This window comes from Nicotiana tomentosiformis, chromosome 2, assembly GCF_000390325.3.
Source record: "Nicotiana tomentosiformis chromosome 2, ASM39032v3, whole genome shotgun sequence".
Taxonomy (NCBI): Eukaryota; Viridiplantae; Streptophyta; class Magnoliopsida; order Solanales; family Solanaceae; genus Nicotiana; species Nicotiana tomentosiformis.
In genome coordinates, this window is record NC_090813.1 from 69,257,824 (window position 1) to 69,329,912 (window position 72,089).

Sequence of the window (72,089 nt, forward strand, 5' to 3'; positions counted from 1 at the left end):
TTAAATCCCTCAGCACTGCAATCTTTTAGGAAATAGATGTACTTATCATCTTTAAAATCTATATAAACATAATATTATATGAAAATGGAAAAACATGGCTTAGATTGCTATTTACTAGGAAAGTTGTATTTCTATACAATGCAAAGATGAGTACTCCAAAGCTACTGAAGTTACCAATGTTCTATTGATAAGTTCTTGAAGTATATGATGAATAAAACTATAGTTGAACATAGTTATATCAGTTGAAGAAACAATATAAAAGCCAAATTCTAGGAGTTTTGACTCCATTGCAAACACATGGCTTTGATGGTTTTCCTTACTTTCTTGTTGATTGTAAGTTCTCATATATCCATCATATTAGCCAGTGATCATCTTTCTCAGCAGAGTAATTCAGAAATCTATATTGCTCACGTTGAGTCACCTGAAAATCTACATGCTTGGCACGAGTACTCATTATTCTCTGATGTGTCCTCACGCATAATATATTCCTATCGACATGTCTTCAATGGTTTTGCTGCTAGATTATCACCAGACGAAGTTAAGGCATTGGAAACAAAGGATGGATTTATTTCCATAAGACCTCAAAGGGTATTGCGAGTACAAACAACTCATACTCCAAGTTTCCTTGGGTTGCACCAAAACTTAGGCTTATGGAATACGTCTAACTATGGTGAAGGTGTGATTATTGGTCTGTTGGACACTGGAATTTATCCAGAACATCCTTCGTTCGATGATGAAGGAATGCCTTCTCCACCTGCCAAATGGAAGGGTAAGTGCGAGTTTAATTTCACAGCATGTAACAACAAGATCATTGGAGCAAGAGACTTTTCGGTGTTTGAAGGTGGAACACCGTTAGATGAAAATGGGCATGGTACACATACTTCAAGCACTGCTGCTGGAAATTTTGTTGATGGCGCGAATGTGTTTGGAAGTGCTAATGGCACAGCCGTTGGTATTGCACCCCGCGCTCACTTGGCTATGTACAAAGTTTGCAATCCAAGTGGCCAGTGTTCCGAAAGTGACATGTTGGCTGCCATGGATGCCGCGATTGATGATGGTGTGGATGTCATATCCATTTCCATTGGTGGAATTTCTGGCCCTTTTTGGGATGACAATATTGCACTTGGTGCATTTAGTTCTATGGCAAAGGGAATTCTTGTAAGTTGCTCAGCTGGAAATGAAGGTCCATATAATGGTACCTTATCTAATGAGGCCCCTTGGATTCTTACTGTTGGTGCTAGCACGATCGATAGACAAATGAAGGCAACCGTAGCACTTGGAAATGGCGTACAATTTGATGGTGAATCAACTTACCAACCAAATGATTTCCCTCCAACATTGGTACCAATAGTTTACCCAGCACTGAACAGCAGTTATTTTGGTGCTTTCGCTTGTAGCCCAGAATCACTTACAAATGTTGAAGGAAAATTAGTGCTGTGTGGAACGGGTGGCGCGACAGCAATTGCAAAAGGAAAGCCAGTGAAAGATGCTGGTGCTGCTGGCATGATTCTAATGAATGACGATATTGAAGGTTACACCATACCTGCACACGACTATGTTCTTCCTGCAACGCGCATTAGCTATGCAGATGCACAAAATCTCATAGCCTATATAAACTCGACGTCAACCCCTATGGCTAGTATTTTATTTAAGGGCACTGTAATTGGAGACAAACATGCTCCTACAGTTGCTTTCTTTTCATCTAGAGGTCCAAACAGAGCAAGTCCAGGCATACTAAAACCAGATATTATTGGCCCTGGATTCAATATCCTCGCAGCTTGGCCAACTTCCATTGAAAATAATACTCACACAAACTTGACTTTCAACATGATTTCTGGGACATCAATGGCTTGTCCTCACCTTGCTGGAATTGCAGCTTTGCTTAAAAGTGCTCATCCAGATTGGTCTCCTGCTGCTATTAAGTCCGCGATTATGACCAGTGCTGATTTGGTTAATCTTGGAAACAAGCCAATTGAGGATGAATTGCATTTACCAGCTAACGTCTTTGAAATTGGAGCAGGACATGTGAATCCAACAAGAGCAAATGATCCTGGTCTAATCTATGACATACAACCTCAGGATTACGTGCCTTATCTATGTGGTTTAAACTACACAGATCAACAAGTTAGCGCGATATTTCAAAAGAAGGTGAATTGCACTAAAAGTATACCTGAGGCAGAGCTAAACTATCCCTCATTTTCTATCAAACTTGGATCAGAGACTCAGGAATATACAAGGGCTGTAACTAATGTTGGTGAGGCTGATTCAACTTACAATGTGGAGATTTTACCACCTGAAGGTGTTGAGGTAACTGTGAGTCCTAGCAGTTTGCACTTTTCTGAAGTGAAGGAGAGGATGACCTATCAAGTGACATTTACACGTTCAGCATCTGGTACTGGCCGCAACACAAACTTTGTGCAAGGATACCTGAAATGGTCATCTGATAAGCACATTGTTCGAAGTCCCATTGCAGTTATTTTGGAGTAGTGAAAGCACCATCAGGAGGCTTCTTCGGTATTGATCAATAAATCCTAGAGATAGTTATGTATACCTCTCCTTGATATTTGATGTTAGCTTGTAACATGTTTTCTTTTGTCGCAATAGATTGAACTATGCGTTAAATAAAGCTTGTACTTGAAGACAAATCCAATTAACTGCAGAAATAAAATATAATCTGAAAAGAATATAGAAAATTAAAGTGCAAGCAGAAATAGGTCATGAATGAATATCTCATGATCATATAGAGAATCCTAATTTGACTCGTCCTAGTTAATCTCGTGATCGTACAGGTTAAACTACAAACAATAACAGCACCTACATGAAAATTAAAGGAAAATTCTCATGAAACTATATTAATAATGTAAAACAGAATACATAAATCATACTACTAGTTGTTTGACCTCCTTCCTTAAGGAAGAAATGCCGGATTTTTTATGTAGCTCTATCTTTTTCTAGTGTTTTTTTTTTTTTTTGGGGGGGGGGGGGTCTGAGATTTATGGCTACTAACATTCTTTAAACATTTCCCAAATTTATGATACTATAAGAAGTAAAGTTAATAGATGTCTGAAATTTATTATCAAATCCCGAAACCTGTATTGGGCCATATCTATTATCTACTTCTCATGTCGTAAAATTAACTGGAAAGTATCATCTGTGATTCAAGCATAATTTTGACCTATGAAAGTATTCAAAAAGGAATTTTTGGACCTAAAGATGTCATTTAGGAAGTAAAAAAGAAAATGTTAGGAAGTCATTTTCCTCCTTTCCTTTGAAAAATATTTTATAGTAGTAAATAAACATCATAAATCATGACGTATTTTCCGAGAATAAAAAACAGATATAAGGTGAGTACGGAAGAAATTAGGATTTCTACATCAACTACATAAAAACGACTTGAGTTCTCTGTTAAGATCGAGAAAAGTTGATTCTTGAGTTTTACAACAAGCTTTGTTAGCAAGCAAGCGCTTGGTTTTCTTTCCATCAGAAATAGAGATATTTGGCCACTAAAGAGAACTTACAGATGATTGGCCATTTGGAAAAATATGCATTTGTATGACAGTCTTCAGCCTGCAAATGATTGGTTTTGTAGAAAATAAATAATTCATATTCGGCTAACAACCAAGCAAAGCTCCAAATGCCCAAGTCTGTGGCGGTTATTTCATAGTCCAGAGAGGGATTTTCAAATCAATCCAATCGGAACATACATAACAAATCAGTTTCTTCTCAAATGTCAAATCTCCACTGAACTCAAATTCTTTCGACGACTTCTAAATGAAAGCAACGTTAAATGACGGATTATTAAATACCAGAACACCATAACATTTATATATATGTGGTTGCTATACCTTCAGAAGAGTGCACCATTAGCACTTATAGTTCAACATGGCTCCAACACTTTACCTGAGTGTCATTTCCATAATTTGTCTTCAATCCATAGTTACTTTTGCAAGTGAAAACAACAAAGAGATTTACATTGTACATCTAGAGTCACCTGATGAAGGTCAATTTTTCTCAAATTTTGAAGATTTGCATAATTGGCACCATTCATTTTTGCCCTCAAACACGTGAAGCTCGGAAAAATCCCCCTCCTCACGTATGCTGGTTTACTCCTATCGCAACGTCCTAAATGGCTTTGCCGCTAGGCTAACACCAGATGAAGTAACAGCACTTCAAGAAAAGGAAGGGATCATATCAGTCCGGCCAAGAAGATTATTGCATGCGTAAACCACTCATACTACAAATTTTTTGGGGCTACACCAGAACTTAGGCTTCTGGGAAAAATTAAATTATGGGAAAGGTATGATAATTGGAGTTTTAGACAGTGGAATAATTCCCGACCATCCATCGTTCCATGACGAAGGAGTGCCCCCTCCACCTGCTAGGTGGAAGGGCAGGTGTGAATTCAACTTTACGGCGTGTAACAACAAGCTCATTGGTGCAAGGTTTTTCCAGGAATTTGGCAATGGGACGCCACTCGATGAAAATGGTCATGGAACACATACTTCAAGCACAGCTTCTGGAAATTTCGTGAACGAGGCCAACTTTATAGGCCTGGCTAATGGCACAGCATCTGGTATGGCACCACTTGCACATGTTGCCATGTATAAAGTCTGCAATGCTACTCTTACCTGTTCTGAAAGCGATGTATTATCCGCAATTGATGCTGCAATTGAAGATGTAATATCATTTTCCATAGGCCGAGAATCCACACATTTTTGGTCAGAGGCTGTTGCGCTAGGTGGATTTGTTGCTATGCAAAAAGGCATTCTAGTCAGCTGCTCAGCTGGCAATGGGGGTCCATTACCAGGCTCTAGTGTTTAATGGAGCTCCATGGCTTCTCACTGTTGGTGCAAGCACCACTGACAGAAAATTAAGAGCGACAATACGTCTTGGAGATGGCAAAGATATTGATGGTGAATCAGCCTTCCAGCCCAAAGACTTCTCCGAGACGCTATTGCCACTGATTTTCCCTGGAACAAATGTTAGTGACTGTGCTGCTGCATTTTGCAGCGCGGAGTCACTGACGAACATTGATGTCAAAGGAAAAATTGTGTTGTGTGTAGTTGGTGGTAAGATTGCTAGAATTGACAAGGGACATTTTGTGAAGAATGCTGGTGGAGCTGGAATGATACTAATGAGTAGTGAAACACAAGGATTCACTATCTTAGCCGATCCACATGTTCTTCCAGCAGCACATGTCAGCTATGCAGATGGACTAAAGATCAAAGCTTACATGAATTCAACATCAAATCCTCTGGCCACATTTTTATTCAAGGGAACCATATTTGGAGATGATCATGCTCCAGCAGTTGCTAGCTTTTCAGGGAGAGGCACAAACTTGGCAAGTCCTGGAATCTTGAAACCTGATATTATTGGTCCTGGTGTTAACATCCTTGCTGCATGGCTAATTTCCATTGAAAACAATACCGATACGAAGTCTACTTTTAACCTTGCAACTGGCACCTCAATGTCTTGTCCTCACGTATCTGGAATAGCAACATTAATAAAGAGTGCATACCCTGATTGGTCTCCAGCCGCTATCAAATCAGCAATCATGACGACAGCTGATCTCATGAACCTTGTATTGAATTTTGACAAGATTAATGTGAACCAGTGTGAACATTTGAAGCCTCCTTTTAGGAAGAAATTGGTAGATGCATTTTTCATGCATTTACATTGCATGTTCACACTTAATATGATGTCATGCATGACATTATTAATGCCATTTCTCCTATAAATAGCAAGGGTTTTGTTCATTTGTAAATATCTCTCACTTGCCTTCTTATCTCCTAAGGCATTTGAATCTTCTTTCTCTCTTGTAGTATTTCACTTGTATTTTTGGAGTGAAATAAATTTGAGTTGATTGTGTCCGAGGACTAGGCAAAAATTAAATTTTGCCGAACCTCGTTAATTTCTGGTGTTCATTTTATTATTGTCTCATTTAATATTTATTAGCTACCTTTAGATATAGTAGTTGTGATTTAATCACTCTCTATATATTCGGCTTCTACAACAATTGGTATCAGAGCCAAGGTTCTATCTTAGTATGCTCTGTGGTTGCAGCAAAGTCTGAACTTCCACATCAGAAAAGAATTACTTTGGTGTTCTGTACTGTTAGTAAATAAATAGTATCTATAGCAAAATGGGAGATAATAAAAATGAAGAGTCCACATCGGGTGTCAGTAATACGTCGTTGGCATCTTCGCTTATGACAAGAATTATGTCAAATGCGAAATTTACAGTTAAAATTTTTGACAGGTCAGGACATTTCGGGATGTGGCAAGCTGAGGTTCTTGATGTCCTTTTTCAACAAGGGTTAGATATTGCCATAGAAGAAAATAAACCAGACAATATCGGAGAAGGAGATTGGAAGATTATCAACCGTGTTGCTTGTGGTACCATTCGATCTTACCTCGCAAGAGAACAGAAGTATCCATACACAAAAGAAACTTCTGCAAGTAAATTGTGGAATGCGTTGGAGGATAAATTCTTGAAGAAAAACAGTCAAAATAAACTTTACATGAAAAAAGACTGTTACGCTTCACATATGTTCCTGGTACTACAATGAATGATCATATCACCAGCTTTAATAAGTTGGCGACAGATTTGCAGAATATGGACGTGACTTTTAATGATGGAGATATAGCCTTAATGTTATTAAGTTCACTTTCCGATGAGTACGAGTACCTAGAAACTACTCTACTTCATGGGAATGATGAAGTGTCTCTCAAAGAAGTTTGTTCTGCCTTGTACAGCTATGAACAAAGAAAGAGAGAAAAATAAAAGAGTGGAGAAAGAGAAGCACTGGTCGTGAGAGGTCGTTCTCAAAATCATATGAGAACGAAGAAAGGAAGATCCAAGTCAAGATCCAGACCCAGCAAAAATGAATGTGCCTTTTACCTAGAAAAGGGGTATTGGAAGAAAGACTGTCCAAAGTTGAAAAACAAGGCCAAACCTAACAATGGAAAGGCTGTCATGGATTCAAATGTAGCTGATTGTGACGACTCTGATTTCTCGCTAGTTACAACTGAGCCATTCAAACCATCTGACATATGGCTGATGGATTCAGCTTGTAGCTATCATATGTGTCCCAACAAGGACTGGTTCGTTGATTTTCAAGAAGGATAATGTGGAGTTATTCACACAGCAAATAACAATCCTCTTACTGCATATGGTATTGGTTCAATCCGATTAAGGAACCATGATGGATTGATCAGAACATTAACAGATGTTCGATACGTACCGGAATTGAAGAAAAATTTCATTTCTGTAGGAGCCCTAGAGTCAAAGGGGCTCAAAGTCGTTGCAGAAAATGGGGTAATGAGAATATGCTCTGGTGCACTAGTGGTAATGAAGGGAATCCGCCGAAATAATAACATGTACCACTATCGCGGTAGTACAGTTATTGGGACAGCAACAGTGACATCCAATGATGACAAGGAGGCAGAAGCAACCAAGCTATGGCACATGCGCTTGGGACATGCTGGAGAAAAATCCTTAAAGATTTTATCAGATCAAAGATTGTTAAAAGGAGTAAAGACTTGCAATTTGGAGTTTTGTGAGCATTGTGTCAAGGGGAAACAAACAAGGGTTAAATTTGGAACAGCAATCCGTAATACTAAAAGTATTTTGGATTATGTTCACTCTAATGTTTGGGGTGCTTCCAAAACACCTTCATTAGGTGGAAAACACTATTTTGTAACCTTTATTGATGACTTTTTCCGGAAAGTGTGGGTGTATACTATGAAAACCAAAGATGAGGTGCTGGAAATTTTTCTCAAATGGAAGGCGATGATAGAGACTCAAACAGGCAGAAAGATAAAGTATCTTCGCACAGATAATGGTGGAGAATACAAAAATGATCTTTACAATAAGATTTGTGAAGATGATGGAATTTTGAGACATTTCACCGTCAGAAATACACCACAACAGAATGGAGTGGCAGAACGCAAGAACCGGACTTTGCTGGAGAAGGTTTGGTATATGTTGTCCAATGCTGGCTTGGGCAAAGAATTTTGGGTTGAGGCAATAACATATGCATGCCACCTCATTAATCGTCTACCATCTGCCGCTATTGGAGGCAAGACACCATTTGAAAAATGGTATGGAAAAACTGCTGAAGATTATAATTTTTTACATGTGTTTGGCTCAAGTGCATATTATCATGTGAAAGAGTCAAAATTGGATCCGAGGGCAAAGAAAGCTATATTTATGGGGATTACTTCTGGAGTCAAAGGATACCGATTATGGTGTCCAGAGACAAGAAAAGTTATATTCAGCAAAGATGTTACCTTTGATGAATCTGCCATAATAGATAAGGTGACATTTGAAGATGTCAAACAAACTGATGGTGCTTCAAAGCAGGTGGAGTTTGAGGGAAAATTAATTTTCCCAACACAGGGAGAAAATGAGGAAACAATAGAAAATTTTTCCCTGGAAGAAGAGTCAGTGGAAGGGGAGATTCCAACTCAGGAACCCCAACAACAACTTGAATCAATAGCAACCAGCAAGCCAAAAAGAACAATAAAAAAACCTGTTCGTCTCATAGAGACGGTGGCTTGTGCAGCCTCAATTGTAGCTGATGGTGTTCCTATCACTTATAAAGATGCAGTCCAAAGTTCAGAAGAAGATAAGTGGAGGATTGCCATGAATGAAGAAATGTAGTCCCTTTATCAGAATTGCACATGAAAATTGGCCAATCTCCCGAAGGGCAAGAAAGCAATTGGGTGCAAATGGGTATTTGCAAAGAAAGAAGGATTTCCTAACCAAGAAGATGTTCACTACAAAGCAAGATTGGTGGCCAAAGGGTACGCTCAAAAGGAGGGAATTGATTACAATGAGATATTTTCTCCAGTCGTTAAACACTCCTCCATTAGAGTTTTCTTGGCTTTGGTAGCACAGTTGAATTTGGAACTAGTTCAGTTAGATATAAAAACTGCATTTTTACATAGAGACTTGGAAGAGAAAATCTATATGACTCAGCCAGAAGGATTCAAAGTTGCTGAAAAGGAAAATATGGTGTGCAAACTTGAAAAATCGTTGTACGGATTGAAACAATCTTCTAGACAATGGTACAAACGATTTGATAAGTTTATGTTACGGCAGAAGTACAAAAGAAGCAAATATGATCATTATGTGTATTTGCGCAAGCTTGAAGATGGATCCTTCATATATCTTCTCCTATACGTTGATGATATGTTGATAGCTTCCAAAAGTCAAGAGAAAATTGAGAAGTTGAAGATTCAACTAAGAAAGGAGTTTGAGATGAAGGATTTAGGTGAGGCGAAGAAAATTCTTGGCATGGAGATAAAAAGAGATAGACATTCAAAGAAACTCTATCTATCTCAGAAAGAATACTTGAAGAAAGTAATAGATCGATTTGGCATGAATGAGAACACGAAGTTGGTTAGCACTCCTCTTGTTCCTCACTTTAAGCTTAGTGTTGCTATGTCGCCGAAGAATGAAGCTGAACAAGAGTATATGTCAAGAGTGCCATATGCGAATGCCGTTGGTAGCTTGATGTATGCAATGGTTTGCACAAGACCTGATATTTCACATGCTATCGGAGTTGTAAGCAGGTATATGCATGATCCAGGAAAGGAGCATTGGCAAGCTGTGAAATGGATTCTACGGTATATTTGTAATACTGTAGATGTTGGATTGATTTTTGAGCAGGAAGATAGTCAGTATCTGGTTGGATATTGTGACTCGGATTTGCGGGTGATTTGGACAAGCGTAGATCAACTACTGGTTATGTTTTCACTATTGCAAATGCACCAGTTAGTTGGAATTCTACTTTGCAGTCAACGGTTGCTTTGTCTACTACTGAGGCAGAGTACATGGCAATTACGGAGGCTGTAAAGGAGGCAATTTGGCTTCAAGGGTTGCTTAGAGATCTTGGTATTGGTCAAGAAAATATCACACTATTTTATGATAGTCAGGGTGCTATCCAATTAGCAAAGAACCAAGTTTATCATGCAAGGACGAAGCACATTGATGTTCGATATTATTTTGTACGAGATATTATAGAAGAAGGTGGAGTCATGGTGCAAAAAATTCGGACTACAGACAATCATGCCGATATGCTAACAAAAGTAGTGATTGCGATCAAGTTTCAACATTGTTTGAACTTGATCAACATTGTTGAACTTTGAAGATTGGAGTTGAAGACACAATCAAAATTTATCAGTAAGAGAAAATTGCAAAAGTAGAATCTTGCCAAGGTAGAGATTTGTTGAATTTTGACAAGATTAATGTGAACTAGTGTGAACATTTGAAGCCTCCTTTTAGGAAGAAATTGGTAGATGCATTTTTCATGCATTTACATTGCATGTTCACACTTAATATGATGTCATACATGACATTATTAAGGCCATTTCTCTTCTATAAATAGCAAGGGTTTTGTTCATTTGTAAACATCTCTCACTTGCCTTCTTATCTCCTAAGGCATTTGAATCTTCTTTCTCCTTTGTAGTATTTCACTTGTATTTTTGGAGTGAAATAAATTTGAGTTGATTGTATCCGAGGACTAGGCAAAAATTAAATTTTGCCCAACCTCGTTAATTTTTGGTGTTCATTTTATTATTGTCTCATTTACTATTTATTAACTACCTTTAGATATAGTAGTTGTGATTTAATCACTCTCTATATATTCGGCTTCCGCAACACCTTGGTGGCAAACCAATTGAGGATGAAAGAGGCCTTACTGCTGACTTCTTTGCCACTGGTGCAGGACATGTTAATCCATTACGAGCGAACGATCCAGGCTTAATCTATGACATTCAGCCCGATGATTATATTCCTTACTTGTGTGGACTAAACTACTCCAGCAGAGTAGTTAGTATGTTTGTATTGAGAAAAGTGAACTGCTCATCAACCCTTCCCGAAGCAGAACTAAATTATCCTTCTTTTTCAATTGGACTTGGATTAGAAGCTCAAACATATACTAGGACTGTGACTAATGTTGGTGCAGCTGTCTCATCCTATACTGTGGAGATTGTGCCACCCCAAGGCGTTGACGTGAGAGTTGAACCTCCTCTCTTGAATTTCTCTGAGCTGAATCAGAAGAAAACATATCAAGTAACATTAAGCCGATCAAGTACTTCAAACATCAATGCCACTTTTGTTCAAGGATACTTGAGATGGGCTTCATCCAAGCACTTCGTTAGGAGTCCAATCGTAATTACCTTGGAATAGTACTGAGCTAGGAAGCTTCGCATGCATCGATCAATATGAAATTTTCTTAACGATTTTCGATGCAACAATAGGATATCTTACTTTCAAGTTTCAAGCCTTAGAATAATCTATATCGAGTTATATAAAATTTTACTTTATGTACTTTGAGAAGCTATTCAATTTCGCTTCTAAGTTCTACATGTCCATCTTTTGTAGTTTCTCTGAATGCATATCGAAATGAGTATCTTTTCTTAAGCTTTACCGAAATGCTGTAAAAAGCTTTACATAACCAAAGGACAATTACTACATGTAGCTCTCTATAAGAAGTGTAAATATGTAACCTTAAAATAAATGGTAAATAACATGGTTTAATTACTTCAATTACATTTATAGTACAAAAGTAATTTATACAGTCCATGGATATGTGATCCTTTAAAGTGAAGCGAAGTGCACAAATAGCCGCTTTTAGGACCGCTATTTAAAGCTTAGCCGAAACATACAGTATTTTAAGTTTAGCCACCTTGGAATCAAATTTCAGCACTTGGGACGTACTGGTCTAAAGTTGAATTGCCAAAATCAAACTCAAATTCCCACCAAATCCAACATGTTACGCGTAAGATTAAGTTTAGCGAACTTTTAAGCATCCCGCACAAATCACATAATTTTTCATCAACTTAATCTCACTGGCATATCGTAAATAAATAAAAAAATTAAAAAAATCACTAATCTAAACTCACATGAAATTTTAAATCAATACGATATACGGATAGTGAGGGGGCACATGAAATCTTAACCCAATCTCAATTAAAGGTAGATCGTGATAACAAAAAAAATGGTGAAAATTGCAAAGAGAAATTACATAACGGAGCGACATATGAACTTATGATTCTGCACAAAAGAATAACAGAATGCAAATCCGAAAAAGTAACATGGCCAGCAAAGAAGTAAAATCTAGTACATGCTTCACTCTTCGTTTTTTTTTTTTTTTGGTTTACGCACATATATCAGCTAGAAAAGCAAGCATCCTAGAGGATAATTGGTAAAGAGTGCAACACTGTTAACAGTAATTTGTCTATCATATAGGAGTAATCCCTCTAATGCTTCTTAATTTCTGCACAAGATTCCAAATTCCTTCCTTGAAAATGAGCAAACCACAAATTAATATTATACTTTTAACATTTAGCAGAGAATTGGTCCTTGGGTTTATTCCGTCAGAAGTAGATCCCTCCGGCAACAGTCTTAGCCTGCTTGTTCTGAGAGTGACACGTTTGCTGCTATGGATGCTGCAATTGAAGATGGTGTTGATGTAATTTCAATTTCCATTGATGACATCTCTAGACCTTTCTGGGGGGACTCTATTGCACTCAGTTCATTTACTGCGATTCAAAATGGCATTATTGTGAGCACCACAACTGGTAATACAGGTCCAGAACATGGCACAGTAGCAAATGGAGCTCCATGGCTTCTCACAGTTGGTGCTAGCACCACTCATAGAAAATTAAGGGCAACCGTACTGCTAGGAAACGGTGAAGAAATTGATGGTGAATCAGCTTTCCAACCTGAAGACTTCTCTCAAACTCTGCTGCCATTAGTTTACCCTGGAACAAATACTAGTAATTCGATGGCCCCATTTTGCAGTACCGAGTCTTTGGAAACTATTGATGTGAAAGAAAGTGTTAGGATCGAGAACCCGGGTAGTGCGAAATATAACCAAACAACGGTATAATGGCAATAACAATGACAATGGAAGTTGATAACAACGACAATTAAAGTAGATAAAGAAGACACAAATTTAACGTGGTTCGGTCAAAGTGACCTACGTCCACAAGCGGAGAGGGCAATTTACTATAACAATAAAAGTACAAAAGAGAGTACAAAATTAGAAAAAATACTGTAATTAATCCCAAATACCCTAAGAGAATAACCTCACAAGATCACTCCAAAGAAAGGGTTCACACAAGTGCTTCCCAACACTAACTCTCATACAAAACACTCTTAATAAAGGAAGAAACAAGAAATAAAGACTCAAGTCTTGTTGATGTGTTTCCAAATGAGTAGAGAGTCCTCATTATATAGGAAGAGAAGAAAGAAATGCTTGGCTAACAATTGACCACATCCTCTCAAAATACAAGACCATTTATTTGGCCAACAAGGCCTTAAATAAAAGGCTCCAAATGTGCCAACAAGGCTCACAAATAAAAAGCCTAAAAATAAGGCCACCTTTTACAAATCTCCACCTTGGCCTAATTTTGGCTAATATAGTAAATTTGCTTCACCTTCTCCGCAAAAGCCCCAATGGGCATATGTCAAAATTTAATGCCATCAAAATCAGACAAGTTGTCTGATACCGAAACTGCAGTAGGGCCTATAACAGTGGAGCCCAATAAGGTATACAACGAACCAGATCTGTGTGCTTTCATGATCACAAGAGCATCTTCAAAAACTTTTAAAACTCCACCTTCACTAGTGAATTTGCACCCTAGGGATTCTAAAGTGCCCAAAGATATGAGATGTTTCTTCAACTCAGGAATATATCTAACATCAGTGAGAGTTCTCACCACATCATCGTACATTCTGAATCGAATTGTACCTTTGCCAATAACGTTGCAAGTAACATTGTTACCTAGTTGGACAACTCCACCTGCAACTGAATCATATGTAGAAAATAAGTCCCTGCTGGGACACATATGATATGAACAACCGGAATCTAAAATCCACTCATTGTCTAATCTGAAACTAGTTTCAGTTGCTAAAAATATAGTTCCCTCAATCTCATCAGTTGCTACACTATCTTCGGCGGTGTCAGTATTTTTGTGCTCATTTTTTCTTTCTTTATACTTTTCTTTATTTTTCAGTTTATAGCATTTAGAGATATTGTGACCTTTCTTATAACAATAGCGACATTGTAAATTATTGTATCTAGATATGGAGTCGGATTTGCCCCTAATAAACAAGCCAACTTCCGCTTGAGTTCCACTAGCTTCCCCAGTAATATCACTATCTATCTGTTCTTTTGATTTTAAGATAGATTTAATATCCTTATAAGAGATATTATCATTTGCATAGAGCATAGTATCTTTTATATGGTTAAAAGATGGGGTAGAGACAAAGCAGTAACACGGCTTGATCCTCATCTTCAATTTCAGCATCTATATTACTCAAATCCATAAGAATGGAATCAAAGGTGTCAAGATGAGAGAGAATAGAGGTACCTTCACCCATAAGAATTGTATAAAGCTTCTGCTTCAGGTAAAGTCTATTTTCCACCGTCCTCTTCATATATAAGGTTTTCAATTTTTCCCACATGCCTTTGGCTATGGTTTTTACAGAAACTTCACGTAAAACCTCATTTGAGAGATTTAAAATAATACCTACTTTTGCCCTTTTGTCTATGACTGCAAACTCCTCATCCGTTATTTTATCCGGCTTCTTCTCCTTTTCTTGTAACGCCAAGTCTAAGCCATCCTGAATTAGGATAGCTTCCATCTTTAATTGTCTCATTCCGAAGTTTGCACTTCGGTCTAATTTCTCAACATAGGTCTTTGTTAGAATCATATTGGCTACTAAAATAAACCCAGTTTGATCCGGCTCTGATACCAATTTGTTAGGATCGGGAACCCAGGTAGTGCGGAATATAGCCAAACAACGGTATAATGGCAATAACAAAGACAATGAAAGTTGATAACAACGACAATTAAAGTAGATAAAGAAGACACAAATTTAACGTGGTTTGGTCAAAGTGACCTACGTCCACAAACGGAGAGGAGCAATTTACTATAACAATAAAAGTACAAAAGTGAGTACAAAATTAGAGTAAATACTCTAATTAATCCCAAATACCCTAAGGTAATAACCTCACAAGATCACTCCAAAGAAAGGGTTCACACAAGTGCTTCCCAACACTAAGTCTCATACAAAACACTCTTAATAAAGGAAGAAAGGAAGAAACAAGAAATGAAGACTCAAGTCTTGTTGGTGTGTTTCCAAATGAGTAGATAGTCCTCATTATATAGGAAGAGAAGAAAGAAATGCTTGGCCAACAATTGGCCACATCCTCTCAAAATACAAGGCCATTTATTTGGCCAACAAGGCCTTAAATAAAAGGCTCCAAATGTACCAACAAGGCTCACAAATAAAAAGCCTAAAAATAAGGCCACCTTTTACAAATCTCCACCTTGGCCTAATTTTGGCTAATATAGTAAATTTGCTTCACCTTCTCCGCAAAAGTCTCAATGGTCATATGTCAAAATTTAATGCCATCAAAATCAGACAAGTTGTCTAATATTGAAACTGCAGTAGGGCCTATAACAGTGGAGCCCAATAAAGTATATAACGAACCAGATCTGTGTGCTTTCATGATCAAATGAGCATCCTCAAAAACTTTTAAAACTCCACATTCACTAGTGAATTTGCACCCTAGGGATTCTAAAGCGCCAAAAGATATGAGATTTTTCTTCAACTCAGGAACATATCTAACATCAGTGAGAGTTCTCACCACATCATCGTGCATTCTGAATCGAATTGTACCTTTGCCAATAACGTTGCAAGTAACATTGTTACCTAGTTGGACAACTCCACCTGCAACTGAATCATATGTAGAAAATAAGTCCCTGCTGGGACACATATGATATGAACAACCAGAATCTAAAATCCACTTATTGCCTAATCTGAAACTAGTTTTAGTTGCTAAAAATATAGTTCCCTCAATCTCATCAGTTGCTACACTAGCTTCGACGGTGTCAGTATTTTTGTGCTCATTTTTTCTTTCTTTATGCTTTTCTTTATTTTTCAGTTTATAGCATTTAGAGATATTGTGACCTTTCTTATGACAATAGCGATATTGTAAATTATTGTATCTAAATATGGAGTCGGATTTGCCCCTAACAAACAAGCCAACTTCCGCTTGAGTTCCACTAGCTTCCCCAGTAATATCACTATCTATCCGTTCTTTTAATTTTAAGATAGATTTAATATCCTTATAAGAGATATTATCCTTTGCATAAAGCGTAGTATCTTCTATATGCTTAAAAGATGGGGGTAGAGAACAAAGCAGTAACACGGTTTGATCCTCATCTTTAATTTCAGCATCTATATTACTCAAATCCATAAGAATGGAATCAAAGGTGTCAAGATGAGAGAGAATAGAGGTACCTTCACCCATACTAATTGTGTAAAGCTTCTGCTTCAGGTAAAGTCTATTTTCCACTGTCCTCTTCATATATAAGGTTTTCAATTTTTCCCACATTCCTTTGGCTATGGTTTCTACAGAAATTTCATGTAAAACCTCATTTGAGAGATTTAAAATGATACCTGCTTTTGCCCTTTTGTCTATGACTGCAAACTCCTCATCCGTCATTTTATTCGGCTTCTTCTCATTTCTTTGTAACGCCAAGTCTAAGCCATCCTGAATGAGGAAAGCTTCCATCTTTAATTGCCACATTCCGAAGTTTGCATTTCGGTAAAATTTCTCAACATAGGTCTTTGTTAGAATCATATTGGCTACTGAAATAAACCCAGTTTGATCCGGCTCTGATACCAAATTGTTAGGATCGGGAACCCGGATAGTGCGGAATATAGCCAAACAACGGTATAATGGCAATAACAAAGACAATGGAAGTTGATAACAACGACAATTAAAATAGATAAAGAAGACACAAATTTAACGTGGTTCGGTCAAAGTGACCTACGTCCACAAGCGGAGAGGAACAATTTACTATAACAATAAAAGTACAAAAGAGAGTACAAAATTAGAGTAAATACTCTAATTAATCCCAAATACCCTAAGGGAATAACCTCACAAGATCACTCCAAAGAAAGGGTTCACACATGTGCTTCCCAACACTAACTCTCATACAAAATACTCTTAATAACGGAAGAAAAGAAGAAACAAGAAATGAAGACTCAAGTCTTGTTGGTGTATTTCCAAAGGAGTAGAGAGTCCTCATTATATAGGAAGAGAAGAAAGAAATGCTTGGCCAACAATTGGCCACATCCTCTCAAAATACAAGGCCATTTATTTGGCCAACAAGGCCTTAAATAAAAGGCTTCAAATGTGCCAACAAGGCTCACAAATAAAAAGCCTAAAAATAAGGCCACCTTTTACAAATCTCCACCTTGGCCTAATTTTGGCTAATATAGTAAATTTGCTTCACCTTCTCCGCAAAAGCCCCAATGGGCTTATGTCAAAATTTAATGCCATCAAAATCAGACAAGTTGTCTGATACCGAAACTGCAGTAGGGCCTATAACAGTGGAGCCCAATAAAGTATACAACGAACCAGATCTGTGTGCTTTCATGATCACAAGAGCATCTTCAAAAACTTTTAAAATTCCACCTTCACTTGTGAATTTGCACCCTAGGGATTCTAAAGTGCCCAAAGATATGAGATGTTTCTTCAACTGAGGAACATATCTAACATTAGTGAGAGTTCTCACAACATCATCGTGCATTCTGAACCGAATTGTACCTTCGCCAATAACGTTGCAAGTAACATTGTTACCCAATTGGACAACTCCACCTGCAACTGAATCATATGTAGAAAACAAGTCCCTACTAGGACACATATGATATGAACAACCGGAATCTAAAATCCACTCATTGTCTAATCTGAAACTAGTTTCAGTTGCTAAAAATATAGTTCCCTCAATCTCATCAGTTGCTATACTAGCTTTGGCGGTGTTAGTATTTTTGTGCTCATTTTTTCTTTCTTTATGCTTTTCTTTATTTTTCAGTTTATAGATTTCAGAGATATTGTGACCTTTCTTATGACAATAGTGACATTGTAAATTATTGTATCTAGATATGGAGTCGGATTTGCCCCTAACAAACAAGCCAACTTCCGCTTGAGTTCCACTAGCTTCCCCAGTAATATCACTATCTATCTGTTCTTTTGATTTTAACATAGATTTAATATCCTTAGAAGAGATATTATCCTTTGCATAAAGCATAGTATCTTTTATATGCCTAAAAGATGGGGGTAGAGAACAAAGCAGTAACACGGCTTGATCCTCATCTTTAATTTCAGCATCTATATTACTCAAATCTATAAGAATGGAATCAAAGATGTCAAGATGAGAGAGAATAGAGGTACCTTCACTCATAAGAATTGTATAAAGCTTCTGCTTCAGGTAAAGTCTATTTTCCACCGTCCTCTTCATATATAAGGTTTTTAATTTTTCTCACATGCCTTTGGCTATGGTTTCTACAGAAACTTCACGTAAAACCTCATTTGAGAGATTTAAAATGATACATGCTTTTGCCCTTTTGTCTATGACTGCAAACTCCTCATCCGTCATTTTATCCGGCTTCTTCTTCTTTTCTTGTAACGCCAAGTCTAAGCCATCCTAAATTAGGATAGCTTCCATCTTTAATTGCCACATTCCGAAGTTTGCACTTCGGTAAAATTTCTCAACATAGGTCTTTGTTAGAATCATATTGGCTACTGAAACAAACCCGGTTTGATCCGGCTCTGATACTAATTTGTTAGGATCGGGAACCCGGGTAGTGCGGAATATAGCCAAACAACGGTATAATGGCAATAACAAAGATAATGAAAGTTGATAACAACGACAATTAAAGTAGATAAAGAAGACACAAATTTAACGTGATTCGGTCAAAGTGATCTACGTCCACAAGCGGAGAGGAGCAATTTACTATAACAATAAGAGTACAAAAGAGAGTACAAAATTAGAGTAAATACTCTAATTAATCCCAAATACCCTAAGGGAATAACCTCACAAGATCACTCCAAAGAAAGAGTTCACACAAGTGCTTCCCAACACTAACTCTCATACAAAACACTCTTAATAAAGGAAGAAAGGAAGAAACAAGAAATGAAGACTCAAGTCTTGTTGGTGTGTTTCCAAATGAGTAGAGAGTCCTCATTATATAGGAAGAGAAGAAAGAAATGCTTGGCCAACAATTGGCCACATCCTCTCAAAATACAAGGCCATTTATTTGGCCAACAAGGCCTTAAATAAAAGGCTTCAAATGTGCCAACAAGGCTCACAAATAAAAAGCCTAAAAATAAGGCCACCTTTTACAAATCTCCACCTTGGCCTAATTTTGGCTAATATAGTAAATTTGCTTCACCTTCTCCGCAAAAGTCCCAATGGGCATATGTCAAAATTTAATGCCATCAAAATCAGACAAGTTGTCTGATACCGAAACTGCAGTAGAGCCTATAACAGTGGAGCCCAATAAAGTATACAACGAACCAGATCTGTGTGCTTTCATGATCACAAGAGCATCTTCAAAAACTTTTAAAACTCCACCTTCACTAGTGAATTTGCACCCTAGGACTTCTAAAGTGCCCAAAGATATGAGATGTTTCTTCAACTCAGGAACATATCTAACATCTGTGAGAGTTCTCACCACATCATCGTGCATTCTGAATCGAATTGTACCTTTGCCAATAACGTTGCAAGTAACATTGTTACCTAGTTGGACAACTCCACCTGCAACTGAATCATATGTAGAAAACAAGTCCCTGCTGGGACACATATGATATGAACAACCGGAATCTAAAATCCACTCATTGTCTAATCTGAAACTAGTTTCAGTTGCTAAAAATATAGTTCCCTCAATCTCATCAGTTGCTACACTAGCTTCGGCGGTGTCAGTATTTTTGTGCTCATTTTTTCTTTCTTTATGCTTTTCTTTATTTTTCAGTTTATAGCATTTAGAGATATTGTGACCTTTCTTATGACAATAGCGACATTGTAAATTATTGTATCTAGATATGGTGTCGGATTTGCCCCTAACAAACAAGCCAACTTCTGCTTGAGTTCCACTAGCTTCCCTAGTAATATCACTATCTATATGTTCTTTTGATTTTAAGATAGATTTAATATCCTTATAAGAGATATTATCCTTTGCATAAAGCATCGTATCATTTATATGCTTAAAAGATGGGGGTAGAGAACAAAGCAGTAACACGACTTGATCCTCATCTTTAATTTCAGTATCTATATTACTCAAATCCATAAGAATGGAATCAAAGGTGTCAAGATGAGAGAGAATAGAGGTACCTTTACCCATACGAATTGTATAAAGCTTCTACTTCAGGTAAAGTCTATTTTTCACCGTCCTCTTCATATATAAGGTTTTCAATTTTTTCCACATGCCTTTGGCTATGGTTTCTACAGAAACTTCACGTAAAACCTCATTTGAGAGATTTAAAATGATACCTGCTTTTGCCCTTTTGTCTATGACTGCAAACTCCTCATCCGTCATTTTATCCGGCTTCTTCTCCTTTCCTTGTAACGCCAAGTCTAAGCCACCCTGAATTAGGATAGCTTCCATCTTTAATTGCCACATTCCGAAGTTTGCACTTCGGTCAAATTTCTCAACATAGATCTTTGTTAGAATCATATTGGCTACTGAAACAAACCCGGTTTGATCCGGCTCCGATACCAATTTGTTAGGATCGGGAACCCGGGTAGTGCGGAATATAGCCAAACAACGGTATAATGGCAATAACAAAGACAATGGAAGTTGATAACAACGACAATTAAAGTAGATAAAGAAGACACAAAATTAACGTGGTTCGGTCAAAGTGACCTACGTCCACAAACGGAGAGGAGCAATTTACTATAACAATAAAAGTACAAAAGAGAGTACAAAATTAGAGTAAATACTCTAATTAATCCCAAATACCCTAAGGGAATAACCTCACAAGATCACTCCAAAGAAAGGGTTCACACAAGTGCTTCCCAACACTAACTCTCATATAAAACACTCTTAATAAAGGAAGAAACAAGAAATGAAGACTCAAGTCTTGTTGGTGTGTTTCCAAATGAGTAGAGAGTCCTCATTATATAGGAAGAGAAGAAAGAAATGTTTGGCCAACAATTGGTCACATCCTCTCAAAATACAAAGCTATTTATTTGGCCGACAAGGCCTTAAATAAAAGGCTCCAAATGTGCCAACAAGGCTCACAAATAAAAAGCCTAAAAATAAGGCCACCTTTTACGGGAAGAATAGTTTTGTGTGAAGTTGGTGATGGGATAGAAAGATTAGATATAGGACATTTTGTGAAGGATGCTGGGGGTGCTGGAATGATACTCATGAACGAGGAGCCACAAGGCTTCACTATAGTAACTGACCCTCACGTTCTTCCAGCAGCTCATATCAGTTTTATTGATGGCCTGAAAATCAAAGCCTACATAAATACAACATCAACTCCTGTGGCTTCATTTTTGTTTAAAGGAACTATATTTGGGGATGATCATGCTCCAGCAGTTGCAGCCCTTTCATCTAGAGGTCCTTTTCCGGAAAGCCCTGGCATTTTGAAACCTGACATTATTGGTCCTGGTATTAGCATCCTTGCAGCGTGGCCAACATCCGTGGAGAACAATACCAACACGAAGTCTACCTTTAACATATTTTCTGGCACATCAATGTCCTGTCCTCACCTTTCAGGAGTTTTGACATTAATCAAGAGTGCACATCCAGAATGGTCTCCAGCTGCTATCAAGTCAGCAATCATGACAACCGCTGATCTTATGAACCTTGGCAATAATCCTATTGAAGATGAAAGGGGCCTCCGAGCTGACTTCTTTGCTACTGGCGCAGGCCACGTTAACCCATTAAGAGCAAATGATCTGGGGCTGATCTATGACATCCAACCAAATGATTATATACCTTATTTATGTGGGTTGTATCCAAGTAGAGCTGTTAGTTTGATTGTTTTGAAAGAAGTAAACTGCTCATCAACCATCCCTGAAGCAGAACTTAACTATCCATCCTTTACAATTAAACTTGGATCTGATTTTCAAGTATACACAAGGACTGACCAATGTGGGCGAGCCCGTCTCATCTTATACTCTGGAGATTGTGCCACCCCAAGGAGTTGATGTGAAATTTGAGCCTTCCACCTTGCACTTCTCGGAGATTTACCAGAAGATTACATATCAAGTAACCTTTAACCGATCAATTTCAAGCATTAATGCCACCTTTGTTGAAGGATTTTTGAAATGGAGCTCATCCAAGCACTTTGTTAGGAGTCCAATAGTAGTTACCTTGGAACCATGAGGAAGCTATACAACCAACTCTAAGAGCTTTATTCACACTATTCTACAAAGAAACAGTAATTTCTGGATTTCAAGACCATAGGACAAGTGATAATTTTATTTTCTGTATTCCAATAGTTCATGTGTTTTAAGCATCTTCAAAAGTTCAATGTGGAACTGGAAATAAGTTGCATTGTCTTAACTCCACAGATAACTCCATAATAAACGCTCCAACAACAGCCGTCCAAAACACCAGGAGCATATCCTTCAACTAGGTTCTTTTTTATCTCACTACACAAACATTATTAAGAATAATCTTTAACAATTTGACAAGGATGAACCTATACTTCAAGGATGAATAAATGGGAATGACGATTGACAAGAACTGAAAATGCCAAAATAATCAAGCTTCTGAAACGCATAGACCTGTTCAACACACACACAGTAGAACTAGTACGGCATACTGAGTTTGTCTTTTCCAAATAATGAAGTTCTAAAGTGAGGTTAGTCTAGCTAATTCTAACACAAAGGTTGTGACTATCACGAACTAGAGTAATGATTATCTTGTAATAAAAATTACAAATTACAGTAACTTACAAACTACAAGGAGATAGACTTGAAACAACAATGTAGGCACTTGTATGGCTGAACTAGACATATCAAGATCGCACGCTTGAAATGATGAGGTAAGTGCTGGCTACTTTTGTTATCTGGGTCCTGAAAGCTCAATTGGTTCAATGGTAAATGAGGATTCTTCATGGATGTCGCTAAAATTCCTAGAGAAGCTGAAAGCTCTTGTTTCGCATATGTTGCTTCCACCTTGTGATTCGTCCACATGCCCCATTTGTCCCGTAATGTCTTCCAGGATTCTCAAAACCTCTGACATCTTAGGCCGATTATTGGGGTTAGATTGAGTGCACTGTAGAGCCACTTCAACTGTTTTCTCTAGCTCCTCTGTATTAAAACATCCTTTTAGATCCCTATCCACAAGCATTTCCACTTTCTTTTCCTCAAATAAATTCCGGACCTGCAAATTCGACAGTTAGTCAGAATGAGTGATTAGTAAATATGACAGTCAAAAACCCGATTAAGGTTTTCCGTAAGCCCAACAGATCATGTACCAGATTATAAAGTCAGCATAAAAAACAAAGTTATCAACTAATGTTTCAGAATTTTAGAACTGTTTCTCTCGTGAGATGCGGAGCAACTTCAGCGTCTGACAATGGTTAATGTGTCAATTTTAGTGAAAATTTCAAGTCAAATAATGGCTTTGATTATTACCCAAACAAAATCCTGCAGGAAGATTAGCTATTAACTCGTTAATCAAAATGAAGTTAGAAGTTATATGCACACAAACATATAAAGCTTCAAATAGTAGGAGGGATAGAAGCTACTCACCCGGTCAAGAATAGTTCCTTTCTGACCCTGACCATTTCCTGCATCTAGTGACTTGAGCCCTGTAATGAGTTCCAAAAGTAGTATTCCATATCCAAAGACATCTGTCTTCTCAGATGATTGGCCAGTTGATAGATACTCTGGGGCTATATGACCTATAGTACCACGAACTGCTGTTGTAACATGCGAATCTCTACAGTCTAAAAGCTTCGCGAGACCAAAATCACCAACAACAGCTTCAAAGCTTTCATCAAGAAGAATATTAGCCGCCTTAACATCCCTGTGAATTATTTTAGGATTACACTGTTCATGCAAATACAGAAGCCCTCTGGCAGCTCCAAGGGCTATATGCATGCGCTTGCTCCAATCCAAAAATGGTGTATCCCGACCATTGTCTGGTAGAGAATCAAATCTTATGTGAGAACAGAGCAAAAGATGACATAATCACTGCATCAAGTAATCCGTTTACATCCCAATACATATTCCAATTTGATTTTGATTTCATAAACCTAAAAATTGGCTATAAATTTGGCCATGTTAAATATTAATGACAAGGCAACTGTTACCTTACCACCAAAAAACAAATCATTTCATTCATGGATGATGTAGTATGGGTTTGACGCATAGTTGATTGATTTATTGATATATTGATGTCATTCCACTTACAAGAAACATTGACAATATATCTCCAACTTAAACTAATCAATCAGAAGTCGTTTTCATTATAGGAGTCCTGGGTTTCAGGCATAGAACAGTAAGAACATTGCACAAAGTCCTCGATTTCCATAAATCATGACCTTTCAAGAATTTTTGCCAGATTAACATTGACAGCACCAGGAAGTAATTGAAATTCACTGGTGAACCTGATCAAATTTTGAATCAATTGTAACAAGATGAAAGAATTAGTTCAAGAAAAGCTCCAAGTAAATATACATCAAAGCAAACCTCTCAAGCAATCAGCAACACTCCCATTTGGCATATAAGGGTAAATAAGTAATCTTTCCTCTGCAGTCATAGAGAATCCATATAAACGTAGAAGGTTCCGATGCACAGCCAAGCCTATCATCTCAACTTCTGTTTGGAACTGCACTTCTCCAGTGAAATTTGGATCTCTCAATCTTTTGACAGCCACTATTGTCCTATTGGGAAGGTATCCCTTGTAGACTACTCCAAATCCACCTTGTCCTAGTATATTTTTAGAGCTGAAATTTCCAGTGGCAATTTGCAATTCACGGAATGAAAACCTCTTCAGGTGGCCAATGGCGAATTCGCAATCGTGTTGCACTGCAGATCAAAAGATCAGAGACTCATAATGTATCTACGGTTAATGTGCAGGAGATCAGAGATGTGTTTCTAATCTTGCAGTTACCATATCCTGTGAGGACATTAGACCTGTACCAATGCACCCAACAAACAAGCAACATGACCGTAACTATGAATGTGCAACTGACCCCAATGATAACAGAAACAACCCACCGATGATGATTGCTAGTCTTCCTGTCTGAACTCATTTCTGCATGGTTAAAAAATAGAATTTGGTCAAAACGCTTCAGCCTCAATATCATAAAAAAGTTCTGGGAAGATTTCAACAATACCATTTGCTGGTTTTGGCACGCCCCCACAAATTTGTGTGGGCATTGCAGAGCAAAGAAAGCTGTTTCCTGCAATACTAAGGCAATAACCAAAAATATAAGCTGAAAAAAGAATACAAAGAAACCGGAAAGGTTGCAAGAATGACACCAAGGGGGATATAAACAGTAAGCATTGTAAGTAGGATACAAAACTTTTATGACATCAGACATTATATCAAGTCAAATATTTTGCTTGACTTCGGCAAATAACATAACATCGTGGAGGTTCTGCTGGACCAAGCACTAGATAATACTTCAAATGATAAGAAATGAAACATTACTTTCAGGTCCATAAGCTATCAAGAAGTGACTTTTTTTTTTCAGTGAACGACATACCACCACAACTAACAGTCGAAGTAATGCAAGATGACAGTTACTAAAACGATAGAAAACTTTACTATGACAGAAAAATTATGTATGGCACTGTGTCATATGTCATGCAACATCGTACCAAGCATTTGTATTTCGCATTTGAACTTACACGATCTGAATGTCTATCCAAAATCGTGAAAAGCTGGTGAACTCAGATAGAATGTCAGATGACAGCCTTCCATAGCATTCGTACACTTTGCAGGGAATTTGTTTCACCTTCAACATTTTGCTTAAATTCTTAAAATGAGAAAGCTTTAGATTCAGAGGATAATGGAAGTAATAGCTGAGCGGATCTTTTTCTTCCTTTAGTGTTGCATATATCATCATCCTCATAGAAAAAGCGTAAAACTTGAACCCCTTTGATCCATCAAACTAGAGACCAGAAGGATCTTTCCAATCGACTGACCAAACTAATAACATTGAGGACCAAGCATAGAATCAGATGGAATTATTTTGCCCTGAATCTTACCTGTAATCTTTAGCCAAAATTTTTGGAGTAGGACCACTAAGATTATTGAACGATAAGTCCCTGCACAACACCATTCACAAGTTATTTAACTCGCATCTCGCCCTTGATTGGACATACAAATGACATGGAAGGAATACATACAAGAATGAAAGACCTGAAAGGGATGCCACAGGTTTAGGAATTAGTCCAGATAATCTGTTCCTGCTAAGCCTCCTACAAATTTGACACACCAAAGGATTACATTCAAAACCAAGTAGAAGAGAACTGTAACATATGCGTGATCAAGATAGAATATTTCAAAGAGTTTAGTCCACACTCACAAGTAACTTAAACGGAACAGGCGACCCAACGCCCTAGGAATTTCTCCATCAAACTGATTACCGGATAGGTCAAGGGTCAGCAGTTCAGAGAGCTTCCCAATCTCAGCAGGAATTGGACCAGATAACTGATTATTCTGCAACAACCTACAACAAAAACCAATGAATAAAATGAACTTTAACAGATCATAGTAAAAGATATTTCTCAATATATCCTGCAATTAAAGCATTTAGTTGTCAGTCTTAATAATATTATAATTATTTTTAATATATTGGCATATTTCCAAGAAATATTTGAGCAGCATCTCATCTCCACCAAAAATAAGAAAAGAATAGGCAATTCATGTGAGATTTATTTTACTCACAGTGTCCGAAGATGAGTTAAATTCCCAATACTGGGGGAAAGTGAGCCAGATAACCCCATACTCGCCATTTCACTGCCAAGAATTAACAACCAAAGCATAAAAATCATCTCTTCACACACACACAAAAATGTTGACAAGATGTAACAGAAAGAGAGAACACTCACAGAGAAATAACAAAGCCTTCAGAAGAGCAACCAACCATGTACCAAGTACAAGGATCCACTGAATTTATATCCCATCCATCTAACACTTGGTATTCATCTCTCATCTTATTCTTCATTGACATCAGTGCTGCCACTGCTTACCCCACAAAAGTTTAATTCAATAAATGTGTAAGTAAAGTTTTAATCTTTCCACTCTAAACTATGAAAACAACAAAAATAAATGCTTATAAATAGTGCTAACCAACAAGTTTGGATTTTTCATGTGAAAACAAGAAATTGCATGTTAAGGGTATACTACAAAAGTCTCAAAAAAGAAGAAGCTAAAATAGAAGAGTTTACCTTCATAGTTGACACCCTTAGGTGAAAGAAGACTCATAGAAGCAGGAGTAACGGCCAACCAAAATAGAAAGATTGAGAAAATGAGTAGTACTAAAGTTACCATTTAGATCTCAAAAGCTAACTACCAAAAAGAAAGATTTTGCTTTGCAGAGCTTTCAGAAAAAGGTCCTTTTTAGCATTCATCATTGTGCAGCAGTAGCAGTGGGGGTGTAGCACTATAAAATATTTCCCTCGAGCTTATAAATGGGTGATTAAAGTCCTGTTTGGTTTTTATTTAAATAAGAAAAGGGAATCCGAAGTACTAACTTACTGCGAGTTCATTGTAAGTTGTAACTATAAAAGTATACTCATCAAATTTTGTAACTATAAAACTAATCAGATTCAACTTACAATTTGCACCCCTTTTTTCTTACTGTAATTAATTGTTTACTGAATAAATAGTCCCTCAACAACCTAAATTGTAAACCCCAAGAAATCATTGGAGCAAGAAGCTTTTTAGTACCACCAAGGAGTATAGTGTATTGATAAAACTTCTTATAAGAAACGTTCCTCCTTTAATTTGAACCTGTACGGTGTCGTTCTAAATTAATCAGACCAACGAGTACAAAATATCGTCAATGTTAAGCAACAACAAAGAAGTAGCACTTTCTAGTAAAATTATATTTCTTGAAAAAGAAATTTTTGGGGGAAATAAATGAAAAATATTACTCCCCACAATAAGTGAGTTTTTGGCTTCTTTTTTTTTTGATCCAAAATATGTGATTTTTTCAGATTTCAAGAATTAATTAGTTATTTTTTCCCTGCATTGTCAATGAAGTAAATAGTGTTGGAGTATGTGTAGGAATATTTATTTGAAGAAATAGTAAAGATTAATACGGTCAATTTTATTGTTAATTAATATTAAAAGGTAAATTTCTTAATCTAAACCATCAAAAAATCATTTATTGTTGTCCGAGAGAGTACTCTTACAATGTAAGCAAATTGTAATTAGTAGTGATTTTAAGTGGGTGGGAAAAGGAGAAGACTTTGAGATTTGGGGACTGTTCCCTTGTGTTTATACATTTACTAAAAGATCCAGTGTGATAGGCAACACCATAGGGATAGTTAAGCGGAGGGTATTCATTGGCTAGAGTTGATTTTAACCAATAATCGCAGTGTTTATTGTGGGGGGGAGTAAAAGCAAAGAAGCAGTGAATCATTTCATAAATGTTTTGAAAGTTTTCGCGCGGCTTTGATGTGCTCGCTAATGGCGCTTAGTTGTTTGACTTTTACGAAATGACACACACAATTAGTCCAGAACCCCATAAAGACGCAAAAAATAATCACTCCTACTAATTTAAGATAAGTTATGTGTTATATGCAAATATATCTTGTTTTTATTTGCGTGGTATAAATACCATATACCGGTAAATATTTTTTTAAGGACATCTCAAAGCTTTATTTTTTTTTATTTTTTTCCTATTAAATGTATGAACCATTTTTCATACGGTGTAATTTTTTTTTTAGGAAAAAGGAAAATAAAGCTCTGAGGTGTCCTTAGACCATGATTCCACAATGCAGAAACTTAGATTGAAAAAAAAGTAAAGGAACAATCGATCCAATTATCTTGATTTCAATTCCTTGAAAACATTCCTAATTGCTTTCATTTAGAAGCTTACTTATAGCTTCTATTCCTAATTGCTTTCATTTACAAGCAACCTATAACTTTTGTTCCTAATTGCTTTCATTTTTACTTATACTCCCTCCATCCCAAAATATTGGCTATATTTCGTTTCTTACCTTCTTGATTGATAGATAGTGAGGCCTAGGACTTGCTTCCTTAGATTTGTTGAATTTACTCTGTCTTCACGAATTGGATTTGAACAAATATCTCTGGGCGACTTTCCTTTTAATCGATCGTGAGGGGGGTTTCCACTTTATTACTCGGGTAGAGTGAAATGGCTAGGCTCCCCTATCACCTTTCCTTTCGGTGATATATTTTGCCTTAGCACTTACGAAGTAGACGTCATTTATTGAGTTGAAGTGAAGTCTTTCCGAAAGCTATAAAAAAATATTAGATATTCGAAAGCTATTATAAAAATATTATAATTTATAATTATTCTCATATCAATATGGTGAAAAAATATATGGCAAACGACCGGCTAAAGCTTATGTAATTTGAATTTAGACATGATAAGTACTCTCTCTGTTTCAAATTAGATGAGGTACTTTCCTTTTTAATCTGTTCCAAAATAAATGACATATTTTTAAATTTGGAAATAATTCAACTTTAAACTTTTCGTTTTACCCATTTTACCATTAAAGAAAAGCTTTTATAATCACACAAATATCATGATCCCACAAAACTTTTACTCTTTAAACTTTTAATACCACAAATTTCAAAAGTCTTCTTTCTTTTTTTTAAACTTTGTGTCGAGTCAAATAAATTGAAATGGAAGGAGTAGGAATGAGTAGCTTTTGTAGACGGATTACTTTAGTCAACTACTATCAATTAAGTTAAAATTTTCACAGAAAAGTTTCAACGCGTGACTTTAAAATTTAGGACGCTTTCTAAAAGTCTAAAAAGTAGAAACCCGTAGTAGAGAAATAAGATCCCTTATCCACCTAAATATATCATCCTGACAAATGAGAATCGTTCAGTTGCGCTTTGGACTACCACCTGGTCCGGTGACTATCACTTTTACCAACGATATATATAAAGATTATAAGTGTAACATTTTGCTTAGGCTAAATTATAAATTTTTTACATAAAAAATTTGGTAACAAACTTATGACAGAAATATTCTTATTTAAGGGCAAATATGACCAAAGCAAATAAAGAGAGGGAAATAAAATAGATATGTTCCATTAATCTTACTCACATATAGCAACTGTAACACAATTTGTTTGCAACACTTTCCGACGTAGAAGACTGCTAAATACAAACTGAACAGAGAGAGATCAACTTAAGGAGAAAAACACTGCCCTTTCAAGTCCTGGCAATCCTTTTGGCGCCTTGCAACTTGTCCATTCATGTCATTCAATCGTCCCTGGAAGCTTTCTGGTCAATTACTACTATCAAACATGTACCAAAACATATTTCCTTTTTTTTAAAACTAGTTGGCTGCTACGAGTGGGAGACTTCGAAGAGTGGAACAAAAAAGAAAATACCAAGTACAGAGAACTAAAATGCACTGCAGCCCATTACTTTGTCCTCATCGACCAGGAGATGCCGCTTGTCCTGCTGGATTACGCTTCAAGGGATGTAACTTGGATCCCTTAATATTTAGATGATCAACCAGTATATTTTTCTAAGCATATACTTCACGTCATGTCACCGTGGGATGCAAAAAGATGCAGGCCCATCTGCCTTTTTATATGGTCTGGTATCAACCTGTTTACGAGGTCTGCAGAGGCACCAGACAACTGAAACCAGGAAAATATAGTTGGATAAGCAATGGAGTAAACTTAAAATAGGTAAGTACAGAATGCGTAGACAACTGAAACCAGGAAAATATAGTTGGATAAGCAATGGAGTAAACTTAAAATAGGTAAGTACAGAATGCGTAACTCCGACATTAGTATAGTTATATAATATTAATGCCCTTCAGCTGGGATTGGGAAGAATGACGCACTGATGGTTTAACCTTCAATTTTAAGAATAAGCATGTGAAAGCTGTACCTCCTGCTTAAAATTGAAGAGAGGAGGCAATGGGCGACCATTGGGAAGCCGTGCATTTGGTTCACGAAGCTCATCAAAGAAAGGATGAGCACATGCTTCAAGCTGCAAAATGAGAAGCATATTAATTTATGAGATTTAGGAATTCATTGTTCAATAAACAAAGAGGAACCATATGTGACTGGGAGCACTGGTAACAGGGCAGTAAACCTTATAAAAAACAGGTCAGTAAGAAGCAGCACGAGGAGATGTGGGAGCATAAAAAGGACCACAGAAATGGCCACCCCAAATGGAGACATGTCAATTGTGCTACATATGAATTGTTGCATTAATGGATGACAATCACATCAGGAAAAAAAAACTAAATTGCACTTACTGCGGTGCAACGTAGACTTGGTGAGTATTGCAGAAGCCGAGAAGCAAGGTCAATTGCTTCAGGAGGCATCCGTTTGTGGAAAACCTGAGACCAGGCACAACATAGTAAGTTAGCAGCAGACAGATAGATAGATATAAAAGAGCAAAGAAACAGCAAAAGGATTTATTTGCACTTTTGCCATTAACGTGGTTTTGCAAGAATAAAATAATCATCCGGATGGGGATTGGGAGTTCAAATCCCCTTAAAAGCCAAACTCACTCAGTTGTGATATTGAATATTTATTACTTTTCAAAGATTTACTTGTGATTTCCAGATTTTGTTTCCTTAGTATTCAATGGATATGCTGATTAGCAGAATGAGTACTCTTTAGGGAAGCCAATCTGATGTTATAGCTGCTTCAGCACAAACTCATTAATCAAGACTAAAATCCTAGTAACTTATTTCTACACAAATTATAACCAAACTCAAGAAATACCTTGAGTCCGGTTTTCATAGGTATAAATCTTTAAAACTCTTTGACCTCTCAATTAGTAGATAAGCAGATTCTTCTAAGGATTAAAGACTTGAGATTCTTAGCTTTTGAACCAAAAATGGTTAGGGAGTAATGATTAATGAAAAAACTAGAAATCCATGCTTGAACATGTAATACGGATTCGACAAGAGGATACCAAATAAATTTCAATTAATAGAAACTAAAGCCTAACCTCGAAGTATCTAAATGATTAAATTTCACAAATTCCATCAACAAGCCAGCACCTATGTTCTTTTGGAGAATGCTTAAACAAACTGGACGCTCCAAAGACAGTTTTTTTTTTTGGGCCAATTATCAGTTAAAACAAAAAGGGCACCCTTGACAACTTGCTTAAGTTGCAGTACAAATTCGGCAGGAATGAGCTATGCTTCAAACAACAAACTGTTGCTCCACTAGGTAAGACTTGAATCAAGTGAAAGCATACCTTATGCCAAGGGTGTGCTTTGATTTGTGGAAACCTGAAATCAGTATAGTTCGGATTCATACAGCGAATTTCCTCCCTTGTCGGTGTTCCAAGTACCTGTAAGAAGAAGCAAATGAAACCACATTCCGCTACAACATCTGCATCAATTTACAGGAATTAATTACACGGCACCTTGATTATCTCAACAAGCTGGTCCACAGCATTTTCTCCGGGGAACAATGGCTGCAAAAAGATAATTGCAAAAATTGGTATAGAAATTGGAATAGTGCACCATATGAGACTGAAGAGATTCCACGGACTAGATCTAAGCAATAGAAGTCTAAATAACTACAAACCTGGCCCAGAAGAAGCTCAGCAAGGACACAGCCAGCTGACCAGATATCAATTGAAGTAGTATACTCTGTTGCACCAAATATGAGTTCAGGAGCCCGATAAAACCGGGAGCAGATGTATGAGATGTTGGCTTCTCCTTTAACCTGAAAAATATTGTACTTCCGTAAATACACAAACCAACCACAGCCTCAAAATCGAGTAATTCTCAGCAGGGGCATATCCAGTGTATAGGCTATGGGTTCATCTGATCTGAGTCCATAGCTTTCACTCATACGCTATTTTTTTGCCTAAAAATTATTAAATATATACAAATAATAATTTTTGAACCCATTAAAATAGATGGAATGTGGTAAAATTGTGAATCTAAACCCATGAAATTTAAATCCTGGATCCGCCTCTGAATATCACAGAAAGTCGAGGAGCTCTCTGAAAAGATGCAGTCTATGCCACAAGCTTCAAAAGCTAATTAAAAGCAATGAATTCAAACAGTCAGTGAGAACCTAGCTAATGCTGTGTTTTGAGCTACTGAAAAGGTGAAAGCCATCAAAGGTATTTCTGGACAGGAATATAAACTTCCTCATGTGATTATAGCCCCCATTCTACCCCTCCAAAGAAAAAAAACCACTTTCTTAAGTCAAAATTATTATCAACCAAATTTGAATTAACAGTGTGGTCCTTTCACCAAGACAAGGGACAAATCCATACATCTTTAGTAAGAAAATGAGAATAGCTACAGAATTAAACTCTTACAATTTATACTTACCAGCACTTTTGCGCTTCCAAAATCACAGATCTTTACTTGGTGAGTAAGAGGGTCTACCTGTGAAAGCAAACAATGAAATAAGGAGATGAATGGGCCATAATTTGCTAGACAAATTTAGCAGCTATGCATTACCAAAACATTCTGAGGCTTCAAGTCCCTATGGCATACGCCAGCAACAGTATGCATGTAAGCCAGCCCTCTAAATACCTGAACACGTATAAATCTTAGTATGGCTCAAAACTTAGGTACCACTTAGTATTGCTCAAAACTTAGGAAACAAAAGTACCACTCGGGAAAGAACTTCACTCACTTGATATGTGTAAAGCTTAACATAGATGAGCGGCATTCTCTGATTCATATTGCTATAATGCTTTAGCACTCTATACATAGTTTCTGGAACATATTCCATGACTAAATTGAGAAAAAGTTCATCTTTGCTTGTAGTTGAATAGAAGCAATGCTTTAGGCAAACAACATTTGGGTGATCCAAAGTGCGCATTAGCTGCAGCTCACGATTCTTGTATCTACGGTCTTGCAGAACCTTCTTTATAGCCACAGTCTCCCCATTTTCCAGGCATTTTGCCTTCACAAGAAAAGCATCATTCAAACAAAAAGTAAATTAAAAAGAATAAGAAAAAAAGGATTAACAAAACAAGAAGATACAGTTAAAACTAGAAGATACATATTCACTTACCTGAAAGACAATTCCAAATGATCCAGTCCCCACAACACGTTCAGCCATGTAACTGACTGTCTGCTCCAAATTATAACAGAAGGCAAACAGATTTTCAATTTCGCGTAAGAAATCAGGTTACAAATGCTCATGATTGGATATGAGAAATGCAAAAATGGAATTAAAAAATAAAAGGGTAAATTATACGCATCCATCATTTACATAGTGTGTGATGGGAGAATTATTTTGACAATTTTTCTAATTAAGAAGCATTACATATCAAAAAGACACGAACTATGTCTAACTAATAAATTATGATTCTGATAAAGACATCTCCTCTACCTGCTTTGGCTCGCCATTCTTGCCCCCAATGGTTGTGGAAATTATATGACCAGTGACTGCATCATTCCCATCCATAACAGGAGCAGACATCTCCTACATTACACATCAAAGATAGATCTCAGGCCAGCATTTTCAATAACTAAGACACAATATATTAAACAAAAAAAGGTAGACTACAACCCACCGAAACTCTATCCTGGGGGCAAAAAGAAGCAAAAAAACTTAGTACTATCATTCAGAAGCACTATCAAAAAATGCTTGGCAACTGTTAACAGACATTCTTTTGACTAGATATATTTTGTAAGATCAAAACTCAAGTATCTGATAAGGAAAAAAGACATAAACTAAGTGAAATTGGAAGGCTCGATCAAATACCTAATAGCAACAGATCTATAGAAAGCTAAAATCAGATCTATACCAACAAGAACAATAACAACTACTACGTCTCAGTCCCAAGCAAATTAGAGTCGGCTATATGAACCATGTTACTCCATATAAACTCACCTAAGATCAGATCTATACCAACACATCCAAATAGATCAAAGGCATTTACTATCACAGAAAAATTCTCCAAAAGCAAAATTTCCATCAGGATAAAATAAAAGAACAAGACCAGATCCTGAACAAATAAAGCATCCTGAACATGAAAAATCAAATATTTGCAACTGAGACTAAAATGGTCCAAATTATTAATTTTAAGGTTCAGGGATACTAGACAAAAGATTTCATTTATTTCAGAATAAGATGAGCAAGGGCATGCAACAGGGAACCATTATCTTCCTTTTAAAATCCCAGAACCTTTCTCAAGTAGAAACCAAAACTAAACCCAGATTTGCACTCAATAATAAATAAATAAAAAGGAAAAAAAATTGCATAGTACTACTACCTGAACTCAGATTGGCTAAAAAGAAAAGATCTTCACATAATACACACTGATTTCCAAGAATCAAGAAATCTCCAATAATGCACAGTATTGTTTCCCAAAATGAAAAAAGCTGTAACAAGTAAAGAAATAAACTTTTTCTGTAAACAAGAAAAACCCACAAAGCAAAATCCATACCTTATCATCAGCCATAATTTCTCAAGCTCAAATTCAAAGAAAAATTAGAAGAGGAAAAAGAAGAAAAAGAATTTTTCTTTAGTTTTTTCTGCTTTGTTTAAGGTTCAAACATCATAATTGTCGGTTAGAGAGAGAGAGAGAGAGAGAGAGGACCCATATGTAAAACAGCCATGTGAATCCAGCTATTCCTTTTCTTCTTCATTTTTATTTCTGTCTCTCTCCTATTTTTTGTCTTTGAGAATTTTGGTTTTAGCCCCTTGAGTTCTAAGTAATTGCGAATTTTCTCAATTAATTTGTGAAATTTTAGAGAAGAAAAAGATTAGTGGGGTCATTGGAGGTGGACTGGAAGCCGAATTTGACTCGCAAAACTAGATCCCGACACTCTAATGTTCAGCCTAATGGCCTACTCCTCAAATACTCACTTTACTTTTTCTTTATTCTACTACAGCCCTACTTCTCTTTGTTTTATGGTTCATTTCTTTGTACTTAATGGATATTTGAGTTATTCATATAAAAATATTTAATTTTTCTTTTATGATTATTTATTTACATTTAATATGTCTGATTCACTTAAATCTTGTATAAAAAAAATTAATTATCAAAACCTAGTTTACTTAAAGTTTCCAGTGAACCATGACACAATTATGATGTTATACTCCATATTTTTGTACGTGAAAATACGTCGTAAGTCAATTGATGTAAGCTTGAAAATGAGAGCCTCTTTGAAAGTATATAAAGTGATTTAATGATGTTACGTCCCATTTTCGCAAGCCTTTAAGAGTTATCATTCGGGGACAAATGTTTCTACGGGGACATATTATTACACCCCGTACTTCAGACGTCACCATCATTATAGGATTACCTAATGTAAGCTCAAAAAGGACGAAATCCTTCTACAAGGATAAGAAAGGTTTACCGAAGTCTTAAGTAAGTTGAGATGAATATGAGACGTGTTAATCATATTTTAAATGAGTTTAAAGTCATCATATGACTATATATGATGTTTGGATATGAAATATAAAGTTTGGGAAAAATCGGATTAAAGTTGCGGAAAAATCGACTAAGGATTTGCCTTGTAACGGAGCTTTTTGAGCAATAAATTTTGTGTGCTATATGGGATCTTTTTTTGAACATATTATATACCAAATTGAAGGTCTTGGAATGTAGTTTCCAACGCTCTTAACCGTTCGTTCATACGATGTCCGGATAAAAGGATATAAGCGTCTGAAGAAGGGTCAATGCGAGGGTGCCAAGTAGCACCTTTTTTACCTTTAAAAAAAAAGATATTTACATCCTTTATCTTGTCTCTTTCTCCATTTTTCCAGAGAGCACGGCCAAATAACACCCCTAACCTTACCCTTAAGCTCTCTACAAGGGCTTCAAACAAGATTATCATCCCGGGCACGAAATTAAGAAGCGATAACATTAAAACGATCCCTATGACGTAAGTATCGCTTACTTTCTGTATTTAAGCTTTTAAATATCAAGAAAGGTTGATAAATTCGTCTCCTAATAGTTAGAACTCACGGGACGGTGATCGGAAGCCATGAGTTCGAGTTATTTGACTTGTAGTGGACTGTTTTATGGGATGTTTCGTATTGCTTTTGGGCTGTCTATTTTGCTACTGTTTAATGAAGTTTTGGAGGATAAATGGTGTGGAGAAACACCACATAATGGCGAAATGGTTGATTAGTCATTCTTTGTAATATTTTTGGGGTGTTTGACGCTACTATAATTATCGTTTTGGGTATGAAGTGATTGGGGTGTGTTGGATTGTTGTAAGCTATATATAACATGGATCTCGACTCGACACTATAAGAGGTAATTATATTGTGTTCTTTCATGTGCTTAAGATTATCTTGATATTGATTAAGTTAAATGGATGGACTAGACATGAACTAGTGAATAAAGTTGCTAATTGAGGATAGTTGGAGTTGTGGATTATTTTCTTTGTTATAAATATATGGTATAAGGCTGGAATCATTGATGAATGACTTCATTATCTTGTTAATTATACTAGTAAGTTAAAGTAAGAAGTCTATAAGAGGTGATATGGGGTATACGAATTCCAATTGGGCTTGTAGCTCGTCGTGAAGTAGTTGTGACTTATTGTTGTTATATGGTGTCTTGTTATTGATAATTATATATTGTTGGATTTCTATGGTCATTGTTGTTGGTATATGTTATTGGAGGAGGCTCTTGTTACAGGGGAGATGCTGCCCAAATTTACATAAATGAGCTACTAGTTTAAGTTGCGGACTTAGCCTTTACTCAACACTGATTTTGAATCTTCTTATGCTATGGTAGATTGAGTTGAGTTGTTTGAAGAATTGCTTGGAAGGTATTAAGGACTCAATGGAGTTAAGGTATGTTAAGGATATCCCTTCTTTTCTTTTGGCACGATGCATATGATACGACGAAACGAGCAAGCACACAACTTTCACAAATGATTCTATTCCTAGAAGTACTAGGGTTGCCTATGTTTTTAATTCCCCATATGTCCTGCTATCATATCATTTGTTCATGGGTATCATGATATTCCGAGAGATCTTACTGACTTACTTCATTATGCATTGCATTCATTTATACATGTATATTGACCCATGACCAGATGACGTTATATACGTGTATATTATATGTATATGGGATATGGAAAAAGGTTATGGCGTTATATACGCACCACCACCTGATTAGCTAGTATACGTTGATGACTTCGCCACAGTGGCTGAGATGATATGATAGAATGCCCTCAGAGGCTTGATGATGTTATGTACGATATACTTACGCATGGTATGGCATTTATACGCACATGCATGATATTATAAACTTTTCATGATTCACAGAGTTATTCAGAATTACAGGTTGAGTTCTTTACTCCATGTTTCTTTCATGTCTTTTATATACTATTGTCATGCTTTACATACTCGATACTTTATTTGTATTGACGTCCCTTTTGCTTGGGGACGCTGCTTTTCATGCCCGCAGGTCTTGATAGACAGGTTGAGAGTCCTCCTAGTTGGCTATCAGCTCAGTGGAAGGTGTTGGTGCACTCCACTTGCTCCGGAGTTGCCTATCTGGTCAGTATGATTTGGACAAGTATGGCGGGGCCATATCTCAAACTTTATGATATTTATGTACTCATAGAGGCTTGTAGACATATGTCATATATATGGATACTTGTATGGCCTTGTTGGCCTATGTTTTGAGTATACAAATGATCATGTCGGCCTTATAGGCCCGTATGTCGCATGCGTAAGCTTCTATATCATGTTGGGTCATCCCATGTCCAGTATTCTCTTATGTTTAATTCTACTTATCTCATGACGGCATTTCCCGTTCATATACCCATGATAGTATGATAAGAAGGATACGTTACGTTGGTACTCGGTTGAGTTAGGCACTGGGTGCCCGTCGCGGACCTGCGGTTTGGGTCGTGACAAAAGTAGTATCAGAGCAGTTCTATACTAGGGAGTCTACAAGCCGTGTCTAGTAGAGTCTTTTTTATGGGTGTGTTGTGTACCACACTTATAAGCAGGAGGCTACAGTGTATTTAGGATTGTCACTCTTTCTTCTTACTCTATATCGTCTGGTAGAGCTGAGTTGTAAGAATTCAAACTCCTAAATTTTATTTTATTCGTAATATAATGATACCTATATCCAGAAAGACAATTGGTAAGAGATTGAATGTGGCTGTGGAAGAGTTGAGTCAGAGGAACTCGATTTTGCATCATGCTTATGATGAGTAAATGTGAGGTGTTCAGCAGATCATGTGTGTACTAAGATGTGTAAGCTTCTTGATAAGGAGCCCTAAGGCAAGAATACCTATCCACCTATATGGTAAAAAGAAATAAGTGAATCAAAAGGTAGATAAAAGTTTCAACAAGTAAAAGAAGCAAGATGAAGAAGGGCACGAGGTACCCAGTTAGTAAAGATTAGCAGTATTTACAATTCAGGCAGAGAAATATAAGCATTCTGCGTTAATTTCAACAATAACAAAGATATATACAATTGACCACAGTTTTCTCAATTATGCCCCATGGGAGCTAACAGATATAGTTTAAGAGAAGGATGAGATATCAGGATCCAACTGGGGTTAGAGTAACCCAAAATTGTGGATGGATTGTTATCATTAACTAACATTTCCAAAAGATATTGCAAATATGGTAATAGCTCTCCTTGTGAGACACCCGGATGGTGAACTCTAGAGTAGTACAGTCAGATATGAACACTAAAATGTTCAGAAATTTTAAAAGATAGGCAGTGAAATCCTAGAAGGGATAAATATTTACCTTAGTATGACTCCCATCTCTAGAAAAAAAAGTAGAGATAATGTTAGGCGTCCCGAAGAGCCAGTGAGATAAAGCAAGGGGAGCTATAAGTGAAAGAAAGTTTTGTTGAAGTTTTCAGAATAAAGTGATAGACAAAAATATTATCCAGAGAATAAGAAGAGAGTAAATGAAGTATCATGAGTAAGATGTGATATATCGGTGATAAGGGTAAATCAAAATATGACACGATGACGGAGTCTATAGTCAAGTGAAAGAAAAGACAAGAGGTGACAGGCCTTGAGAAAATAAAAGAGTATAAGCCATAAAGTCATGTCCCCATTTCGAGAAATGAGCTGGTGACTCGTACGTGATTACCAAAAGGAAACGTTAGACACCAGAGTAATAGAAATTAATATGAGTTGGTGAACAAGATAAAATGAATATGAATTAGGGACCGAATGATTTGACAATAGCTGGCATCATGAGAATTTTAGATATCACGTTACGGCGATAATAGAATGGACAACAGAAGAATAACCTTTAAAAGTCATTCAGGAAGACGCATCCCTAAAGCGCTCATAGTGAGCAAAGTTAAGCTTAAGGGACTAAGTGTGCCAATTACACTAGGTGTCACCCTCGTGCGTAAGAACTTTAGTTATCCTTGGTACATAAGGGTTGCCGCAAGGCGGGTAAGAGGTCAGTAAAGATGTGAAAAGATGCCAAAGATTAAGAGGTAACTATGGAATAGTAAAGAAAGAATATGGTAAAAAGGTGAAAAAAATGAGATTGTATTTATTTAGATCCTACAGATATGATACGACTCCAGAACATTATGTAGGCAATACGCCAGGGAGAGGCAGTAAGGGTTTCACACCAGATGATACTGATAAATAAGTGGGAATGAACACTCGATACATAAGGAGCCAGTACGAGAGGTAAGTTAAGACAAAGGACATAACCCAAGAGGGGTTACGCAGAATATAAATATGAGAATGGACCAACGAGTAGTCTATAGTGGATTCAGGAAGAGTCTAGTTATGGCTAGATAAGAGATTACAAATAAATCAACAGATCGTGCAAGATAAATATAGTGAACCCCAACATAGGGAATCTAGTCTCGCAAATACGAGATCGCAATTGTTGAAAAAATTTCAAATTGGAGTTGGGGTAGTTAAAGGTACTGTATAAGTGTTCTAGAAATAAAAGAGAGTGTCACTGGGGAGACATTCAAAATTTCAGTTCAGAAGCAACCCTACGAGCATAATATGTAACTAAGGATAATTATAGGCGAGTAAGAATATCAAAGATTCCTTCAGGTATGCGATGTAATAAGCGCGTAGCTTTACATGAGTCAGATGGTCTCCACTATGTACTACCTTGAAAGACTAGCTGAGAAAATAAGGAATAAGTCTTCAACCTAAGCATAGTGATATAAAGAAGAAATAGTCTTGTAACAATAGTCTTACTATAATATTGTATACACTCCATAAGAAAGTGGCACTGATCACGCCCAACTATGCCTTATAAAAAGGACTAAGAGGTCGTTGCAAATATAATTCGGTTTACAAGTCCGGAGTCGAATCTCACATGGAAATAACGTGTTAATTACAACTAATAGTTTTGCACGAATTCAAGTAATCAACCTTCAGAAATATTATAAAATAATTTGAGAGCTTACTAACTAAGTTCAAAGTAATTAAAAATACAGTAATTTATAACTAACAAGGCAAATATTGTAGACAAGATTTGGAAATTCCAAGGTTATGATTTTCCCTATTGTCGGAATCTTTCCCGCTACGTCTCTTATAAATTCGCCTAAATATTTTTTACCGATCGTGAGTACTTTAAGTGTCGTAGCTCTCTCTCAAGTAACTACTACAATTTACTAGACTTATTCTCTTGAACTACGCTAGCTGACACTAATTTACCGCTCACTACGATCGCACCAAGGCTTCGTTATCTCTAATCCCGCCTTTAAACCCTCTGTATCGATCTCTCAACTACGTTAGGAATGGTATTGTTTAACAATTACCTAAATGTGCTCTTTCTCTCGAGCAATATACACACTAAATAGGCACAGTAAATTGAGAGCTCTTCAATTAACAATAATGAAAATATAGTTGAACAAGTAGAGAAAAATCAAAGGCAAATCTATATTAAACATACTAGAGAATTATCCTCCAAGAGGTTCTATCAAACCTTAGATTAAAGAGTTTAGCTACTCATAAATACAACAACAATCAACATAATGTTTAAAAACATGAAACTACTAAGTAAAGAGATAAAGGAAGGGAAAACTCGTTTGATTCTTGCTCCACAGTGCTTGGCAGCCTATTTCTTCTCCAAAATCATGTTCAACCCTAGAATAACTCATTTGGGGAGTATTTACGTCAATCCCTCGGTCCAATTTTGGGTTTGGGTCTTTTAACCCGCGACTTTTAATTACCGTGCTATAGACCTCGTGAAGCCTGGTCTATAGCGCGATCGACCTGGCTATAGACCTCGCAAAGACTGGTCTACAGCACGGTCAACCTGGCTATAGACCTTGTAAAGCCTGGTCTGTAGCACGGTTTGGATACTTGATGTTTTTGTGCTCTTTTCTTGTATTTTTGTCATCTTTTTGTGCAATTTTCGTTTGATGATTCCTTTCGATGTTCCTACACATAAAACAACACAATTTAGCTCAAATATCACATAATAACTCATTAGACCAATAAAATATAGGGCGAGTAATGTGCTAAAAGTAAAGCATTTTGGCATCACATCAGGCACCATCGTGGCTAATGAACGAGAAGTAAAAATCAAAGGTGATATTTGAGATCATATGAGTTACAAGAAATTTCAGTATTCGTGGCCAACAAGATAAGCCAAGTATTCATGCAACAAGTGGCAGAACGACCAGGAAAAGTAATTGCTTACATTTAATGGCAACTGAGAAGGCACGAAAGGACATCTTTGGTGCTAGCAATTTAAAGAAAGATTGTGAGTAGTATAAATAGATATGTGTAGGTCGCAAGCTAAAGTATGATAGAGCGACAAGGTTTTAGGTAGACAAGAGTAAGGTTATGAAAATGTGAGTGAGAAGGTGACCAGAACAGGTAAGGCCTCGAGATTAAGCCTATCAAAACAAGAGAGCTGATGGTTTCCATAAGTTATAGAAAGCTCGATATAGTCTAAAGGAACTCAGAGGAGTCTAAGAATATGAGCAATTATAAGAGATGAAATGTTGCCCTGGTAGTAGAATAAGGGTATAATGGTGATAGATAAAAGGATGACGTTTAGGCTTTTGGATGAGTAATGATTTTAAGAAAAAGGATTTCATGAATTGCATGGGATTAGAATACCCATATAAGATGAATCAAGCCGGGATGCTATGAAATACGGTTATTGCAGTATAGTATCACCCCTAGGTGGATCAGGAAAATCACTGCAGATGTTCCCCGATGAGACGTGAGACCTAGTGACAATGTATTAGAGGTCTCAAGTAATCAGTAGTACATATAGATCAATATTAAGGTGAATCAACAACAGATGGATAAAAATTCCAAAGTATAAGAGGAGGTTATGATGACATTCTTTAGATGAACAGTAATAATGAAGCATTAAAGGACTTAGATTTATACATATGGGATAAGCAGTGAGAGGGTAACATGTAGTTGGGTAGCAGACCTCGGTAATAATAAACCGAAGTAAGTGTTATAGTACGGTATGACCTACCTAGATGCAGTAAAGCCATAAGGACAGATAACCAAGGCTAGAAAACAAAATATAGCAATAGTGGTACATTCAACAAAGTACCAAGAGAAGAACTTCAGTATACCTATTGATTCCCAGAGGGACAGCTTGTCGTAGTCCTGTATATGTTCACAAAGTGAGGCCTAGAAATTGGCTAAAAGCTGGAGGAAAATGACAGAAGAGTCGCATAAGCGCACATATAAGGACAAAGTCGTACATACTACATGATAAAAGGTAGCAATAGTTACGAGATTAGAAGAATTCTGACCACGAGTCATGGCGTGAGAAAGAGACCTAAAGGTGGAATGCCCTGGCCTTTGGATTTATTCATAGAACAATTGCCTAGATGGCAAATGACAATATTAAAGTATTCATAAGAGCCATATGCTATGAGAATAAAAATGCATCAGTCAACCTTCGAGGACGAATGTTCCAAAGGAAGGAATGATGTTACGCCCCATGTTTTTGTACGTGAAAGTACGTCGTAAATCAATTGATGTAAGCTTGAAAATGAGAGCCTCTTTGAAAGTATATAAAGTTATTTAATGATATTACGTCCCATTTTTGCAAGACTTTAAGAGTTATCATTCGGGGGCAAAAGTTTCTAAGGGGACATGTTATTACACCCCGTACTTCAGACGTCACCATCAGGATTACCTAATGTAAGCTCAAAAAGGACGAAATTCTTCTACAAGGATAAGAAAGGTTTACAGAAGTCTTAAGTAAGTTGAGATAAATATGAGACTTGTTAATCATGTTTTAAATGCGTTTAAAGTCATGATATGACTATATATGATGTTTGGATATGAAATATAAAGTTTGGGAAAAATCGGATTAAAGTTGCGAAAAAACCGACTAAGGATTTGCCTTGTAACATAGCTTTTTGAGCAATAAATTTTGTGTGCTATATGGGGTCTTTTTGGGATATATTATATACTAAATTGAAGGTCTTGGAATGTAATTTTCAACTCTCTTAACCGTTCGTTCATACGATGTCCGGATAAAATAATATAAGCATCTGAAGAAGGGCCAATGCTAGGGTGCCAAGTAGCACCTTTTTGACTTTTAAAAACAAACAGGATATTTACATCCCTTATCTCGTCTCTTTCTCCATTTTCCCATAGAGAACAACCAAATAACACCCCTAACCTTACCCTTAAGCTCTCTACAAGGGCTTCAAATAATATTATCATCCCGGGCACGAAATCAAGAAGTGATAACATTAAAACGACCTCTACTACGTAAGTATCGCTATACCGCCTCTCTTTTTCTTTGTAGTTTGAAGTTTGGAATGTATTTAATAGTTAAGAATATTCCTACTTTATGTATTTAAGCTTTTAAATATCAATAAAGGTTAATAAATTCATTTCCTAATAGTTAGAACTCACGGGACGGTGATCGAAAGCCGTGAGTTCGAGTTATTTGACTTGTTGTCACGACCCCAAATTCCCTCCGTAGGATGTCGTGATGGCACCTAGTCTCTAAGACTAGGCAAGCCTATCAATGCGGAATATAACTGAATACAAAACTGAAATTTAATCCTTAACAGTCGAATAAATAAAAACTGCAATTTAACAATTTCAACTCCCAAAACCCGGTAGGAATAAGTCACAAGCTTCTAAGAATTTATTCTCTATGTCTCTATACATCAGAGTGTAAAACAAATAAGGAATACAACATAATAAGATAGAAGGGGACTCCGGAGTTTGCGGATGCTGGCAGATATACCTCGAAGTCTCCTCGTACAGCTAATTCACTGATGCCTGGTTTGATAAGATGTACCTGGATTTGCACAAAAAGACGTACAGAAGCGTAGTATGAGTACACCACAGCGGTACCCAGTAAGTGTCAAGCCTAACCTCGGTAGAGTAATAACGAGGTTCGGTCAGGCCCTACTGGAGAATAAATAATGGCATGGTAAAATGTTTAAACAATATTATAAGATAAAATAATAATGAAAATGAATCAATTAAGTAGTATGTCACCATTAAATTTCACAGAATAAGGGCAAATAATACCTTGCGGCAAGAAGACATAAATTTACTACTTCAAGAAAATCACGATAATAATCAAAGGCAAATGCATCCATAAGGAAATATCAACAAGGGAACTCCCGAGGTACCGCCTCGTAGTCCCAAATCATAAATAAATTCACAATATCTCATTTTCTTATATCACCGCGGGAGCCTTCACATTTAGTTTTAAAGAAAATATTTTTCCCGAAATAGCATCCCGCATTTTAGCCACCCTTATCACACCGCATGACTTCTAGTAGTTCTCCCACTAGCCACGTATATCAAGCCACCCTTATCTCACCGCATGTGTTTCAATACTCAAACCTTATACCACCGCATGCGTATTAATATCACAATATATCACAATTTGTACCTCAAGTGCCCAAATATTTTAACTTGCCAAAATAAATCAACAACAAGAATATTTTCCAAAATAAGGAGTTCACGGCCCAATAACAATAAGTACAAAGTCTCACAAAATATTCAGCAAAATAATATCCGTTATTTCTATAATACGGAGCTCACGGCTCAATCACAATGAATACAAAAATCATCACAAAATATTTAGCAAAATAATATTTCCACAAATTTAACACCAAATATTTTTAAATGTAAAATACTTTATTTTTTTAATAATATTTAATTTAAAGAAATTCAATCTTCAAATAATGCACAGAATAAAAGAAATCTAGGTTTCAACTAAAACAGATAAAACAATTAGTAGGAAAAATGTGAGACAAATTTAAAATATAAAAATAGATCAATGATGATGAATATAATCGGATAAAATAATTTAATTAATGTGTGACAGAGATCTACACAATTATTTTTAAAAAAGAGAGTTTTTCACATTTAGCCCGTGTACATACTCGTCACCTCATGTACACGACTTTAAACACATTACAATTATCACATCAATACCAATCCTAGGTGAAATTTCCCCCCACAAGGTTAGACAAGTCACTTATCTCGACTTGCTCCAATTTAATCCACTAGTACGCCTTTTTCTCGATTATCCAACTCTGAATGGCTCGAATCTAGCCAAAATAATTCGATATAGTCAACAAAAATTATAGAATCAATTCCATAAGAAAATACTCCATTTTTCAATAAAAAATCGAAATTAACTCAAAAATCGCCTGTGGGGCCCATTCAACCACAAGTCTCACCATGCCAAAATGACTAAATTTCGATAACAATTCGACCCTCAAATCCTCAAATCTATCCAAGAGGGTTTTCTAAATCTTCCAACTTAATTCACCAATTAAATGTTAAAAACAACCATGGATTCGGGTAATTTGACCAATATTGAGTTAAGAACACTTACCCCATTGTTTTCTTTGAAAATCTCCTGAAAATCGCCTCTTCCCGAGCTCCAATTTGATAAAAATGGATTTTCTGAACTTAAACATTCTGTCCAGTGGTTTCTTCTTCGCGAACGTGACCCTTGCCTCACGTTCGCAAAGCACAAAAATGTGCTGCCCAACTTTCCTCTTCGTGAACGCGAGGGTCCTCTCGCGAACGCGATGCCTTGCCAAACTTGGCCTTCGCGAACGCGATCCCTCCTTCGCGAACGCGAAGCTTTAATGCCCAATACCCCCACCTGTAGTGTTGTTCAAAATCGAACCGAAACCGTTAACTGAACCGAACCGAAGGCTTATTGGTATCGGATTATCGGAGTAATTGATGGTGAACGGATTGAGATTTTATAATTAATGGCTTAATGGTTTAGGGGCGCATTACTCAATTTTCTTATCGGGTAAACCGTTAACCTATTAAGAATTTTTATATTTATACTTTTACTCCTATGTGTATAAAGTACTATTAAAATCTAAATGGCTAAATCCCTAATTTCTAATTCTCAATAGAATTGCCGTCTGTGTGTAGCTAATGGCATTGGCAGTCGTCTTTGGCTTCTAATCAGAAAAAAGCTACTACAACTAACAAAGACAGTTTGAACTATACATTTGGCCGTTTGGTATTGATTGTTCAAAAATTTTATATTTGGTTTAGCCGATAAACCGCCCGATAACTGCCCAATAATTGTCAATCCGATATCAATCCGCTTGTTGCCTTATTGGATGGCTAGCGTATTACTATATTTATAATCCGATAACCGATAAGTCGTACCGTTAAGCGTGATTATCCGCCGATAAGCACCCCTACCCACCTGGCCTCGCCCTTCTACGCGAACGCGAACGCTTTCACGCATTCGCGATGAGCACTGCCATCACCATTAGCAAACGCTGTCCCTTCTTCGCGAACGCGAAGAGAAATTTCTCGCCTGCCCCAATTCCCCTTCGCGAATGCGAGACCTCTCTCGCGAACGCGAAGAAGGAAACCAGAACTAGACACGAGAAATCCTTTAGTTGTTTCCCAAGTCCGAAAATGATCCGTTAACCTTCCGAAACTCACCCGAGGCCCTCGAGACCTCAACCAAATACACCAACAAGTCCTAAAACATCATACGGACTTAGTCGAAACCTCAAATCACATCAAATAACGCTAAAATCACTAGTCATACCCCAATTCAAGCTTAATAAAACTTAAGAATTTTCAACTTTCACATTCGATGCAGAAACCTATCAAATCAAGTCCAATTGACCTCAAATTTTGCGCACAAGTCATAAATGATATAACAGAGCTATGAAATTTTTCAGAATTGGATTCCGACCCCGATATCAAAAAGTCAACTTCCTAGTCAAACTTCCAAACATAAATTCCTATTTTAGCCATTTCAAGCCTAATTTAACTAGGACTTCCAACTAAATTTTCGGATACGCTCCTAAGTCCAAAATCACCATACGGAGCTGTTGGAATCATCAGAATTCTATTCCGGGGTCATTTACACATAGGTTGATAATTTATTCTAAAACCTTCACCGAACCCGAACCAATTACCCCGGCAAGTCACATAACAGTTATAAAGTATAAAATGAGCAGTAAATGGGGAAACAAGGCTATAACTTTTTAAAATGACTGGCTGGATCGTTACCTCCTCCCCCTCCTAAACAAACATTTGTCCTTGAACGGGTTTAGAATAATACTTGGAGTGGTGAACATATGAGGATAATAGCTGTGAATATCATGCTCGGTTTCCCAAGTTGCCTCCTCGGTCGGATGACCCCTCCAATGTACTTTTACTAAGGCAATGCTCTTCGATCTAAACTTTCTTACATGTCTGTCCAAAATGGCCACTGGTTCCTCGACATAAGATAGATCCTTGTCCAACTGGACTGAGGTGAAGTCTAACAATGAGATGGATCGCCGTGATACTTCCGGAGCATGGAAACATGGAACACTGGATGAACTGCAAAGAGACTAGGTGGTAGTGCAAGTCTGTAAGCCACATCTCCATGTAACGACCCGGCCGGTCATTTTAAAAGTAATAGCCCTGATCCCTTATTAACTACTTTCCCCATATCTATTTATGCTATTGTGACTTACCGGGATGATTGGTTTTGAGTTTCGGAGTGTTTTGGGACACTTAGTACCTAAATGAGAGCTTAAGTCTTAGAATTTGGATCGTAGTCGGAATTGTGTGAAGATGGTTCCAGAATGAAATTCCGTCAATTTCGTTAGCTCCGTTGGGTGATTTTGGGCTTAGGGGCGTGTCCAGAATGTGTTTTGGGACACGTAGCTCATTTAGGCTTGAAATGGCGAAAGTCGAAATTTTGGAGTTTTGGACCGGTAGTGGAAATTTTGATATCGGGGTCAGAATCTGATTCCGAAAGTTGGAGTAGGTATGTAGTATTGAATATGACTAGTGTGAAAATTTTGGGGTCAATCGGACGTGGTTTGGTTGGTTTCGGCATCAGTTGTCGAATTTGAAAGTTTTGAGTTCTTTAAGTTTAAATCGGAGAATGATTTGTGATTTTAGCATTGTTTGATGTGGTTTGAGGATTCGACTAAGTTCGCATGGTGTTTTAGGATTGGTTGGTATGTTTGGTCAAAGTCCTAGGGGCCTCGGGTGAGTTTCAGGTGCTTAACGGACTAGTTTTTGGACTTGAAAGATAGCAGATTTCTAGTATTTTTGTTGCAGACAATCCGTTCGCGAGAGAGGTCTCGCATTCGCGTAGAGCATCTGGGAAAGGCAGCTGAGTTGTTCTTCGCGTTAGTGACTTTGTTCCCGTATTCGTGAAGATATGTAACACTAAGGCTACGCGTTCGCGATAAGGACCTCGCGTTCGCGTAGAGTCAACGGTCAGATGGGTTCCAAGCATGATAGCCTACGCATTCGTGATAGATGTCCCGCGTTCGCATAGGGTCAGACTAGTTGAGCTTCGCATTCACGATTAGTGCATCGTGTTCGCGATGAGTATATTTTGGTCTGAAGCAGCTTGTGCTTCGCGAACGCGAGGCTTTGATCGCGTTCGCGAAGAAGGGCATACCTGGGCAGTGCTTAAACATTCCAAAAATGGGAGTTTTGCCTTTTTATCAAAAATTGATTGAGAGCTCGATAGAAGGCAAAATTTGGAGAGACTTTTGGAGGAAGTTTTTGGGTAATTATTCCTAACTCCTTTATGGTTATATTCCACTAATCTACGGTTGATTTCATCATTTAATTTTGAATTATTGGGGTTAAAATTGGAAAAAATTTGGAAGAACTTCTTCAACAAGGATTTCGAGTTTTGAAGGGGATTTGTGGTCGGATTTGAGAAAATTTTATATGGTTAGACTCGTGAGCGAATGTGTGTTCGTATTTTATGACTTTTACCCGATTCTGAGACGTGGATCCCACGGGCGATTTTTGAGTTAATTTCGAAATTTTTGTTAAAGTGATGATTTCATTAATTAGATGAGTCTATTATGATTGTATTTATGATATGTAATTGCTTTTGGCTAGATTTGGGTCATTTAAAGCCGGATATTCGTGGGAAAAGCATTTTGACCGATTGATTGAGCTTGGTTCGAGGCAAGTGGCTTGGCTAACTTTGGGGGGGGGGGGGAGGGGGAATCCCCTTAAGACTTGGAACTATTGTGATATATGAGCACCGTGTACGTGAGGTGATGAGTACGTACATGAACTAGTTGTGGTAAAATCCGATTTTCTTACTGAGCAGCAACATGTTTTCCTGTTATTTTGAGTTATACCATTTTAATGAGTACTAATCTATTTTCATTCTTAATTGAGTTATTCCAATATGTGTAGCTATCATGTTTAGTCTAATACAACATGTCTATGTGTCTTAATTATTTATGTGAATTCTGTGCAGCATGTTTAGTGAATTTCCTGCTTCTTTCCTGACGGGTACTTAGTCTAAATTGTAAGATTATCGTGATCTAATTGTATTTCTATCATTCGCATTGCATATTTACTTTGGGACTACGGAACGGTATTCCGGGAGATCCCACTGTACTGCATATTTACTTTGGGACTACGGAACGGTATTCCGGGAGATCCTCATGTACTGCATATTTACTTTGGGACTACGAAACGGTATTCCGGGAGATCCCCCTATCTTGCATATTTACTCTGAGACTATGGAACGGTATTTTGGGAGATCCCCCTGCACATTTACGTTTGGGACTACGAGACGGTATCTCGGGAGATCCCCTGTTGTGATTTCTGTGTACTGAGTTGTTACCTTCTATGATTTCATTATTGTTAAATTTCAGCCTTTATTTTATTGCGGTATTACACTCTATATTGTTTTTATTATATATTTGCCAGTACGGCCCTGACCTGACCTCATCACTACTCGACCGAGGTTAGGCTTGGCACTTACTGGGTACCGATTGTGGTGTACTCATGCTACTCTCTGCACATATTTTTCATGTGCAGATCCAGGTGCACCTTATCAGCTGCACTATTAGTGAGCCGGGATAACTTTGGAGACTTCAAGGTATATCTGCCGCGTCCGCAGACCTCGGAGTCCCCTTCTACTCTTTCTCATGTCCATTATCTTCTGTATTTTCCTTGTTAGATTCTGATGTATAGCGACACTAGATATTTTCTTCTGTAGTTTGTGATTCACGATGTTCCAGGTTTTGGGATTTGTTGTGTATTTTTGAATAGTTGGTTAAATTTATATTTTTATTTTATTATTCCGAAAAATGTTAGGCTTACCTAGTTGTAGAGACTAGGTACCGTCACGACGTCACACAGAGGGGAAATTGGGTCGTGACACTCCAACTCTCTCAAGAATCTCAAAAGTCCTGATATACCTCGGGCTCAACTTGCCCTTCTTTTCGAACCTCATAACACCCTTCATAGGTGAAACTCGGAGCAAGACCCGCTCACCAACCATGAATGCAACATCACGAACCTTCCAATCCGCATAACGCTTTTGTCTAGATTGGGCTGTACGAAGTCGATCCTGAATCAACTTAACCTTTTCCAAAGCATCTTGAACCAAGTCCATATCCAATAGTCTATCTTCGCCCGGCTCGAACCAACCCGCTGGAGACCGGCACCGCCTACCATACAAGGCCTCATACAGAGCTATCTGAATGCTCAACTGGTAACTCTTGTTGTAGGCAAACTCCGCAAGTGGTAAGAACTGATCCCAAGCACCCCCAAAATCTATCACACACGCACGAAGCATATCCTCCAGTATCTAAATAGTACGTTCTGACTGTCCGTCCGTTTGAGGGTGAAATACTGTACTCAACTCTACCCGAGTACCCAACTCACATTGTACGACCCTCCAGAACCATGATGTAAATTGCGTACCCCGGTCAGAGATGATAGATACCGGTACGCCATGAAGCCTAACAATCTCACGAATATAAACCTGAGCTAGTTGCTCCGAAGAGTAAGTAGTAACTACAGGAATGAAATGAGCTGACTTGGTCAATCTATCCACAATCACCCAAACTGCATTGAACTTTATCTGAGTCCGTGGGAGCCTAACAACGAAATCTATAGTGATCTGCTCCCATTTCCATTCTGGAATCTCTAACTTCTGAAGCAATCCACCCGGTCGCTAATGCTCATACTTCACCTGTTGACAAATTAGGCACCGAGATATATACTCCACTATGTCTTTCTTCATCCGCATCCACCAATAGTGTTGTCTCAAGTCATAATACATCTTTGTAGAACCCGGATGAATAGAGTACCGTGAACTGTGAGCCTCCTGGAGAATCAACTCACGCAAACTATCTACATTAGGCATATATAGCTTGCCCTGCATCCATAATACATCGTCATCTCCAATAGTGACCTCCTAGGCGTCATCGTGCTGAACTGTGTCCTTAAGGACAAGCAGATGAGGGTCATCATATTGACGCTCCCTGATACGATCATACAAAGAGGACTAAGAAATCACACAAGCCAAAACTCGACTCAGCTCAGAAATATCCAATTTGACAAACTGGTTGGCCAAGGCCTGAACATCCAAGGCTAAAGGCCTTTCTATTACCGGTAAATATACTAAGCTGCCCAAACTCTTGCCTTACGACTCAAGGCATCAACTAATACATTGGCCTTCCGGGATGATAAAGAATAGTTATATCATAATCCTTATGCAACTCCAACCATCTCCGCTGCTTCAAATTAAGATCATTCTGTTTAAACAAATGCTGTAGAATTCGGTGATCGATGTAGACCTCACAATGGACACCGTACAAATAATGCCGCCAAATCTTCAAGGCATGAACAATAGCTGCTAACTCAAGGTCGTGGACCGGATAATTCTTCTCATCTACCTTTAACTGTCTGGACGCGTAGGCAATCACCCTACCTTATTGCATCAACACTGCGCCGAGACCAATACGCGACGCATCACAATACACAGTATAAGACCCTGAACCTGTAGGTAATACTAATACTGGGGATGTAGTCAAAGCTGTCTTGAGCTTTTGGAAGCTCTCCTCACATTCCTCGGTCCACCTGAACGGAGCACCCTTCTGGGTTAATTTGGTCATAGGTGCAACAATAGAAGAGAAACCCTCTACAAATCGGCGATAATACCCCGCCAAACCAAGGAAACTCCAGATCTCCGTAGCTGAGGATGGTCTGGACCAACTTTGCACTGCCTCAATCTTCTTCGGATCTACCTTGATCCCTTCCCACGAAACTATATGACCCGAAAATCCCACTGAATTAAGCCAGAATTCACACTTTGAAAATTTTGCATATAACTTCTTTTCTCTCAAAGTCTGAAGCACAATCCTCAGGTGCTGCTCATGATCTTCCCGACTTTGGGAATACACCAGAATGTTGTCAATAAATACAATGATGAAAGAATCAAGATGGGGCTAAAATACACTATTTATTAAGTGCATAAATATTGCTGGGGCGTTGGTTAGTCCAAATGATATTGCAAGGAACTCGTAATGACCATGCCGAGTCCTGAAAGCAGTCTTCAGGATATCTGGCTCTCGAATCTTCAACTGGTGATAGCCTGAATGCAAGTCAATTTTAGAGAATACCCTGGTTCCCTGAAGCTAATCAAATAGGTCATCAATACGTGGCAATGGATACCTGTTCTTCACTGCAACCTTGTTCAACTGGCGGTAATCAATACACATCCACATAGAACCATCCTTCTTCTTCACAAATAAGACAGGAGCACCCCAAGGCGATATACTGGGCCGAATGCAGCCCTTATTAAGCAACCCTTGTAACTATTCTTTTCATTCTTTTAACTCTGTTGGGATCATACGATATGGTGGAATAGATATGGGCTGAGTGTCTGGTAACAAATCAATGCCAAAGTCAATATCCTTGTCGGGTGACATACCTGGAAGGTCCGCTGGAAATACATCAAGAAAATCCTTACTACAGGAACTGACTCCACGGTAGGAGTGTCAACACTAACATCTCTCACATAGGCCAGATATGCATTACACCCCTTCTCAACCATTCGTTGAGCCTTAAGAAATGAAACAGCCAAGCTAGGAACATGATTCAAGGTACCTCTCCACTCTAGCCGCGATAGACCTGGGATAGCTAATGTCACCATCTTGGCGTAACAATCAAGAATAGCGTGATAGGGCGACAACCAGTCCATGCCCAAAATAATATCGAAATCCACCATACTGAGCAATAATAAATCAGCTCTGGTCTCAAAACCACTGATAACCTTCAAACACGACTGATACACATGGTCAACAATGATAGATTCACCTACGGGTGTAGATATATAAACAGAAAAACTCAAAGAATCACTAGATATGCCCAAATACGGGGCAAAATAAGATGACACATAAGAATAAGTGGAGCCTGGATCAAATAAGACTGTTGCATCTCTATGAAAGACCGGAATAATACCTGTGATAACAGAATCAGATGCAACTACCTCCGTCCTAGCAGGAAGGGCATAATATCTGGCCTGGCCTCCCCCTCTAGGGCGATCTCTACCTGTCCGACCTCCATCTCTAGCTGACTGTGCAGGTGGAGTAGCAACTGGTGCAGTGATTCCCAAACTTAGGAGGGGTGCACCTCCACAGATTTCTCAGGCCCCACCCATTAGGGCGATCTCTACCTGTCCGACCTCCACCTCTATCTAACTATGCAGGTGGAGTAGCAACTGGTGCAGTGATCATGGCCTGAGAAGCCTGAGGGCCCTGTGGAATGGGTGGGGCCTGAGAAATCTGTGGAGGTGCACCCCTCCTAAGTCTGGGCCAATCCCTCATTATATGACGAGTGTTACCACAGTCAAAACAAGCTCTCGGAGGACGTGGCTGCTGGAACTGGCTCGGGCCTGATCGACTAGACTGCCCGCTGAAGGCACCCCATACAGGAGGTACAGAAGACACTGGCGGTGCATAATATGGAACCTGAGGTCTAAGAGTGGCCGGAATACCACTGGAAACTGGAAGTGCTGAATGAATAGGATGGCTCACATAACCTCTACCATGACGGGCTGCAGTTGGGGCACGAGAATTATTATATGTGCCAGAATCTTGGGGTCTCTTAGCTTCCCTCTCTTCTCTCTCCCGAGTCCGCATACCCTCCAATCTCCTAGCAATTGACACCACCTGTTGGTATGCGATGTCCATCTCCAATTCTCGAGCCATATTGAATCTGATACTAGGGTGGCGCCCCTCAACAAATCGGCGGACCCTCTCTCGAACGGTAGCAACCAAGGCTGGTGCATGCCTAGCCAAATCACTGAATCGGACCGCATATTTCGATACGGTCATAGAACCCTGACGCAGCTGCTCAAACTTTGCGCGCCATGCATCTCTAAGAGTCTGAGGAATATACTCCCTCAAGAACATATCTGAAAATTGAGCCCAAGTGAGTGAAGTTCCCTCAGCCGGACTATCCAACTCGTATGCCCGCCACCACTGGTAGGCCACTCCTCTAAACTGGAATGCTATGAAAGAAACCCTACTGGAATCCACAATACCCATAGTACGGAGGATACTGTGACATTCCTCAAGAAAACTCTGAGCATCCTCTGAAGCTAAACCGCTGAATGTGGGAGGGTGGTACTTCTTGTACCTCTTGAGCCTGAGCTGCTCCCCCTCTGAAACTGCTGCCCTAACCTCACTGGAACAACTGGTTGCACTGCTATAATCTCTGGGGCATGGTCAACCTGGGCCCGTGGCTCTAGGGTATGGGCGGCAGGAGTCTGTGTTCCTCTCCCGGCCTGAGATGTGGCAGGAGCAAGTGGAATTAACCCTGCCTGAGCAAGAGTGCCAAACATGCTCAAAACCTAGGCAAAAGTTTCCTAAAGTGTAGGAGTGGTAAAAGGCGTCTCAGGTACTTGTTCTCTAACTGGAGCTACTGGTGGTTCCTCTGCATCAGCTTGTGCGGGTGCTCTGGCTGCACCACATGGTTTTTCTCGGCCTCTGGCTCGGCCTCTGCCCCAACCCCAGCCTCTTACGGCTCCAACAGAGGGCACGGGTGTCTGATCATCGGATCCAGTTATGCGTGTCCTCACCATCCGTGAGAGAATAAAAAGACAATGGTTTAAAATTTTGAAGTCAACAAATGCGCACGATAAGGAATCAAAGAAGTGAATATTTTCCTAACAATTCCATAGCCTCCTAAAGATAAGTACAGACGTCTCCGTACCGATCCGCGAGACTCTACTAAACCTACTTGTGACTCATAACACCTATGAACCTAGAGCTCTAATACCAACTTGTCATGACCCCAAATTTTCTCTGTAGGATGTCGTGATGGCACCTAGTCTCTAAGACTAGGTAAGCCTATCAATGCGAAATATAACTGAATAAATAACTGAAATTTAATCCTTAACAGTCGAATATATAAAAACTGCAATTTAACAATTTCAACTCCCAAAACTCGGTAGGAATAAGTCACAAGTTTTTAAGAATTTATTCTCTATGTCTCTATACATCAGAGTGTAAACCAAATAAGGAAGACAACATAATAAGATAGAAGGGGACTCCGGAGTCTGCGAATGTTGGCAGATATACCTCGAAGTCTCCTCGTACAGCTAATTCACCGATGCCTCGTCTGATAAGATGTACCTAGATATGCAAATAAAGATGTGCAGAAGCGTAGTATGAGTACACCACAGCGGTACCCAGTAAGTGCCAAGCCTAACCTCGGTAGAGTAGTGACGAGGTTAGGTCAGGCCCTACTGGAATAATAAAAGACATGGTGACATATTTAACAATATAATAAAAATAAATGATAATGGAAATGAATCAAGCAAGTAGTATGTCACCATTAAATTTCAAATAATAAGGGCAAATAATATCTTGCGGCAAGAAGATAAAAATGTACAACTTTAAGAAAATCACGACAATAATCAAAGGCAAATGCAGCCATAAAGAAATATCAACAAGGGAACTCCCGAGGTACCGCCTCGTTGTCCCAAATCATAAATAAATTCACAATATCTCATTTCCTTATGGTACCGCGGGAGCCTTCACATTTAATTTTAAAGAAAAAATATTTTTTCCGAAATAGCATCCCGCGTTTTAGCCACCCTTATCACACGGCATGACTTCTAGTAGTTCCCCTACTAACCACGCGTATCAAGCCACCCTTATCTCACCGCATGCGTTTCAATACCCAAACCTTATACCACCGCTTGCGTATCAATATTACAATATATCACAATTTGCACCTCAAGTGCCCAAATATTTCAACTTGCCAAAATAAATCAACAACAAGAATATTTTCCAAAATAAGGAGCTCACGACTCAATGACAATAAGTATAAAGTCTAACAAAATATTCAGCAAAATAATATCCATTATTTTCACAATACGTAGCTCACGACTCAATCACAATGAATACAAAAATCTTCACAAAATATTCAGCAAAATAATATTTTCACAAATTTAACATCATTTTTTTTAAATGTAAAATACTTTATTTTTTTAATAATATTTAATTTAAAGAAATTCAACTTTCAAATAATGCAAAGAATAAAAGAAATCAAGGTTTCAACTAAAACAGATAAAACAATTAGTAGAAAAAATATCAGGCAAATTTAAAATATAAAAATAGATCAATGATGATGAATATAATCGGATAAAATAATTTAATTAATGTGTGACACACATCTACATATTCTTTTTTAAAAAAGAGAGTTTTCCACATTTAGCCCGTGTACACACTCGTCACCTCGTGTACACGACTTTCTACACATTACAATTATTACATCAATACCAATCCTAGGGAAAATTTCCTCCATACAAGGTTAGACAAGTCACTTACCTCGACTTGCTCCAATTTAATCCACTAGTAGGCCTTTTCCTCGATTATCCAACACTGAATGGCTCGAATCTAGCTAAAATAATTCGATATAGTCAACAAAAATTATAGAATCAATTCCATAAGAAAATATTACATTTTTCAATAAAAATTCGAAATTAGCTCAAACATCGCCCATGGGGCTCACGTCTCAAAATCCGGCGAAAGTTACGAAATATGAACGCTCATTCAACCACGAGTCTAACCATACCAAAATGACTAAATTTCGATAACAATTCGACCCTTAGATCCTTTAATCTATCCAAGAGGGTTTTCTAAATCTTCCAACTTAATTCACCAATTAAATATTAAAAACAACCATGGATTTAGGTAATTTGACCAATATTGAGTTAAGAACACTTACCCGTTATTTTTCTTGAAAATCTCCCGAAAATCACCTCTTCCCGAGCTCCAATTTGGTAAAAATGAAGTCCCATTTTCTGAACTTAAACATTATGTCCAGTGGTTTCTTCTTCGCGAACGCGACCCTTGCCTCGCGTTCGCGAAGCACAAAAATGTGCTGCCCAACTTTCCTCTTCGCAAACGCGATGCCTTGCCAAACTTGGCCTTCGCGAACGCGATCCCTCCTTCACGAACATGTAGCTTTAATTCCCAATACCCCCGCCTGGCTTCGCCCTTCTACGCGAACGCCTTCATGCGTTCGCGATGAACACTACCATCACCATTCGCGAATGCGGTCCCTTCTTCGCGAACCTGAAGAGAAATTTCTCGCCTGCCTCAGTTCCCCTTCGCGAACGCGAGACCTCTCTCGTGAAGAAGAAGGAAACCAGAACTGGACACCAGAAATCCTTCAGCTATTTCCCAAGTCCGAAAATGATCCGTTAACCTTCCGAAACTCACCCGAGGCGCTCGGAACCTCAACCAAATACACCAACAAGTCCTAAAACATCATACTGACTTAGGCAAAACCTCAAATCATATCAAATAACGCTAAAATCACAAGTCACACCCCAATTCAAGCTTAATAAAACTTAAAAATTTTCAACTTTCACATTCGATGGCGAAACCTATCAAATCAAGTCCGATTGACCTCAAATTTTATGCACAAGTCATAAATGACATAAAGGAGCTATGAAAAGTTTCAGAACTGGATTCTGACCCCGATATCAAAAAGTCAACTCCCTGGTCAAACTTCCAAACTTAAATTCCTATTTTAGCCATTTTAAGCCAAATTTAATTACGGACTTTCAAATAAAATTTCGGACACGCTACTAAGTCCAAAATCACCATACAGAGCTGTTGGGATCATCAAAATTCTATTCCGGGGTCGTTTGCACATAGGTCGACATCCAGTCAACCTTTTCAACTTATGTTTTAAACTTTGGAACTAAGTATTCCAATTCTTTCTAAAACCTTCACCGGACCCGAACTAATTACCTTGACAAATCACATAACAGTTATAAAGTAAAAAATGAGCTGTAAATGGGGAAATAAGGCTACAACTTTTTAAAACGACTGGACGGGTCGTTACGCTTGTAGTTGACTGTTTTGTGGGCTGTTTCGTGTGGCTTTTGGGCTGTCTATTTTGCTACTGTTTAATGGAGTTTTGGAGGAGAAATGGTGTGGAGAAACACCACATAATGGCGATGTTGATGTTGATCAAGTTTATCTTGATATTGATTAAGTTAAATGGATGGACTAGAAATGAGCTAGTGAATAAAGTTGCTAATTGTGGATAGTTGGAGTTGTGGATTATTTTCTTTGTTATAAATATATGGTATAAGTATGGAATCATTGACTAATGACTTCATTATCTTGCTAATAATACTAGTAAGTTAAATTAAGAAGTCTATAAGGGGTGATGTGGGGTATACTGATTCCAATTGAGCTTGTAGCTCGTCGTGAAGTAGTTGTGACTTGTTGTTGTTATATAGTGTCTTGTTATTGATAATTATATATTGCTGGATTTCTCTGGTCATTGTTGTTGGTATATGTTATTCAAGGAGATTCTTGTTACAGGGGAGATGCTGCCCAAATTTACATAAACGAGCTACTAGTTTAAGTTGCGGACTTAGCCTTTACTCAACACTGATTTTGAATCTCCTTATGCTATGGTAGATTGAGTTGAGTTGTTTGAAAAATTGCTTGGAAGGTATTAAGGACTCAATGGAGTTAAGGTATGTTAAGGTTATCCCTTCTTTCCTTTTGGCATGATGCATATGATACGACGAAACGAGCAAGCACGCAACTTTCACAAATGATTCTATTCCTAGAAGTACTAGTGTTGCCTATGTTCTTAACTCCCCATATCTCCTGCTATCATATCATTTGTTCATGGGTCTCATGATATTCCGAGAGATCTTATTGATTTACTTCATTATGCATTACATTCATTTATACATATATATTGACCCATGACCAGATGGCGTTATATACTTGTATATTATATGTATATGGGATATGGGGAAAGGTTATGGCGTTATATACGCACCACCACCTGATCAGCTGGTATACGTTGATGATTTCGCCCACAGTGGCTGAGATGATATGATGGGATGCCCTCAGAGGCTTGATGATGTTATGTACGCATATACCTATGCATGGTATGACATTTATACGCACATGCATGACATTATAAATTTTTCATGATTCATAGAGATTCAGAATTACAGGTTGAGTTCTTTACTCCTTGTTTCTTTCATGTCTTTTATATACTATTGTCATGCTTTACATACTCGATACTTTATTTGTATTGACATCCCTTTTGCATGAGGACGCTGTGTTTCATGCCCGTAGGTCCTGAAAGACAGGTTGAGAGTCCTCCTAGTAGGCTATCAGCTCAGCGGAAGGTGTTGGTGCACTCCACTTGCTCCGGAGTTGCCTATCTGGTCAGTATGATTTGGACATATATTCATTGGTATGGTGGGGCCATATCTCAAAATTTATGACATCTATGTACTCATAGAGGCTTGTAGACAAATGCCATGTATATGGATACTTATATGGCCTAGTCGACCGATGTTTTGAGTATACAAATGATCATGTCGGCTTATAGGCCCCTATGTCGCATGCATAAGCTTCTATATCATGTTGGGTCATCCTATGTCGAGTATTCTTTTATGTTTAATTCTAGTTATCTCATGACGGCCTTTCCGGTTCATTTACCCATGATAGTATGATAAGAAGGATACGTTACGTTGGTACTCGGTTGAGTTAGGCATTGGGTGCCCGTCGCGTCTCTACGGTTTGGGTCGTGACAAAAGTGGTATCAGAGCAGTTCTATCCTAGGGTCTATAAGCCGTGTCTAGTAGAGTCTTGTTTATGGGTGTGTTGTGCACCACACTTATAAGCAGGAGGCTACATGGTATTTAGGACTGTCACTCTTTCTTCTTACTCTAGATCGTGTGGTAGAGCTCAGTTGTAAGAATTCAAACTTCTAAATTTTATTTTATTCGTAATACAATGATACCTACGTCCAGAAAGACAGTTGGTAAGAGATTGAATGTGGTTGTGAAAGAGTTAAGTCAGAGGAACTCGATTTTGCATCATGCTTATGCTGAGTAAATGTGAGGTCTTGAGCAGATCATGTGTGTACTAAGATGTGTAAGCTTCTTGATAAGGATCCCTAAGGTAAGAATATTTATCTACCTATATGGTAAAAAGAAATAAGAGAATCAGAAGGTAGATACAAATTTCGACAAGTAAAAAAAACAAGATGAAGAAGAGCACGAGGTACCCAGTTAGTGAAGATTATCAATATTTACAATTCTCGCAGAGAAATATAAGCATTCTGAGTTACTTTCAACAATAACAAAGATATATACAATTGACCACATCAATTATATCCTATGGGAGCTAACAAATATAGTTTAAGAGAAGGATGAGATATCAGGATCCAACTGGGGTTAGAGCAATCCAAAATTGTGGATGGATTGTTATCATTAGCTCACATTTCCAAAGGATATTGCAAATATGGTAATAGTTCTCCTTGTGAGACACCCGGATAATGCACTCTAGAGTAGTACAGTCAGATATGAACAATAGAATATTCAGAAATTTCAGAAGATAGACAGTGGAATCCTAGAAGGGATAAATATTTACCTTAGTTTGACTCCCTTCTCTAGAAAAAAAAGGAGAGAGAATGTTAGGCGTCCCGAAGAGCCAGTGAGATAAAGCAAGTGGAGCTATAAGTGAAAGAATGTTTTGTTGAAGTTTTCACAATAAAGTGATAGACAAAAATATTATCCAGAGAATAAGAAGAGAGTAAATGAAACATCATGAGTAAGATGTGATATATGGGTGATAACGCTAAATCAAAATATGACATGATGACAGAGTCTATAGTTAAGTGAAGGAAAAGACAAGAGGTGACATGCCTTGAGACAATAAAAGAGTATAAGCCATAAGTCATGTCCCCATTATGAAAATAAAACACCCGATTTGCTTTACTTGTTGAATAAAATAGAATATTTGTAATCTTAACAATTAAAATAAGGGCCCGTTTGGACATAAAATTTGATGGAAGATTTTTTCAAAAAAAAAAAATTATTTTTTTTCGAAATCAGCGTTTGTTCATAAAATTTCCAATTTTCATTTGAAAATGTATTTTGGAAATTTTCGAAAATTTGAAAAACTGCAAAAACTGTTTTTCAAAATTTTCACTCAAATCAGTCACAAAACTTTAAAGACAACCCAAACTGAAATTTATGTCCAAACACAACTCTAAATTTCAAATACAATTTTCACTGTTTTTTCGAATTTTACAATTCTTATGTCCAAATGCCTACTAAAATAGAATACTTGTAGTCTTTGCAATTAGATTAAAATTGTCAAAAAAAAAAAATCAAATAACTCGTTGCAATTCAAGCAAATTTAACTACTCTTTGGACAAAGAGCAATTTCTTCGCTTCTTCCACTTCCTTTCATAGCTTGCTGCCCAATTCACTTTATCTGTCCATTTGAAAATCATTATGGAGGAATAACCTCTGGTCCTATCTGCTTCTCAAATTCATTGTTGGAAGGAACTTCCTGTAGTTATCATCTGAAAGGTTAAAACAAATGGAAAAGAATCACCAAATGAATCCCATATATGATAGTATATACGTACTTATATTTATCAGGTGAGAGCAATAAGAGAGTAATGAAGTATAGCACTCTGTGTATATCCGGATTAAAGCTCAACTCGGTCTAAGGTGACATATGAGGGGGGAAGGGAATGGATTTGGCACTGAAGTTCAACATTGATTACCGAAAGAGAAGTTCATTGAAATATGATATGTTAATGGTGTCTTAGTGCTGCTGCACTTGCACATCAAATGATATGGATCATTTTCATATCCTCTTCCAATTGTGTAATTTGCGGCTCATTGTCAGGTGGCCTAAGGAAACAAAAGAGCCAAGTTTCTCATCATCTTCCTCACAATTCCGCATAATTCTAACAGGAGTAAAATGTAGGTGATTATAAATGTTTGTAAGCATATCTGATGTAGAGATTAATGCTACTGGTTTTAGACAGTGAACTGACAAGTAACCTCATATATAGTTTGATAAAGTTGATAGTCAAAATACAATAATAAAGTGGAGCAAAGAGCAAACCATATAGTAATAAAATATACAGCAGACGAGCACTCATATATAATCGCTTAGATAACTAATGCACATTCCAAGAATATATAAATCTGAACTAAATGCTCTTAAAGATGGAAAATCAAAATTGTGAAATAACCTGGACCTCAGACTCTGTAATAGATGAATCTGTAACAGGTAGCAGGGAGCAAGCAACTACACTCGACTTGAAGAGAACTCAAGGCCCAGAGCTTATGTGCTCATAAGAAAAATTAATTCATTTCTAGCAACTTTTATATTGATGGAAAAAAAGAAGCATCTTTTATATTCATGTGAATCGTAAGGCTAACAACTATGGTAAATATGTGGAAGGAAAACCCATAAGGCAAACGATTATAGTAAATAAACTACAACCCCAGAGCAAATTCAACCTTTCATTGGTTTCTATATGGAGCACTTAATTGATAAATTTTCTGTAGCAAGAAATGCCAATGACAGTTTAAGGCCGTCAGCAATATGTTCTAAAGCAAGCAAATAAAATAAATACTCTAGCACCAATGAAAGAGTTCATTTGCAAAAACAGTTATGATACTTTTCTGCAATATGACAAATAGGAGTAAAATGGCAAACATTGAAACAGTATGCAGACGAGTCATCTTGATGCAGGACGTATCCATTAATTCATATTATTACAAAATTCCCACAAAAAGCAGTGGAGTGTACAGCTCAAAATACATAGATCACATTACAAGAGCTGGAAATTGGCAGCAACCAAGTAAACAAGAGAACAAAACCAAAAGTCCACCTCTAATGAAACAGGGAAAAGCTAAAAGGACAGCCTTTACAATAAATAAAAGGAAATACTCGGAGGTGGCTCCATACGAGAATATTAACATAAGGAGATTAACTCCACAAGATATTGCACAAATTCATCAGCGCAACATTGATAAGAAACCATATTTCCTGCACACAGGGAAAACCATAGTACTTGATTAACATTCAGACCATAACATACCATTTCTTGAACTTTACCATTCCGTCTCTCCATAGTAATGTCTTCGACAACTCTTTCACGTAAACAGGTTAAACATAATCTCGTAGACAGTGAATAGGAGTGTATTCGAAATGGAGGAACAACTACTAATAGTTAAATGGTACATAGTGAAATATACAGCTGGCTACTTTTTTTTTGTTCTTCCAAAAGGGATATGGAAAGTACCCGATGTCATGGTGCTGGGTCGTTCAATAACAGGAAGAAAGCTTTTGTTTGATCTTTTTCAGTGCTGCTACAACATCAATCATGTTCATCCTTTCCACTGGAATATTAGCTGTGCAATTCATGGCTAACTCTATGATGGATGCCACACATTGCATCTTTCGACTTAAGTTCTCTTCATCTACTGTTAGTAAGTCAGCATCTATAATTTGATCCAACTCATCAGGAAGCAAATTATGCACACAACTTCTCAAATTCAAGTCTCCCACGAACATTTCATCATTAGATTTCTTCTTTGTAAAAGTTTCCAGCAACATGATGCCATAACTATAAACATCAGACCTCTTGGATACAAGGCCTTCCATACCATACTCTAAAAAATATAACTTAAAATACGTTAGCAAATAAACTTAAAATGCACTAATCCACAATACTGTTACAAGTTAAATAAGGTATTCACCTGGAGCAATGTAACCGATTGTGGCAAAGGTTGTAGTATGAGCAATGGATTCTTCCTTAGTTAAAAGTTTTCTATGCCAAAGTCAGTCAGGTGTCCCACCATGTCTTTGTCTAATAACACGTTGCTAGGCTTCAAATCACAATGAATAACCGGTACCGAGTAACCATGATGGAGATATTCCAGAGCAGATGCAACATCGACCATGATATTCAATCTTTGCATCATATTTAAACAATAATCTCGAGAATGCAGCAACTTGTCTAAGCTCTCATTTGGCATGTACTCAAGTATCAATGCTTTAAAATCCAAGTTACAACAGCTGCTAATAATCTTGGTGAGATTTTTGTGACGAAGATTCCGCAAGATATCACATTCTCTATCAAAGGTTTGAAATGTACCTTCCATCTGTACATTGAAACTTTGACAGCCACTATCATCCCATCTGCCAATGTCCCTTTATAAACAGAACCAAAACTTCCACTACCTAGCAAGTTATTTCCAAAGTTATTTCCATCAAAGCCCTGAGTTGCTCTTTGAAGGTCATAGTAAGAAATTCTTTGTGGTGCTACCTCAGGCAACGACTCATCTTCAGCGTTGACTGCTTTACGCCGACATCTCATCAATATGAAAACTATTGCTGAAGCAAGCACTATTACAAGGATAAGTGAAGATGCAAGAACAATCCACATCAGTCTCCTTTTCTTTGAACTAGAACGATTCTTTGAATTAGAAGGACAAGTTGGGACATGATGTTGAGAGTTACCACACAATCCTTCATTCGACATGAAAGACTGGTAAGGGAGATGAACAAAAGGTCCTTCATTCGGAATTTCTCCGTGTAACCTGTTAAATGAGACATTAAAAGAGTGAAGATACTTAAGTGCCTCCAATGATTTTTGGATCACACCAGACAAATTATTATACGAAAGATCCAATACTTCCAAAGATTTGAGCCCTCCAAATGTCTCAGGAATAGATCCTTCAATTCTGTTATGAGCCAAAAACAGTTGAGTCAATCTCTGTAGACTTCCTAATGTACTAGGAATGTTTCCTGAGATTTGGTTCCAGGAAAGATCCAGAAGTATTGCAGCCTTGAGGTTTCCAACTTCTAGCGGTAGAGAACCATTGAAGAAATTAGAAGACAAGTTCAGCTTTAAAATGTCTTTGAGAGTCCATAGACTTGAAGGTATTATGGCAGTGAAGTTATTTGAATCAAGAGAAACCTCCCTTATAGAAGTCATATCCCCCAAGCAACTATGAAGACTTCCCCACATTTGATTTTGTGAAAGGTTTAACAAACCCAAGTTGGATAGCTCACATAAAACAATTGGAAAGGGACCACTTATTCTATTTGCACCAAGTGAAAGCCGTTGAAGTTTTTTCAATGAACTTATGGTTGTCGGGCAATTCCATTGAAGTCATTATCTTCCAGCTCCAAAGAAGATTAATTTCTCAAATTTCCGACTTCATTTGGAATATGGCCCTTGAGGTTACATCAAGTTGCCGAAAACATTTCAAGAGAAGAAAGGTTGCCGATGGATTTTGGAAGCATTGCATTTAGGGGATTGGAAGACAATATCAATTTTCTCAAGTATTTACAATTGGCCAAAGGAGTAATAAAGCTTAATTCACTGTTGAAAGAGTTACTGGATAAGCTAAGAACTTCCAGAAGTCTTAAATTTCCTAGAGATTCAGGAATTGAACCAGTAAGTTCATTCCGATAGAGTTCGAGATACATAAGCTTAGACATATTTGAGATTGAACTAGGTAAAACACCACTAATGTTGTTTCCAGATAGATGAATTCCTTCAACATTAGGTAAGCCATGGCCTATAGTGGAAGGAAGATTAGCTGAAATGTGGTTACCTGCGAGCTGAAGATATATAAGAGATGAGATATTGAAGATATCAATAGGGATTGAGCCATTAAAATTATTGTAAGACAATGAGAGGTCCTCCAACTCTTGAAGGTTACTGATTCCATCTGGAATTACACCTGCAAAATTAAATTTAGTAAGATTAGGATCAGTAGAAGTATTCGAAAAACTGAAACTCTAAAATGACAATGGATTAGTTATTTTTTCCATACCTGTCAGGTTATTCATTGAAAAATCAAGTACTTGAAGCATACTCAAATTTCCAACTTCTCTTGGTAAAGGTCCTTCAAGCTTGTTTTCCCCGATTGATAAATATTGAAGTGATGAAATGTTGAGTATGCTTAAAGGGATTGAGCCCGATAATTTGTTTCTTTCCATGCTTAAATATTCCAATTTATAAAGATGACCAATCACATAAGGGATTGAGCTTGTTAACTTATTGTAATCCATGGCTAAAAGCTCCAAGTTATAAAGATGACCAATCTCATAAGGTATTGTGCCTGTCAAATTGTTAAACAGAAATATCACATATATCGATATATATATTTAGCAAACTCGACATAATAATACTCATAGAAAATCAAACCAACCATATATATTATAGAGATTTTTACACTGGGTATCAGTGGCCCAAGCTTGTAACCAAAATAGTTCATATTTTCAGATTTTATCCGATTTAGCCCATTTTGCATATAATCTGAAACACATTTTCACCCATTAATAGGGCATTAAGAAACGGTAATAGTAACTTCTTTTCGCTTGATTAATTCGCGAATTCATCCTTGTTTTTATAGACAAACAGCAAATTCATCCTTGTTTTCGCATTCAGATTCGGACTAGGAGGCGAAAATCTCAGAATCTTCATATCTTCAAAGTTGCATCTGAAACTTGTGTGTCTTATTGACTATTAGTCAGTAAACTGAAGTTAATATATAAATGGGAAAAAGGCCGGATTTATCCCTTTACTTTGGTAAATAGTTTATGTTTATCCCCGTTATACTTTTCGTCCAAATTCACCTTTGCCGTTGTGAGAAAGCACGAGAGAAAATATATTATTGATATTAGATGTTCAATACAATACGAGGGGTCCTTATTTATAGCTATACTATACAAGGACATACTACTCCTATTCCAATGTGGAACAAGACTACACTATATACATAGCTGTAAACTAACACTCCCCCTCAAGCTGGTGCATACAAATCATATGTACCGAACTTGTTACATATATAACCAATACGAGGACCAGTGAGAGACTTGGTGAAAATATTTGCAAGTTGATCATTCGACCTTACAAACTTTGTAGCAATCTCTCCTGAAAGTATCTTTTCTCTGACAAAGTGACAATCAATCTCAATGTGTTTAGTTCTCTCATGGAACACCGGATTTGATGCAATATGAAGGGCAGCTTGAGCACATTAAGTTCCATCCGACTGATTTCACCAAATTTCAACTTCTTAAGCAATTGTTTGGTCTAGACTAGCTCACATGTTGCCATAACCATTGCTCGATATTCTGCTTCTGCACTAGCCCGAGCAACTACATTCCGTTTCTTGCTTTTCCAGGACACAAAATTGCCTCCTACTAAAACACAATATCCAGACGTAGAACGTCTATCAGAAGGTGATCCTGCCCAATCAGCATCTGAGTATCCAACGATCTGCTCATGACCTCGATCCTCAAACAGTAACCCTTTGCCTGGAGCCGATTTTATATACCGAATAATGCGGAAAACTGCATCCCAATGACTATCACAGGGAGAATTTATAAACTGACTTACAACACTCACATGGTAAGAAATGTCGGGTCTAGTCACTGTGAGATAATTTAATTTTCCAACCAGCCGCCTATAGCTTGCAGGATCGCTAAGCGGCTCCCCTGTCCTGGCAGAAGTTTAGAATTCAGATCCATCAGAGTGTCAACAGGTCTGCAACCTATCATCCCTGTCTCCTCAAGAATGTCTAAAGCATATTTTCTTTGAGAAATAACAATACCTGAGCTAGACTGGGCAACCTTAATACCTAGAAAGTACTTCAATTTGCCTAGATCCTTAGTTTGAAAGTGTTGGAAAAGATGCTGCTTCAGATTGGTAATACCATCCTGATTATTGCCAGTAATAACAATATCATCAACATAAACTACCAGATAAATACAGAGACTTGAAGCAGAGTGCTGATAAAACACAGAGTGATCAGCTTCACTATGAGTCATGCCAAACTCCTGGATAACCGTGCTGAACTTACCAAACCAGGCTCGAGGAGACTGCTTTAGACCATAAAGTGACCGACGCAAGCGACATACAAGGCCACGAGACTCCCCATGAGCAAAAAACCCTGGTGGTTGCTCTATATAAACCTCATCCTAAATATCACCGTGAAGAAATGCATTCTTAATGTCCAACTGATAGAGGGGCCAATGACGAACTGCAGCCATGGATAGAAAAAGGTGGACTAAAGCCACTTTAGCCACGGGAGAGAAGGTATCACTGTAATCGAGCCCAAATATCTGAGTATATCCTTTGGTAACAAGACGGGTCTTAAGCCGATCAATCTGGCCATCGGGACCAACTTTGACTGCATAAACCCAACGACAACCAACAATAGATTTACCTGAGGGAAGAGGAACAAGCTCCCAAGTACCACTTGTATGTAAAGCAGACATCTGGTCACTCATAGCCTGTCGCCATCCTGGATGAGACAACGCTTCACCTGTAGACTTAGGGATGGAAATCGAGGACAGAGAAGATATAAAAGCATAATGGGGAGATGACAGACGATGATAACTCAAACCGACATAATGAGGATTAGGGTTAAGTGTGGTCCGTATACCTTTCCGAAGTGCAATCAGTGTACTAGGATCAGGGTCCGCAGCAGGAGCAGGGTCAGGTGCAGGACGAGAACCAGTTGGGCCTGATGTAGGGCGTGAACGACGATGATAAGTCAAGAGTGGTGTTCCTGTGGCTGGGGAACTAGGAGGAGCAACACTAGACTCCTCAACGGTTGGTATGGATGAAACCTCCATCGTCAAAGGTAGAGGAGGAGCTATAGTAAACTCCTCAAAGGTCAGTATAGGTAAGACCTCAGATATATCATGGTGGTCAGCCGAAGTGAAGAACGGTTTAGACTCAAACAATGTGACGTCAACTAACATAAGATACCTACGAAGATCTGGAGAATAACAACGATATCCCTTCTGAACACGAGAATAACCAAGGAAGACACACTTGAGAGCACGAGGAGCTAACGTATCTTTCCCAGGAGCTAAGTTATGAACAAAACACGTGCTCCCAAAAATACGGGGTGGAAGAGAGTATAAGGGTGACTGGGGAAACAATACTGAATGCGGAATCTGATCCTTGATGGGAGATGAAGGCATCTGATTAATCAAATAACAAGCTGTGAGAACTGCATCGCCCAAAAACGCAACGAAACATGAGATTCAATTAGAAGTGTGCGAGCAGTCTTAATAAGATGCCTATTCTTTCTCTCAGCAACCCCATTTTTCTGAGGGGTATAAGGACAAGATGTCTGATGAATAATTCCTTGAGAAGTCATAAACTGCTGAAATTGGGAAGATAAATATTCTAAGGCATTATCAGTGTGAAAAATGCGAATAGAAACACCAAATTGGTTTTTGATTTCAGCACAGAAACTCTAGAATACATAAAATAACTCAGAACGATGTTTCATTAAGAAAATCAAAGTACATCTTGAATAATCATCAATGAAACTAACAAAATAACGAAATCCCAAGGTTGAACTAACTCTACTAGGACCCCATATGTAACGACCCGACCAGTCGTTTTGAGTACCACATCTCCGTTACCCAATTACTGCTCAATTTATGCTTTACAGTTATTTTATGACTTACCAAGTTAGTTGATTCGGGTCCGGAAGGAATTCAGAGTGAAATGAGACACTTAGTCTCATAATTAAAAATTTTAAGTTAGAAAAGTGACCGGATATGGACCTCGTGTAAAAAACCTCGGATTTGAATTTTGATGATTCCGATAGCTCCGTATGGTGATTTTGGACTTAGGAGGGTGTCCGGAAAATTATTTGGAGGTCCGTAGAGGAATTAGGCTTGAAATGCCGAAAGTTGAATTTTTGGGAAGTTTGACCGGGGGGTTGACTTTTTGATATCGGGGTTGAAATCCGATTATGAAAATTTTAATAGGTCTGTTGTATTATTTATGACTTGTGTGCAAAATTTGAGGTCAATCAGATGCGATTTGATAGGTTCCGAAGCCATTTGTAGAAATTAAAAATTTCAAAGTTCATTAAGCTTGAATTAGGGTGTAATTCATGGTTGTAGCGTTGTTTGAGGTGATTTGAGGGTTCGACTAAGTTTGTATGATGTTTTAGGACTTGTTGGTATATTTGGTTGAGGTCCTGAGGAGCTCAGGTGAGTTTTGAATGGTTAACGGATAAAAAATTTGGACTTGAACATCTGCTGGAATTTTCTGATATCTGATGTTGTTTTTCTTCTACGCGATCGCGTGAATGTGTCTGCGATCGCGTAGGCTTAGTTGGTCAGTGGAGGTTTTTGTTCTACGCGATCGCATGGGGATATCTGCGATCACGTAGGGTCAATATGAGGCAGTGATATTTTGTGCTTCGCGTGCGCGTGAAGCGGGATGCGATCGCTTAGATATGTGAGGTTTTTATTCGCGAACGCGTGAAGAAGGGATGCGATCGCTTAGATATCCGCATTCACGTAGAGAAAATGGGACAAAAATGGATATCACGTGTTTGTGCTTCGCGATCGCGTAGGTCTGTGATGTAGTGCATCGCGATCGCGATCGCGTGGGAAAATCCGCGATCGCATAGAGTTAAATCCGGGCGATGGAAAATCGTTCTTCGCGATCGTGTGAGAATGTTCGCGATCGCGTAGAGAAAATGTCTGGGCAGAGAGTTTATGTTCTGAAAATGGGACTTCGTCCCATTTTTCATTTTTGACGG

At 37.8% G+C, this 72,089-nt stretch overlaps 6 protein-coding genes and 2 pseudogenes across 8 annotated transcripts; 3 read left to right on the top strand and 5 right to left on the bottom strand.

Moving 5' to 3' along the window:
- The first annotated feature begins 282 nt into the window (after positions 1–282).
- Positions 283–2,698, top strand: LOC104121496 (subtilisin-like protease). The gene has a single exon (XM_070195522.1). It carries the CDS (start codon positions 298–300, stop codon positions 2,485–2,487), a length of 2,190 nt encoding a protein of 729 aa, XP_070051623.1. The 5' UTR covers positions 283–297; the 3' UTR covers positions 2,488–2,698.
- A 660-nt stretch (positions 2,699–3,358) lies between these two features.
- LOC138891416 (subtilisin-like protease 4) lies at positions 3,359–11,436 on the top strand (annotated as a pseudogene).
- Positions 11,437–21,095: 9,659 nt separating this feature from the next.
- On the top strand, positions 21,096–22,382 carry LOC104111536 (subtilisin-like protease 4; annotated as a pseudogene).
- Positions 22,383–22,529: 147 nt separating this feature from the next.
- LOC104111534 (probable LRR receptor-like serine/threonine-protein kinase At5g45780) lies at positions 22,530–27,708 on the bottom strand. Of its 3 annotated transcripts, none has more exons than XM_009621247.4 (11): positions 27,240–27,708; positions 26,901–27,033; positions 26,737–26,808; positions 26,375–26,518; positions 26,209–26,267; positions 26,055–26,114; positions 25,178–25,243; positions 24,952–25,095; positions 24,528–24,866; positions 23,586–23,977; positions 22,530–23,214 (listed from the first exon to the last, which is right to left on the bottom strand). In XM_009621247.4, the coding sequence occupies exons 1-11, from the start codon at positions 27,340–27,342 to the stop codon at positions 22,894–22,896; spliced, it is 1,833 nt and encodes a 610-aa protein (XP_009619542.1). In that variant the 5' UTR covers positions 27,343–27,708; the 3' UTR covers positions 22,530–22,893. The 3 variants fall into 3 exon arrangements, with proteins under 3 accessions (XP_009619542.1, XP_009619541.1, XP_018631601.1); XM_009621246.4 differs by having other exon boundaries at positions 25,178–25,251; positions 26,196–26,267; XM_018776085.3 differs by lacking the exons at positions 26,055–26,114; positions 26,209–26,267; positions 26,375–26,518; ... (1 more) ...; positions 26,901–27,033; positions 27,240–27,708 and adding an exon at positions 25,695–25,990 and having other exon boundaries at positions 25,178–25,251.
- Positions 27,709–30,062: 2,354 nt separating this feature from the next.
- On the bottom strand, positions 30,063–35,592 carry LOC104111535 (shaggy-related protein kinase eta). Its single transcript, XM_009621248.4, has 12 exons — positions 35,401–35,592; positions 34,341–34,433; positions 34,020–34,079; positions 33,636–33,908; positions 33,458–33,532; positions 33,326–33,382; positions 32,565–32,705; positions 32,401–32,451; positions 32,230–32,325; positions 31,274–31,357; positions 30,901–31,002; positions 30,063–30,644 (listed from the first exon to the last, which is right to left on the bottom strand). Exons 1-12 carry the CDS (start codon positions 35,413–35,415, stop codon positions 30,543–30,545), a joined length of 1,149 nt encoding a protein of 382 aa, XP_009619543.1. The 5' UTR covers positions 35,416–35,592; the 3' UTR covers positions 30,063–30,542.
- Positions 35,593–64,623: 29,031 nt separating this feature from the next.
- On the bottom strand, positions 64,624–67,737 carry LOC108943936 (receptor kinase-like protein Xa21). The gene is made up of 3 exons (XM_018768517.3): positions 67,341–67,737; positions 65,253–67,247; positions 64,624–65,165 (listed from the first exon to the last, which is right to left on the bottom strand). The coding sequence occupies exon 2, from the start codon at positions 66,524–66,526 to the stop codon at positions 65,543–65,545; it is 984 nt and encodes a 327-aa protein (XP_018624033.3). The 5' UTR covers positions 66,527–67,247; positions 67,341–67,737; the 3' UTR covers positions 64,624–65,165; positions 65,253–65,542.
- LOC138904995 (receptor kinase-like protein Xa21) lies at positions 64,819–65,157 on the bottom strand. The gene has a single exon (XM_070193497.1). The coding sequence runs from the start codon at positions 65,155–65,157 to the stop codon at positions 64,819–64,821; it is 339 nt and encodes a 112-aa protein (XP_070049598.1).
- Positions 67,738–68,289: 552 nt separating the features above from the next.
- Positions 68,290–70,232, bottom strand: LOC138906532 (uncharacterized). Its single transcript, XM_070195524.1, has 2 exons — positions 69,738–70,232; positions 68,290–69,551 (listed from the first exon to the last, which is right to left on the bottom strand). The coding sequence occupies exons 1-2, from the start codon at positions 70,147–70,149 to the stop codon at positions 69,490–69,492; spliced, it is 474 nt and encodes a 157-aa protein (XP_070051625.1). The 5' UTR covers positions 70,150–70,232; the 3' UTR covers positions 68,290–69,489.
- Positions 70,233–72,089: the final 1,857 nt, after the last annotated feature.

Bases quoted from the DNA above. Each gene is read 5' to 3' on its own strand.
- LOC104111535 (XM_009621248.4), bottom strand. The intron at 33,909-34,019 runs GTAAGTGAATAT...TTTCTTGTGAAG, and splicing joins CATTTGGAATTGTCTTTCAG to GCAAAATGCCTGGAAAATGG. The intron at 32,706-33,325 runs GTAAGTATAAAT...AATATTTTTCAG, and splicing joins TTGGAAGCGCAAAAGTGCTG to GTTAAAGGAGAAGCCAACAT.
- LOC104111534 (XM_009621246.4), bottom strand. From the start codon at position 27,342: ATGGTAACTTTAGTACTACTCATTTTCTCAATCTTTCTATTTTGGTTG. The intron at 26,268-26,374 runs GTGAGTGTGGAC...TCAAATTTGTAG, and splicing joins CTGTTCCGTTTAAGTTACTT to GAGGCTTAGCAGGAACAGAT. The intron at 25,096-25,177 runs GTATTGTTGAAA...TTAACCATGCAG, and splicing joins CGTGCCAAAACCAGCAAATG to AAATGAGTTCAGACAGGAAG.
- LOC138904995 (XM_070193497.1), bottom strand. From the start codon at position 65,157: ATGGAAGGCCTTGTATCCAAGAGGTCTGATGTTTATAGTTATGGCATC.
- LOC138906532 (XM_070195524.1), bottom strand. From the start codon at position 70,149: ATGGAGGTTTCATCCATACCAACCGTTGAGGAGTCTAGTGTTGCTCCT. The intron at 69,552-69,737 runs GTAAATCTATTG...CCATGGCTGCAG, and splicing joins GCTTGTTCCTCTTCCCTCAG to TTCGTCATTGGCCCCTCTAT.
- LOC104121496 (XM_070195522.1), top strand. From the start codon at position 298: ATGGCTTTGATGGTTTTCCTTACTTTCTTGTTGATTGTAAGTTCTCAT.
- LOC108943936 (XM_018768517.3), bottom strand. From the start codon at position 66,526: ATGTGGGGAAGTCTTCATAGTTGCTTGGGGGATATGACTTCTATAAGG.